This window comes from Cyprinus carpio, chromosome B18 (assembly GCF_018340385.1).
Source record: "Cyprinus carpio isolate SPL01 chromosome B18, ASM1834038v1, whole genome shotgun sequence".
NCBI lineage: Eukaryota > Metazoa > Chordata > Actinopteri > Cypriniformes > Cyprinidae > Cyprinus > Cyprinus carpio.
In genome coordinates this window covers 1958881-2019487 of record NC_056614.1, presented here as the reverse complement: position 1 = coordinate 2019487, position 60607 = coordinate 1958881, and the positions used below count along the sequence as shown (strand labels likewise).

Here is a 60607-nt window from a genome sequence, read left to right as displayed (position 1 = left end):
TGCTATTTTGACACACTTCCCACATCTTTTTTCAAAAGTGTGCTTAACTGTTTTAGAAGCAGATCTCTTAGAAGTGGTGAACGCCTCACTTCTTTCTGGGACATTTCCAAACTCCCTGAAAACTGCGGTTGTTAAGTCCCTCCTGAAAAATAGCAATCTTGCTAACACCATTTTGAGCAATTATAGACCAATATCAAATCTTCCTTTTATTGGCAAAATTATAGAAAAGGTAGTTTTTAATCAGCTGAACAAATACTTAATCTCAAATGGATACCTGGACAATTTTCAATCTGGTTTCCGAGCACAGCACAGAGACAGCACTCATTAAGATAATAAATGATATTTGCTTAAATTCTGACTCTGGCAAAATATCAGTGCTGGTATTGCTAGATCTCAGTGCTGCGTTTGACACTGTCGATCATAACATACTAATAGAGAGACTGGAAAACTGGGTCGGGCTTTCTGGGATGGTACTCAAATGGTTCAGGTCATACTTAGAAGGGAGAGGTTATTATGTGAGTATAGGAGAGCCCAAGTCTAAATGGATGTCCATGACATGCAGAGTCCCACAAGGCTCAATTCTTGCACCGCTCTTGTTTAGCCTGTATATGCTCCCACTAAGTCAAATAACGAGAAAGAACCAAATTGCCTATCACAGCTATGCTGATGATACTCAGATTAACCTAGCCTTATCTCCAAATGACTACAGACCCATTGACTCCCTCTGCCAATGTATTGATGAAATTAATAGTTGGATGTGCCAGAACTTTCTTCAGTTAAACAAGGAAAAGTCTGAAGTCATTGCATTAGGAAATAAAGATGACGTTCTCAAGGTGAATGCATACCTTGACTCTAGGGGTCAAACAACTAAAAATCAAGTCAGGAAACTTGGTGTGATTCTGGAGACAGACCTTAGTTTCAGTAGTCATGTCAAAACAGTAACTAAATCAGCATACTATCATCTAAAAAACATTGCAAGAATTAGATGTTTTGTTTCCAGTCAAGACTTGGAGAAGCTGGTTCATGCCTTTATCACCAGAAAGGTGGACTATTGTAATGGTCTCCTCACCGCCCTTCCCAAAAAGACCACTAGACAGCTGCAGCTCACCCAGAACGCTGCTGCCAGAATTATGACTAGAACCAGAAACTCTGAGCATATCACACCAGTCCTCAGGTCCTTACACTGGCTTCCAGTTACATTTAGGATTGATTTTAAAGTACTGTTATAAATCACTCAATGACCTAGGACCGAAATACATTGCAGATATGCTCACTGAATATAAACCTAACAGAGCACTCAGATCAGTAGGATCAAGTCAGTTAGAAACAAGGGTTCACACAAAACAAGGGGAGTCTGTTTTTAGTTATTATGCCGCCCGCAGTTGGAATCAGCTTCCAGAAGAGATCAGATGTGCTAAAACATTAGCCACTTTTAAATCTAGACTCAAAACTCATCTGTTTAGTTGTGCATTTATTGAATGAGCACTCTGCGATGTCTGAACTGATTGCACTGTATTTTATGTTTTCACTGTATTTTATGTAAAATCATTTTCTATTTTTAACTGTTTTAAATTAATTTTAAATCAATGTTTCAGTAATTTTAAAAGTTTTTAAATTCCTTGTTTTACTTTATTTTTTTTCTTTCATGATTATTTTAATCTCTTTTATGTAAAGCACTTTGAATTACCATTGTGTATGAAATGTGCCATATAAATAAACTTGCCTTGCCTTGCCTTGCCTTAAACAAATACAGGTCATTTATAAAATTAAAGTTAATTGAAAGTATGTATATACAGTATATATACACTGCCGGTCCAAGAAAAGTCACACACTCTAATATTCCGTTGGACTGCCTTTAGCTTTGATTATGGCACGCATTCGCTGTGGCATCATTTGGATAAGCTTCTGCAATGTCACAACATTTATTCCTGTCCAGAGTTGCATTAATTTTTCGCCAGGATCTTGTATTGATGATGGAAGAGTTTTTTTTTTTTTTTTTTGGATGGGCAGTGTATATATATGCTATATAACTAGCTGCTGATGAACCCCATTGTGGGGAATCTGCTTCCCTCTGCTCTCATCTGGATCACCTCCAGATCAGCAGCACCAAACCTTCTGGGTTTGTCAGTGGAGTCTCATCAGATTCTCCTATGACAAATAATAAGACTGAAAAGAAGCAGCTCTGACAGCAGTAAGGAAACAGTTGAGTACATCAAGAGGAAGATCAGGACCATTGACTCTTCAGAGAAATCCATCAATCTGCTCCACTGTCTGAATGAACTGGGTGATCGTTCACTAGTGGAGGAAATACAACAGTATCTGAAATCTCTTCATCTCAGTTGTCAGCTGCAGTTTTTGAGTTGTTGACATCAGAAGAGGAACCAAATGAGTTTTGTCTTGATACAGTTGTTAAAGAAAATAATAATCCTGAAAATATGGAAGTTAAGAAGACAGAGAAGTGGCATATAAATACATTATTTGGGTTGGTCAATAATTTAAAATGTCTTTGCAAAAAAAAAAAAAAAAAAGGAATTTAAAGAGCAGTGGTTCCCAACCACGTTCCTAGCTGCCTCTGTTTTTTTATTTTGTACTGTTCTCCGAGGTCCACTTATAATGCTGTCAAGATTTTTACATAAAAAACATCATAATTTAGAAGTAATAAGTTATTTTCTGTCCTGTTTTTGACCCCCTCAGCAGAACGCTCTGTTTGAATAGATGTGGAGGATTGTAGACTCAGAAGTAAACACCCACTGCTGTGATTGGCTAATAGTTGTAATAGTTGCTAATAGTGTGTTTGACAGTCTACGTCCTTCACGCTGCTTTAGGTCAAAAACACATAAATAGCTCAATACATATCAAACGATCTGTAATAAAAGACAAAGCAATAGTGATCACATAATAAAAACATTTACTCACACTTGTGTGGTGCTACATCAGATCCAATATAGTCAGCACAACATCGTCTTTTAGTTTCAATCTTTTTATAAAACCCACGTCAAATTGTGCCTTGTTTGTAAATGAATCCACAGTAAAATGAAGTGAACAAAAGACAGATTTCTTACTGACGCAGTCTGGATCTTCATTAAAAATAAAGTTCATTCACTCTTTCCTAACGTTAGGATCAGAAGGAATGCAATGCAAAGAGTGCTTTTTCCACAGTTTGACACTTTGCCTCTCTCGTGAACACTGTGGGCCCTATCATACACCCGGTGCAATGCGGCGCAAGTTTTTTGCTAGTTTCAGCCTGATGCTGTTCTCATTTTCCCATCTTTCGCTGTGTTGTTTAAATAGCAAATGCATTTGCACCCATTTGTGCGCCAATGGGCGTGCTAGTCTAAAAAAGAGGTGTGTTCAAGTGCATTGTTGGCGAGTTGCTATTTTAAGGAACTGAAAATAGACTGCACCATAGACCAGCTCAAACCTGGTCTACATTAACATTTATGCATTTAGCAGATGCTTTTATTCAAAGCGACTTACAGTGCATCCAGGCTAACATTTTTTTTTACCTAACATGTGTTCCCTGGGAATCAAACCCACAACCTTTGCGCTGCTAATGCAGAGCTCAACCACTGAGCCACAGGAACACTGGTCACTGGTGTCATCTTCTTTAAGAGGATTTTCCAGTGTGTAGCATGAAAAACAAAAAAATTATACAAATAGGCCTACATGGATAACATAAATTACATGTAGCCTACATAAAGCGTGCAAAGAGAGCTTCCTAAAACATGTCACTCGTCTTCGCTGATCATGATCTCACAAAGTTCCGTTATAATCATTTAATCTCTCTGTACTGCACAATTAATCTTATTTACATCACTATAAAAAGATGGTTCTCGAGCTTGCAGAACTAAGCACTGGACAAAAACTGCAGCATTTTAAGCATTGAATGGGTTCTAACTCTAATGCCTGTGATTGGTCATTGCGCTCAATAAATCAACAGGTATGTATATGACTGGCTACATTGCTGAACGCTATAAAAATGTAAGTGGAAACCTGTTACGCTCTCCGGAGCGCAAACACAAATGCGCACTAGATAGTTTGCCAAATCTGTTTATTACAGCTTCAAATGCGGGTGTTCTTGCTTTCTTTAGCTTTTGCTTACACTATCATCCCCTTAAAACCAGGCCTCAACTAGGGCTGGACTGAGACACAATTTCAGTCTGGGAAATCTCACACTCATCTAGTACATGTACACCCACAACAAATTCTGAAACCACAAACTGTCATATCTTTCCCTTTTCTATTTATTAGGACACTAAAGAATAGTCAGAAATAACCATTCAAGAGCAAAAGAACTTGTGTCTTTAATGCTCACATTGCTCTCGTAATTCTCAGAACAAATCACTTCGTCATCGCTACATGACTCCACCCATTACTTATGTATTAAAGTAACAACCACCAAAAACATAAACACACATTTACATTTACATTTACAAAAAAAACAAAAAACAAAAAAGTCCCCCTTTTTTTTAAGAACATGTCAACACAAAATCAGGTAAAAACATCCTTACATCTGCAGTCAATTATTGAACTAAATTAAAACAAAGAACTCAAACTGTCAGATTTCGTAGTAGCACATTTTCTTCTTGGTTTTTTCTTTCTTCTTTCTTTCTTTTTTTTTCTATAAATCAAGTCTTTTAGGTGGGCGTCTCTCCCTAGTGGGATAGTGGCATTCTGTGTTTGACATGGACTACTGTTGCTGGTACCCACTTTGATCCTGAAGTATAGTTGCGTGCCAGAACATTTTGTCCTGGATGGAACAGTCTGCTTTTAGCCCTCATGTTTCTACGGTGAACTTGCCTGAACTTGTGAACCACCTCTTGGACACTGGAAGGTCTCAGTAAATCAAATCCAGAGTGCAACGAACGCTTCAACATCAGAGAAGCTGGGAAACCTTTGTTGTCACCATGGCTGGTGTTTTGGTATGCCAACAGGAAATCATTCAGGCGCTGCTGATAGCTCCCTTGTCCTTGTGATGACTTTAAGGCGTGTTTGATGGTTTGAACCATTCTCTCTGCCAGACTGTTCGAGGCTAGTTGGTACGGAGCTGATTTAAGATGTTGTACACCACATTGTTGTAAGAACACAGCAAATTCTTGTGATGTAAACTGTGGCCCATTGTCACTGATGAGCTGTTCAGGGTAGCCAAAATGGCTAAACATTTTTTCCAGTTTTACTACTGTTTTCTCAGCAATTGTAGAGTGCATAACAGCAACTTCAGGCCACTTGCTGTGGGCATCCACCACTATTAACAACATCTTTCCTTCAACTGGACCAGCAAAATCCACGTGTACACTCTGCCAAGGGGTTTCTGGCCAGTCCCACAGGTGTAATGGGGCCAACTGAGGTTCATTCCTCACTTGCTGGCAGGATGGACATGACTTTGCTTTACCTTCAATGTCCCCCTCAAGACCTAGCCACCAAAAATAACTTTGTGCCATTTCCTTCATTTGCACAATACCACAATGGCCCTCATGGAGCTGCTGGAGAACCAGTTTCCTCAACGAAAGGGGAATGATGACTCTTTGTCCCCAGAGAAGACATCCTGAATGAATTGACAGTTCGTTCTTTCTAGACAGGTATGGCTTCATGTTGGTGACGTCCTTAGGGAAATATCCATCTTTTACCATTTCCATGATTGCAGACAGAATTGGATCGTTCCTTGTGCATCTTCTCACCTGTTTTGATGTCACTTGAGCCATTTTGACTTGCACAAAGTAGAAAATATCTTTCTGCTTGCTCTTGGGACATGTCACGGGTAATGGTAGTCTTGATAGATATTTCCATGCAGCTCTCCCTTCCGATATCTTATTTCATATGTGCAAGCTGATAACAGCAGAGCCCATGTCTGTATTTGGCCCACTGACAGAGAGGGGATACCTGTGTGCGACCCCAGAATGGTGGTTAAAGGCTGGTGATCAGTCAGCAGTATGAACGGCCTGCCATACAGTTACTGGTGAAATTTCAGAATACCAAAAATGATTCCCAAAGCTTCTCACTCGATTTCTGCAAATTTGCTCTCCGCTTTGTTAAAGGTGCACAAGGCAAATGCTATTGGCCTCTCTCCTCCTGAAGGCATGATGTGGGAAATCACGGCTCATACACCATAAGGTGACGCATCACAGGCTAACTGTAAGGGGAGTTTTGGATTAAAATGGATCAGCACACCAGACTTCACCAGAGCTTTCTTGGCTTCTTGAAAGGTAGTCTCACATTGCTGTGTCCATTCCCATGTCTGGTTACTACACAGATGTTTGTGTAGAGGTTTCAGCAGTGTGGCTAAGAACATTGATGAATCGACCATAATAATTCAGATGACCTATAAATGAGTGAAGCTGGCTGACGTTCTGTGGTGCTGGAGCCTCTAGTCAGCTCTTACTTTTGAAGGTGCCTTGTACAGTCTACCAGCATCAATCATATGTCCATTATATTCAACAGACTGCTTGAAAAACTTGTCTTTTCTCACTCTTAAACCATATTCCTTTAGGCGCTGGAGTATGCTATCCAGATTACTCAGATGTTCTGCTTCCATTTTTCCTGTCACTGAGATGTCAAATCTAAATAGCACTGCACCCCGACAGGCCACTTCATTTGTAGGTAGGTTTGACTCAAAACAATTTTCCCGAACAGCTCTCCCCCTGCCAAGCCAGCAAACAGATCATCAATGAGGGGAAGTGGATACTGGTCAGGAGACAGTACGGGGTTTACTGTCACTTTAAAGTCACCGCAAATTTGAATAGATCCATCCTTTTTTAACACAGGTTCTATAGGCATAGCCCATTCACTGTTATTCACTGGTACAATGACTCCACTGGTTACCAGCTCTTCCAGAGCAGTCTTAACTTTTGATCTGATAGCAGAACGGGCTTTGCAACACTTGGGCTTACTATCAGGCTTGATGTCGAGTTTAGCCGTAATGTCTTTCATCGTACCGAGTTTATCCTTGAAAACATCAGAATGTTTCTCTAGAACAGCACTGAGCTCACTGTTTCCCTTTGACACCATCTTCATCATCGGCCAGTCCAGTTTCATTGTTTCCAACCATTCTCTTCCAAGTAAAGCTGGACAGTCCCCTTTAACCACATACAGTGGCAGTGTTGCTGACTGACCATTTAATTCCACTTCCATATCTATTATACCTCTTATGGCCACAGGCTCCCCCATATATGTTTTCAACACTATATTAGTGGGCTTTAGGCAGACATTTTTAGAGGAACTTCCTTCAAAGAGGAGTCAGTGTCGTCTGTGTATTTCTTGCAATTTGATTGCATTGTATACACATTCTTCTTGTTCGTTGATGTGCCAGGCATTTTATTGAATTGTTTTGCAGTCTTTTGTTTTCCTCTGCAAGCACGTTATTTTTTTCCACCCCAATTCTTTACACCAACACTCAGATGCAAGATGTCCGACTCTGCCACATCTATAACATGTTGCATTTTTAGAAGCTGTACAAGGGGAATTCTGGAATGTGTTTATGTCAGCAGACAATTTGTGAACTTTATCTGCATTACTGAATTACTATGCTTCCTTAGCAGCAAGTTCCATACTTACACTTATTTTGGTAGCTTTCTGCAATGTGAGATTACTTTCACTTAAAAGTCTTTTTTGAATGGCTTCACTTCTTAATCCACATACGAGCCTGTCCCTGATTGTTTCATTCAAAACATCACCGAATTCACAGTGTTCAGAAAGTTTCTTCAGTGCAGCAACAAACATAGTAACAGTTTCTCCCTCTTCCTGATTTCTCTTTTGAAAAAGAAATCTTTTCGCTATCACCAACGGTTTAGGTGAAAAATGGTTTTGCGGGCTGTACGAGACTGCATAGCAAAGTTGAAGGTCTTTGCACCCATCACACTGAGAAAAGTAGTTACAATCTTCTCACCCTCAATGGCGTTAGCCTGTAGGAAATATACAAATCGCTCTGTATATGAGCTCCATTGTTCAGCATTTTCGTCGAAATGTCCGATATTTCCTATAATGCCAGCCATATTGTCGTGTTCAGTTGTGTCCACTGTTGCAGCATGAGAACTACGCTCAGTGTCGCTCAAAAAACAGAGTGTGAGCGGCAATGAGTGGAGTTTTCTCGCTGCGGCAAGCGGACACGCGCACTTAGTCAATGATGGGCCCCATTGGGCAGGAAAAGGTAGAATGACAAAAGTGATAATGCACCAATTACAAAGAATCACAAATTTCACACAACAGTATGGGGCACCATTAAAGGGAACGCTTCATGACAGTAGATTACAGACTTGCGAAGCAACAAAACAAGTGGGTATACTAAGGCTATATGCAAATATTGATCCTTAGAAGTCGTAATATGCAAACAGCCAGGGAAAAAAGCATACGGCGTATACTCACGTATGGCCCTGACTACACCACTGCTATCTGCCACAATTTACACTAAGTATGAATAATATCTCACAGTGTAGGTGATCTCAGGTTTTGCTATCCTTGGGTGATGGAGGAGAAACACACACACACACACACACACACCACTAGGCTACTCCATACATATTAATACAGATCAAAATAGCACCATAAAGCTCAGCTGTGTAATGAATAGTGTGATTTAACAGATTTGTATAAATGTCTACATAAGACAGACAATTTGGTTAAAAATACTGACAGTGCAATAAAGAAATATTTATATTTTTGAATGAGGCTTTAAATGATTTATGATCGTGTTTTTTTTTTTTTTGTTCTTTGACATTTCAAATCTCAGTCCAATGATGCATCACACATTGATTTGTACTAGAGGTCTATTTTTTAGTCCCGCTCTCACAAGTTTATATTCCTCACCCACCTGCTCCCACTACATATTCACTCTTGTTTTCACCTGCTGTCCGCTTAGAATAATTTTCTTCCCGACCCGACCGTTCCCACTAAATTTAGATCTTGTTTCCAGAAACTCACGTTTACATTTCCGCTGCTGAAAGAAAGAGAGATAGGCTAACAAATAAAAGTGTAGTCTGCACAGAATTGTATGTTATTTTTAGGGCTGTGTATTGGCAAGAATCTGGCGATACAATACATATCACGATACAAGGGTTGCGATATGATATGTTGTGATATATTGCGATACTGTAAGCAAGACGATATATTGGGATATTTCTTATTTTAGGAATAGGAGAATAGGATATAATTTTAGGAAAACTGTCATTTAGAACACACCACCATATGCAAACCTTAGCAAAAAAAAAATCCATTTACCTATCTATCTATCTATCTATCTATCTATCTATCTATCTATCTATCTATCTATCTATCTATCTATCTATCTATCTATCTATCGATCTATCTATCTATCGCTATATTAACCAGAACACAGTGGTATCTGCATTTGCATTAATCTGTCCCTGTAACATTCAACGCTATTGAACCACATTTTGTGCAGTACGAGTAAAAGGGGAACAATTAAGTGCTTGCAGGAGTCAGATTTGACTCATCATGGGTCGAAAGGAGGGATGACCTACAAGACCATGGTTATTATATCGTAAGATGTAACCCTTTACACAGAGAGTGCGTGATTGTGAAAGTGAACAGCGGGATCGAGATTTAAATACTCCCCATTGATAGCAGCTCCCTGAAATGCAAAACTTATATGCAATATTAGAATGTTTGCGGGAGAGGGCAGGGACAAACCTTGTAGGAGTGGAAGACACACGTTGTCACTGTTAAAATTCAGAAGGAAAGAAGACTGCTATATAGCGGTCGGGATATAAACTCAAAACTAAACAACTGCCATGAATCTTGTATACTTTTTTTTTTTATATCGATATTGTGTTTTTGAGAATTGATACAGTATCGGCAAACAAAATATCGCGATACTCACATGTAACAATATTTTCTTACAGCCTTAGTCTTTTTATTCGACTTGTCAAGAGTCTTGAATTTGACTTAAATTCATATGAATTATCTTGTTTAATATTAATAACATTTGTTTAATATTTTATGCAACACAGTAGGAAAAAAGTGTTAAGAGAAAATAAAAATGTTGTACTAACATTGTATTTCTTATTTTTATTTATCTTGTCAGGATACAGTTCGTTTTACATTTACAACACAATAGGAAAAAGTGTCGCAGAGAGAAAAAAATAATAATGTAGGTTGTACAAAAATAGACTATTAGCTTATACCGAGTTGAACGTCCTTCAAGGACAGTGCCTCCACACTTTGCTCCAATCTTTATTCTGCACTGTCATTCATTGACAGCCTCCCGGTTCTGTCTCAGGGCCGTATATTTACCACCCGTGCAGCCTGCTCTGAGCATCATTATGCACATGCTGCGCACAGACCCCGCAAATAAAACGTGTGATGCAGAAAGTGCATAACAGTCCAAGTGCAGGCTGTACCGGTGGTCAATAAGAATAAAGCGAAGAAATGCTGTTCTGAATGGATGTCGGGAACAGAATATTGTTAGACCGCCTGCTCCCATTCAAATTACACCAGAGTTACCGACCGCTACCGTGCTATACTCAGGAATGCAGACCTCTAATTTGTACTTTCTCCTTACTAATGGATTCACTGCTAAACTGATCTGATCGGAGAGAGTGAAGAGTGTATCATTGTTCTCTACAGGTTGAAATATTGTGGCGTCACAGGTGAAGGTTGTGCTGCTCTGGCTTCAGCTCTGAGATCAAACCCCTCACACCTGAGATATCTGTATCTGACTGAGAATAAACTAGGAGTTTCAGGAGTGAAGTTACTCTCTGATCTGAAAGATGATCCACATTATAAACTGGAGAGATTAAACTATTGTGAGTATATTGTTATTTAAATATTTTAAAATGGCCAATGTTTAGTAACAGGCCTCATATGTGTGTAATTGCAGAATATAAGATAATAATTCAGCTCCACTTTAGTCTCTGTATTTCAAACTGTTTAATTCTGTGATGATCTATGAATATATGAATATTTTCATCTCTTCCAGTGTCTCTGTGTGTAAATGATAAAGAGAGAGTTGTTGATCATTCACTGTTATTAATCTATGATCAGTTGTTCATTCATATCTCTGGCTGTAATATGAATATACTGTGTTTTTTTCTGAAATGGATCTGCTGATGTGTTGTGACAGCAGTAATGTCTCATACTCATATGTGACTAACTGTGTGTTTTATTGTAGACTCTCAGTATTTAGACGTCAGTCCAGTGTCCTCAGGATCAGCTGATGGTGAATAAGGAGCTGCTACAGAGACGTCAGTCACACAATCAACATAGACTGAAGACACATAGACACAGCATCACACTGTCATGTGTTTCTTCTTTCATTGTCTTGTTTTATAGGTAATGGCCATGAAGTTGAGTGCAGAATCAATTTGGATTCACTAGATATTGTCTACAATGTAGATCGGGGTGTCAAACATACGGCCCACAAAGATATCCAATCTGACCTCCGGATGATTTGAACAATAATATAAAATAAAAATGAACGCATTATTTGAAAAAGTGTATTTGTGATACACACTGCTCCAAGACTTGGGTTGAAGATCAAAACGCAGATTTAATAAGAGTAATCCACAGTCACAATCTAAATACCAGGCAAAAGGTCAAAATCACAGCGCAAGCAATCCAAACAACAGTGTCCAAAACACAGGCAAACAGGTGTGGTCTACCACATTTACTAAAAAATTTAGTAGTAATGGGGTGTCAAGTAGTGATGTGTCATGCGCAAAAGATGCGGCTCTGAGAGCCGATGCTTTGTAGTGAATCAGAAGAGCCGGCTCGCATCGAGTGAGAGCCGGCTCCCAGTTTTTTTTCCTTTTGCCGCTTACCTCAAGGCAGAGCTTTGTTTTGATTGGTCAGCAATCGCATCGCGGCCAATCAGATGTGAGGATATGGGATCATACCATTATGTAAAAACAGAGAGGGGGGGTGAAACAGGGCAGATAATCACAGAAAGAAGAAATAGGATCAGTCCATCAAAGCTGAGGCATCTGTTTTTTTTTGAATGCCAATCTTCACTGAGGACATTAATACTGTTTGCTTGAGTTTGGTTCTAGTTCTGTTCTGTGGATTTATTTGCTGTTTTGTTGTTAATTTGTGCAATAAAATGTTTGATTAAAATATTAAAACAAACAAAATAATGGTTTTGTAACAAAATAAATGCACAAAATTAGGCAATTATAAGGATTCTCATAAAAATACTGCACATGAAAGGGTTTTCAACACACAAACCATTAATTTTTGCAAAGTTATGGTAAAATAAAGGCCTACAAAAAAATCCTCAATTAAGAGCCGTTCGGGAGTCGAAAGAGTCGGCTCTTCTTTGGGAGCTGAGCCAAAAGAGCCGGCTCTCTGAAAAGAGCCGAACTTCCCATCACTAGTGTCAAGGTTTTTATCCAAAGGACACTAAGAACATAGTTGATATATACACCACTAAAAACCAAGGAAAATCAAGGTCAGATTTTTAGTGATGGGCTTATATCCTGAGCTGTCCAGATTTAATATAGATCATCATAACTGTGTATTTTGAAATTCAAAAAGACAACTTATCACTTATACATTTTCTTGTACTTAATCTAGTGTAACATTTGAGTGTGTAACCTTTGTATGTATTTGTTTATTTTTATTAAAATATGTGTCATCTCGAGAAGAGGGGCTTCCACTTGATACAGTCTACTGTAGACTCTAGAGAGCTACCGTCCTGCAGATTTCAGCTCTTTCAGATTTCAGCTTTAGTTGGTGTAGGATGGAGTATGTTGTTTAAAAAGCTAAAAATGCTGTGCAGTTTTGCAAAGCCTTCATTATAATGCACAGACGAAAAAAAAAATCATTATCCTGTAATTTGCCATGTCCCTGAAATGATTGTTTTGCTAAATTAAATTAAGCTGAGCTTTAGGCTAACAGATGAACAACCCACGACATTTAATAAATGAATTGGGTTGATTATCCATGGTGGGAGGATCAGGTCTTCAGATAGAGGAATAATTTTTGAAAATTTGATTATTTCACATCATCAGAGTATGAGAAAGGAAATGAAATGGATGTATCAGTATTGTTTTAATTTATGTAGCATGACAAGATAATTATTGTTACATGTAATTATCTGTCATGTAGTTGATAAATGACACCCCAGTAGGCTAATGTGTCTGCTGTGTGCCATTTTAACTTTTATGAAACTAATTTTCACTACATTGCAAAGCATAGACTTTTTCCTCCCCTTTATTTCAGGAAAATATGCTGCTCCTCATTATTTTAAAGTGAAGAAATTGAGAACCTTTTATTCTTCCGGCCAGTGATGATTCTGAAAGAACATACCTGGAATCTGTTGCAATAGTAATGAATACAATTTCTTGCGAATCATGCTCTTATTTCAGTGCAGTTGTTAAGAGTGTGGTTATTTCAGCAAACAGTTTCATACATCGATTTTAACAGCGTTAAGTTAAACTTTTATATATCATTCAATGGTACTATTTAGAGATCAGTGATGCGCACGCATTTTAGACTCTTTTTTATGTTTAATTAGTTCATGTAATAAATGCACATCCTTGAATAAGCCATGTATAAGTTCTGATATGACCGGTTTCAGAAGCGGCCAAAATTGCAGTGGATTGGAAAACATCACATTTTGAATCATTATAGCTCGAACCAGATCCATAAATCCGTAAATCTCACAGCCATATGAGATATGAGATAATATTGAGATAAACTTTATAAAGTATCATCTGTTTATATTAAATTAATATAAATATATTAAAGGGTTAGTTCACCCAAAAATTAGCCCATAAATTACTCACCCTCAAGTCATCCTAGGTGTAGTATATGACTTTCTTCTTTCAGATGAATCCAGTCTGAGTTATATTTAAAATTGTCTTTGATCTTTCAAGCTGTTTCATGGCACTAAGTGGGTGTTGCAGTGCTTTAGTCCAAAAGAAGTGAAATAAAAAGCGCCCATCCTTAATAAAAAGTGTCTCACACAGCTCCGGGGGGTGAACAAAATCGTCCTGTAGCGAAGCGATGCATTTTTGTAAGAAAAATATCCATATTCAAAACGCAATAATCAATTTAATCTAGCTTGTGCTCACTGTTGTAAACAGAAGCAGTTCCGGGGGAATTACATATGTTGTCGGCTTTGCGCATGCACCGCTCACGTGGAAGCACAGGGGAGAGATCAAAACTAAACATTGGTCACTAATTAGAAGCAGAAAACAAGTATTTGTAAAGAAGAATGTCAGAGGATTTCAATATAAGATTTTATATAAGATTTTAATATAAGATGAAGACAGGTTTTCCTTTGCTAAAGTAAGGAAACTTTGCTTCCTTTGCTTCTGTTAACATGGACTCGCTCTCGTTTCATACAAACGCAGCTGCCGCCATTTTGCTACGATTGTTTTGTATGCTGTAATGGATTATAAGAGAACTAACAAACTGGTAATGTCTTAATTCTTTTATTGCCTTAATTATTTTGTGGTAAAATGTTGTGTAATACATGGTTTGCCTGCACCGTTTCCCTTAAATGTCCACTTAGTTTGAATTTGCTGTTTGCTCGCAACTGCTGTCTCCACAGAAACTTTGCGTTCAAAGAACTCATTGTGTACAAATAGAAAGTAAACTATCCGATTCATTGGAGACTGCTAAAGGTGTTCCCCAAGGATCTGTCTTGGGACCCCTTTTATTTACCATTTATATAAATAGTCTCGAGTATGACATTCAAGATGTTAACCATTTTTACGCAGATGATACTATCATGTACTGTAGTGCTTCTTCTGGGCAGCAAGCCTTGTATAAGCTTCAGTCAGCCTTTGATGTCATTCAGTCATGGCTTTCCAGTTTAAAACTTGTTCTGAATGTTGTTTTCAGGTTCAAAAAAACTTGAAAGTAATTTAATTTCTCTTCAGACCTTACAAGGTACCATGATTGAATTAGTAAAAGAGTACAAATATCTTGGCATCATTGTTGACGATGTTTTATCTTCTGGCTCACATATTACTCAACTGAAGAAAAAAAAATAAGTTTGGGTTTTATTTTAGGAACAAGTTTTGTTTGTCAATTGACGCAAGAAAGCAATTAGTTTCTGCTACGTTTTTATCTGTACTTGATTTCGGCAACGTAGTGTATCAGTTTGCACCTTCATATCTTTTCTCTACTTTAGATGCTGTTTATCATGATGCTCTAAGATTTATATCAAACTGTAAACCCTCAACTCATCATTGTGCCTTGTATAACAGAGTGAGTTCGCCCTCATTGTGTAGTAGGAGAAAAATGCATTGGTAATAATTATTTATAAAGCCATATTGGGGATGTTGGCTTCTTATCTTTGCTGTCTTATAAAACAGAAAACTGTTGAGAAATATTTTATGCGTTCTGAAAACTATTACACTCTGTCTGTTCCATTTGTTAGATCTGAATTTGGTAAGAAAGTTTTTGTGTATGATGGAATGACCTTCAATCGAAATTGAAGCTACAAAATTTGCTGTCTTTGGATCAATTTAAAGAAGTTATTCAGCAAATGGAAGATAATTCAGTGAAATGTAATTGTTTTAAGTGTTTTTAGTTTGTTCGTATTGTGTAAGCCTGTGATGAAACTTATTGTATTGCTGCTCATCTTGGCCAGGTCACTCCTTTGAAAGAGATTTTTAATCTCAGAGAGTCTTTTCTGGTTAAATAAGGATTATTAAATAGATGTGCGAACATGGATTTCTGCGCAAAAGGATGGCGTGAGTTTCTGTTTTCAGGATTAAAGTGCATGACTGTGTCTCTTTTACAAGTGTGAATTAGGTTACTGCTTTGCATATAGACCAGATGTTGTTCTTTTTTTTCCTTTTCTTTTTTCTTTTTCGTTTTGCCATGATTATCAATGTAAATGAATAGCTACACTGATAAATAAAGTAAATTAAAGTTTATAAGTACTTAAAAAACAGCTAGTATGCTATAATGCAGTTACTTTGTAATTATTTGTGAAATTGAATAGAAATTTCATTTCAGATAAATATATTATTTGTTTATTCAGTGTAGTAGTAGATATGTTTATAATTTTTTCTTTATACACTGTCCTTTGAAAGTCAAAACATTAGACACTGAAATGTTGTCATCAGCTTTTTTTGATCAAAACAGGACTGAACGGGTGGAAAAAATAAAGAACTTGTACATTGACTCCTGTTAGTCATTAATATCAGAGTATTACAGTCGTTTTCCACAATTACTGATCAACTGCACAACGTACAACTGGGTAAATGTTAAATCTGAAGCGTGTTTTTGCGCTCAGGTAAGAGCTGTATCTGTTGCATTCAGGCAGTGTTTTGATTGTGTTCTGCTGTTGGTTTAGTGCTTTTAAGAGCCTCTCGCTTGTCAAACTCAAAGTGACGTGTTAGTTTTCAGCCTTGTGTTCTCTGTCAGAGCTGTGTGAGGATTCCCTCAGGCAAAGAAAGAGTTAAACAGAGCCACAGTCTTTCCATGTGAATTCCCTTCGTGGACACTTTTTCTGCACATCAGTTGGAGCTGTGAATGCAGGCCGTGAGAATGTGAGGCGAGCTGCTTCTGCTCTGCTCTTCTCCGGTGGACAGAAGATCCTCTTACAAACTGACAGCTCACTCTTTCACTCTGTGAACTCTCTGAAGACTCTCCTGTAGCGCTCAGGACGTCCTAAACAGGTACAATGTTGATCTTCTTGATTTATACACCAGTTTGACTGAGAACTGTTGAGTTTTTACAATATAGCGTTATTTTGACTGCAAAAATAAGTGAAAAATATTGATTATTATTATTTTTTTACATTTAAAATGAGTTTACATTTTTTACCTTTTTTGTGTGATTGTGTATATATATATATATATATATATATATATATATATATATATACATATATATATATATATATATATATAAAACAATCAAACAAAAAAGCAAAAAAAGGTAAATAACCTTTTTTTTTGCTTGTTTTTCTTTATAGCCCAGTTTTGACTTTTTTCTCAGTTTACTTTTTTGTTTAACTTTTTTTTGTTTGTTTGTAGTTTACATATTGCAATTTCACCCCCCACACACAATTTTAACTGCAAACAAATAGTTGAAAAATAAGCTGTTCTTCCCTATTTACATAACTTTTTAAAAAACATTATTTAATTACACGATTATTGTACATTAAAATGCATAGAAAAAAGTTTTGAACCTTGATTCAGATAGATAGATAGATAGATAGATAGATAGATAGATAGATAGATAGATCTATATAGTAATTACTATTAAGAAATCATAATAATCTTCACACAATATCTTATTGAAATCAGCAAAAATTAAAGTACAAATGTGAGGCCAATTACGCATGTGTTTAATTGTCATAAAAATAATGTCACAATGAAAACCTTATATTTTTGGTGTATGTGAACCTACTGATCTGTTAAGCACAGAATAAATCCAACAGCTTATTATTGGCAGTTAATGTAAGTGTTAATAGTTGTTTAATCCAGCGTAAACACTTTACTGTCTCTCCATCCATTCCAGGCTAGAAGCACATAATAATTAAAGTTATGAGCTGGTGTACCTTCACTTGCTGCTTCAGTGTGTTTTTCCTCCAGTCCAGGGTTTTTATTGTAGTTCAGGTTGGAGTGTCTCCAGAAAGAGCATTCTGTTGATTCGTACAGTCTGAATGCGCTGAAGTCCTGATAGAGGTCATGGCAACCGAGTCCATCTTTGACACTTAGTATTCAGCTCGACTCTGTGTTTGTGCTCTGTTTGTCTACAGCAAACATCAGTGAAATAAACACATAGAATTCTGATTTTACATCTTGCAGTTCTGACTTTTTCCATTTACATTTGGACTTTTTTTGTTTTTTAGTTTACATTTTGCAATTTCTTTTTTGCAGAATTCCTCTCACAATTCGGAATTCTGAGTTTACATTTTGCAATCTTCTCAAAAATTAGTGTCAAAAAAGAGTGCACTATCAGTGAAGAAACTTTACAAACACTCCTGGATTTAACAGTGACTTTAAAACCTATCATTAGTTGTTATTGTGCAGGTGTGATGGCGAGGATATCCAGCTCTTCTTACATGTGCGTGCTGGTCTTGACCTTGGGCTTCCTGGTCTTTGAGATTGTAGTCGGCCGAATCTGCAGATCTCTCCTCATCGCGGTGGACAGCTTCCACACGCTCTACATTTTCATAAATCTGACTCTATCAGCAATAAAGCATCATTCTAGTTCTCCCTGCTCACCCGATCCCTCCACGACCGCTGGTCCATCCCGTCCAGACGTCTCTTCAGGAGGTCCGAGTCCTCCGTATGCTGCGGACTACAGAAGGATGCGTCTCAAACCCTTCGGCGTCCTGATCTCAGCTCTGCTCATGGCATCTCAGTGTGTCTCCATCAGTCTGGAGATTCTCACACATCTTGTCCAGCCAGAACCCATTCAGCACCCACTCCTGTCCATTGTGGTTGGAGGAACTAGTCTGATATTCAATGTACTTGTATTGGCCTGGAGAAGAGGAAGCAGCAGAGGGATCGGTGAAGCTACTGATGGGATCAGCAAGAGTCTGATGCGAAATAACCCTGATTCTACATCAGAACGCAAAGGTGTGTTTGAATAAAACCATCTATAATGTGTGGAATACTTGTTTCTGATTGGTCAGTCATGCCATTCAGCTTGATGTTAATATAAATGTAAAATTATCACTTAACAATATTTTGTGTCCAGCTATGGATTGCAGCAGTCGGGTACCTGAAGTTAAAACTCCATTCATTTTCTCCATAGGGGACTGGATTTTGTCAAATAACTTCCACACCGTTAAACACAGACCTACTGTGTTAGGGTTGTTAATTGATGCTATATGCTTTGCTAAAGCCATCTGTTTGCATTGTGTATAATCGTGTTCAACAAACAGGTGGAAAAAACTACATTACCCATGATTCTGCAGAGAAATCACCAATGGTCAGAGGATTGCGATTAGTAAATGCTCCAAAAACAATTGAAATAATTCTTTAGTAATATGCATATTTTGCAATAAACGTAGCATGTATACACAATCAACATGTTTAAATCAAGAATTTTGTATTTTATTTGGTTATGTCATTCACAATGCCTCATGGGATTGTAGTTCTTTCCCAGATGTAAGCTGTTAAGTACACAGTCTTGTCTTTTTGTCCGATTTTCAAATATTTTTTTGCTTCAAATCAAAAATTGCAATTTTGTGGTCCTCCTTGTAGCAAGTTGGTTTGGTTCATGGCTTATAACTTATTAACAAAGACTTTTTTTTAATCCCTATGGAAAAATGAGTGGAAAATACTCCTGTAAAAGGTCATTCATCTTCACTGCAAAACCAGCTTGGAAGGCTGCACATGAATCAAACCCTTTCTTAATGCATCCACGTTAAAAGCCCTAAACCACCAGAGGCCCCTAAAAATAAAAAAATGAAAGCATTTATCGGAAGAAGTGATCAGTTTGGTTGTGCATCGATGAGAATGTGTCTATAATTAATATTTTCATTGTCACATGAGTTATTCTAGTCTTTGAACTGGCAGTGAGCTGCTTCTTTAATCCCAAAAACAGTTTTGCATTGCTTTAGTGATTCAGCGAATGCAGAATATCAAGTTGAGTGCAGTCAGCTCCACATTCTGTGGCTTCTGTATTTTATGATGATCAGCATCTGCTGCAGAAGGGCTGTGAGGATCTTGATGATCACTGTGTCGTAGGAAGTGCTCTCCAGAATGACACGCTGATGTTCTGCAACCCTGAAGCATCTAGAGATCTGGATCCAGATCGAGCTGAGTTACCAAAGCCCAGCATCTCTGACCCAGTTCAGTCCAGTCCTGCGCAAACGTCCACTCCCCGTATCGGTGGAAGTTCTCAGGAAATCATTCAGCATTCAGAGCAACTTCCAGAAGAACCACGTCACTCCACCTGCACTGAACCCACCGGTGAGAGCAAGTTCATTTAAGATGATACAGAAATACAGTAAAAACAGTAATATTATTCAAATGTAAAATAGCTGTTCTCAATGCAAATATCTGTTAACATGTAATTTATTTCTGTGATGCGCAGCTGTATTTTCAGCATCACTACTCCAGTCTTCAGTGTCACATGATCTTCAGAAATCATTCTAATATAATAATCTGCTGCTCTAGAAACATTTCTGATTATTATCAATGTTGAAAACAGTTTGTGGAAACTGATGGATTGTTTTCAGCATTTTTTTTTTTCCAGAAAGAAAAGAATTTATCTGAAATAGAAATCTTTTGTAACATTATAAATGTCTTTACTGTCACTTTTGACCAATTTAGTGCATCATTGCTGAATAAGATAAAAAATATGAAACTGTTTTCAACATTGATAATAATCAGAAATGTTCCTTGAGCAGCAGATCATCATATTAGAATGATTTCTGAAGATCATGTGACACTGAAGACTGGAGAAATGATGCTGAAAATACAGCTTTGATCACAGAATTAAAATACATTTTATAAGAGAAAACAGCTATTTTAAATGATAATAATATTTCACAGTCTTACTATTTATAACTGTATTTTTTATTAAAAAATGCAGCATTGACGAGCAGAAGAAACTTCTATCAAAAGCAATAAAAAATATATAATTATTTCAAACTTTTGACTAGTAATATACTATTTAAAAAATAGTTCTAAGTAGCACTAAAAGTGGCTCATAATCATATAGGGGAACCACTTTAAGTGCTACATAGAACCTACATCTTTAAAGATGGTGCTATAGCTACACTGAAGGACCATTACAGGTTCTTTATAGTTGCTATATATCACTTAAATTGGTTCCCCTATGATTACGAGCCAAAGAACCACTTAGAGCATCTCAGCTACCACAAAGAACCGCTGAAGAACCAAATTTCTTGTGTGTGTGTGTGTGTGTGTATCTATAGAGATGTCCACATGATTCCTAAATTACAACATGCCACAATATATATATAATTTGCTCATTTTTACCCGACAGTTTCCCAGTGTGCTCCTGGAAGATCTGGGTTCAGACGACAGCAGCTCGGCTTCGTCGCTGTGATCCAGGACCTTCTGAGTTCAGTCCTGGTTTTAACTAGTGGTCTGGTTCTCCTGCTGTCTGCGGCGCACTGCCACCGGCCTCACTCCGACTGTCATCTCCTGGTGTATCTGGATGCAGGTTTCTCCGCAGTGTGTGTGCTGGTCTTGTTCTCCACGGCCCTGCCGAGGCTGCGGCGCTACGGGCTGCTGGTGCTGCAGGCGACGCCGCTGCATCTCTCCGTGGCTCAGGTGCGGCTGAGGCTCACACGAGTCCCAGGTGTGCTGTCGGTTCACGAGCTGCACGTGTGGCAGCTGTCCGAGGCGCTGCTGGTGGCCTCGCTGCACGTTCACTGTCCGGACGGGCTGAACGCAGCGCAGTGCACAGATCTGATGGAGAGGATCACAGCAGCGCTGAACGCTTTCGGCATCAAACACTGCACCGTGCAGCCGGAGCTCATCCGGAGCGGCGCCGCGGCCTGCAGTTTGCGCTGTGGGCAGGAGTGTGTGGAGAAGCTCTGCTGCTCCCCTCCGGAGACAGAGAGTCCTGTTTGTGTCCAGGAGGAGGAATCCTGCTCTCCAGCGCTGCACAGTGTTGATCAGTTTAGAGATGTGGCTATTGAGAACACGTACCTGTGATGATTAAAGGGTCATCGGATGCTCGTTTTCCACGAGTTGATATGTGACCCTGGAGCACAAAACCACTCATAAGGGTCAATTTATTTAAATTGAGATTTATAAATCATATGGAAGCTGAATAGATAAGCTTTCCATTGATGTATGGTTTCTTAGGATATGATGATATTTGGTTGAGATACAACTATTTAAAAAAATCTGGAATCTGAGGGTGCAAAAAAATCAAAATTTTGAGAAAATCATCTTTAAAGTTGTCCAAATGAAGTTCTTAGCAATGCATATTACAGAACAAAAATCACACAATGAAACATTTACTATAGCAAATTTACAACATATTTTCATGGAACATGATCTTTATTTAATATCCTAATGATTTTTGGCATAAAAGAAAAATGGATAATTTTGACCCATACAATGTATTGTTGTCTATTGCTACAAATATACCTGTGCTACTTATGATTGGTTTTGTGCTCCAGGGTCAGATTTGATTCTTTAGAGTTTTAAGAGGAGACACTTGTTTTTTTAATGCACCTGTCAAGTTTGAGATTTTGGGCTTTTTGGTTTTTCATATGGTTTTTTTTTTTTTTCAGACCAATGGAAAGAAAACATCCAAAAAACACTGTTAAGTGCTTTTTTTTAATAACACTTTATCTATTTGTGTCAAAAGATGTCCATTACAATACGTGTTTTTAAGTCTATTTTCTCAAAATGAGTTTTTTCTCCTACACTGAGCCATAAATCTCCACTTCAGTTACACTCACACACCAAACTTTACTTTTTATTCCTGTCTGTGTCCTGTAGGTTTTTACAAAGGGATTTGCTTGATTATATACATTTTATTTCCCCCAAAATTGTGATAATATATTGTTCTGTCTGTATTTCCTGAATTATGGAGTGACAAAAATGACATACTCAAAATCCCTCTCTCTACTCTAATGTAAATAAATAAATAAACAAGAACTTTGAAACTGACTTCATTCAGCGTTTAGATTTTTGTACTAGAAATGTATCCAAATTAGTGCATATTCCATTAAATAATGCCTCATTTGCATATTTAAACCGCAAAAATGATTAAAGGAGGTTCTTGCGTAACATGATTTCAAGGCAATAATAGAATCCATCATCCAAATAAATGCTATTTTTGCTGTGTTCAATTCATATAATATGCATTAAATGGTTATTTATATATGTAAATATACGTGACTGTAATGGCAGGAGAAATAAAAATTCACAGTATACTGCTATGTTTATAACATTTACACAGAGTTAGTGTCAGTTAACCTTTTTTTTTTTTTTTTTTTTTTTTTTTTTTTTTACTTTTTTTTATTGCATGAATAACAATTACAGAACATGAACACAGAAAATACAGAGAAAAAAAAAATTGCCAGGGTTACAGATACACAAATGCAAAATACAACCATTGAGTTGAAATAAAACTAAATAGACCAAACAAACAATAAAAGGCTTTGACATTTCACAAAATTTTAAAAGTATTCAAGAAATACATGGTTTTAACAGCTTTTTTGTTTGTACTGTCCTTAATGGAAACCATATAATTTTCTAATTCTTTCAATACCACAGAAAAAAAAGGTTTCTGATTAGTAAATTTACACCGATGAATATGAAACTTCACTAAAATAATCAAAAGATTAATAATATACGCTTCCCTTTCCATACTCTTTTCATATTGTAAAAAAACAAATATTACATGTTAGTATAACAAAAGAAAATTACATTCCAATTTAATACTTATAAACTTAGAAACTTCCCACCACAACCTTTTGGTATATTGACAGTGCCAGAAAATATGAGGTACGGTTTCTGGTTGCAAAAAACAAAATGAACAATTTACATCTATGTCTTTGTTAAATTTGGATAGAAAATGTTTAGCAGGGTAAAATTTATGCAGTATCTTAAATGAAATTTCCTTGACCTTATTTGTAATAATATGCATGTCGAAAAACAAACTTTACCACAAATCGTATCAGCTAGCTGCAATAGAGACACACGTTTAGAGTATGAAATACCTCTACATAAAGAAACAACACTCAAAGAGATAGCACCAATTACAGAGGCAAATTCTTTAGGGGAAACAGGGAGGTTGAAGTATTAAAGAAACTCATCATAAGTCATTAAATACCCCTGATAATTCAACAACTGACCAACCACAAGTGTCAGTGAACCTTTCTGATGAAGAATGTTACTAACATGACGTCATGCAGATAGCAAAAGCTGAAACTTGTTGAAACAGAAACTTTTTTTTTTTTTGTGGACAGATCAAGTTGCAAAAGTCACTTTTGAAGGTGAGGGCCATTGCTGAGGCACCAGCTCACGTGAAGTCCTTCCTGAGGCTGAACAGTTATTTTAAGTCTTAGTGATGATGTTTGCTGCTGAATTTTGTTCTACCTTTTCTAATTAAAGATGAGAAACATGCCTGCTTACGTGAACATTCCTCTAGGGCGCATTACTAATGTTGCATGACAAAAATAGGCACTACTAAAATTATTACAATTATTTTGAATCACGTGTCTGATGGGAACGTTATCGTTTGTAGCATCCATCTTTTGTTGAACATTGATGCTCAGATTTCAAAAAAACTACTAACCGCTCATTTGACGACGTTTCTATAAGAATAAGCTTAGATGCATAAAAACACACTCGAGGAGGACGAGAGCGTGAGGCTTCTTCTTATTTAGGCTTTTGTGAGGTTAGTTCACGGACTTTTATTTTGAAAGTCGACGCGTCTCCGCTTCCGCACGAAGTATTACGTGACAACATCCGCTCCTCCGCTGTTTCCTTACTACGGCTAGTAAATTAAACAGCTTTTTATCATGAAGTTAATATTAATACCTACTTAAAACGACGATCAACTTTGAACGTTTCGGCTTAAAAGCGAAATCATGGCGAGGATCGGCGACATCATTCATCTTAACGTCGGGGGCAAAAGGTTAACGTTACATCCTGCTCGAAACAAGCCACACACTTTACTAACATTCTCATCTGTTACTTTACAAATGTTACTTTACGCAATGCAGTCTTCATAACAACGAGTTTGCATTCGTGTTTTAGTGACGTAACGTACTGTAAATAGCAGCAGACAGTAATAAACATCTGCGTTCCTGTACAGCGTTCTGTTATCACAAATAATGGACGGATGCGATGATGTTTTCTCTTGTTTTTGGCTAAAAGTGTTTTTCTTGTTATGTCTGAATGTATGAATCCAGGTTCAGCACCTCCAGACAGACTCTGACATGGGTTCCCGACTCGTTTTTCTCAAGGTTTGTGTGTTTTAGATCAGATAAAGCTATAGTTTGCGTATATTGACAGTTTAAGTGCTTATAACTTAATTAGGTTTAAGAATAATAACTGATATGTGATTTGTTTGGTTCTTGACATAGGTCTTATTAGAACAGAAATACTTTTTTTACGTAATGTGTGTGCACAATAAATACGTGTGTGTTTTTAATACTTCTAGTTTATTAAGCGGACGGATATCAACGCTTAAAGATGAGACTGGAGCGGTAACGTTTATTATATCATCCATGCTAATAATACTAACACTCTTACTATGCGAGAGTGTTTTAACGTAGCTCGATATTTGTCTTTTTTAGATCTTCATTGACAGAGATCCGTCTCTGTTTGCTCCTATTCTCAACTTCCTGCGCACCAAAGAGCTTCACCCCAGGTGCGTCTGTGTTTTTGTACAGGAGATAATTTAACGAATGAAGTGTATTATTATTATTATAATTATTATTATTATTATATTATATTATTATTATTATGGCATAACGCTGTTTTTAATGACAGGTCCATAGATGTGCACTTATTAATGCACGAGGCAGAGTTCTATGGGATCACGCCGCTGGGTGAGACCAGGCTGCGCTGGGATTATTCTGATGCTTTTGAGCCACATATTAAAATAATGCATGTTGATTAAACGGTGGTTTCTGATCTAATCGTGTCTCTATCTCCTCCGCAGTGCGAAAGCTGCAGCTGTGTGATGAGTTGGATCGCTCCTCCTGCGGGAACGTGTTGTTCAACGGCTACTTGCCTCCGCCAGGTACACGGAGACAGAGTTCAGCACTGTTTCAGACAGACAGCATGTTTCAGAGGCTCTTTTTGTGTATTCGATTTTTAAAAAATGCAGGTTTAATATTTGTGCTTGTGTACAGTACGTGTGTGTGTGTGTCAGAGCGGCTCCGTTCACAGTAAATGCTGCTCCGTGCAAACAGTTATCGTCTGACACTGAGGCTCCGGAGCATGTTTTATTCTTATGAAGCAGACTGGTTCGAAAGACTGTGTCGAGGATTGTGTCAAATCTCTGTTTGAGGCTTCATACATCGCAGTGAAACACCTGATAAGAACCTGATTTTGATTATAAGGAGACGTGAAATGCTTGGTGTTCGCTCCCTGCTTCATAGTAACACTTTCAGTGATTCTCAGAATGAAGACACAGCTGCTGAGGATTGCTTTTGTGTTGAAACTGGAATCAACAAGATGTGTGATCATTTAAAGTGGCTGTTATAATTGCAGCTGACCACTAGATGTCACGGATTGGGTCTCTGGATCTTTTTTGGTACGGTCAGGAAAAAGCCTCGAAAGCTTCACAAGGCTTCATCTGCCCATCTCTTGTTATCAGTTATGTGTGTGGAGCATCTCAAACTGCACATTGTTGTGAGTTGGGGTTTATTATAACGTTCATCTGGGATCATTTGTAAGGGGAATCGTTTATAAACCTACGCAAATCCAGGAGAATGCATGGATATCTTTCTAAATATAACTGTTCATCACGATTTCAAAATTTAAAAGCTTGGCGCCTTGCTCTGAGTTTACATGTTTCGATGTCCAAATATTGAAGAAATTACAGAAATTGACAGAAATGGCAAAATATTAAAGATTAAGTGGATAATTGAACTAAACGAGGATTGTATCGCGCCGCGTCAGACCGTTGGCGCCCTCTGCTGGCATTCGTTATAATCATAGACTGTAAAAAAATATGGACGTAGTGTCCGTGACGTCACCCATAGACTCCTCAATAGCGGTTTTGAAGCTCATAGTGTGCAGAGCGGGCCGTCGCCATATTGGCAGCGCGTCACCGCGCGACTCTCCCGGATAATCGAAAATGGGCAAAAAGGCGGGAGCTGGTTGCTGAAGCCACGCCCACCTAGCTCGACGGCATTGTCAGCAGCAACAAACCACCCACCAAACAAGCCACCACCCTAATTAAACAAAACATAAATTCAAAACGTAATTTAAACTAAACATATAAAAAAAAAAAAAAATCACCCTCCCCTCACAGTTGTCATGAAGGGAAAAATTAACTATATAGACCAAAATAATTTTTTTGAACCAGGCTGTAAACATGTTTTTTTCTGCTGTAAAGTTGGGCATTTTAACATGGGGAGTCTATGGGACTGACTCCCTTTTGCAGCCAGCCTCAAGCGGCCAGTCGATGAATTGCAGTTTAAGTCACTTCCTTATTGGCTTCACGAGAGAGAGCGGGAGGTTGCCGCTCGGTTATAATGCGTAAAGTACATTAGCTGTATTGTTTATAATACGTTTTGTATTTTAACAGTGTTTTTGAATAAAACCTTATGATTATGGTTACTGGATTAATCATCGGAATAATCGACAGATTACTCGATTACCAAAGTAATCGTTAGTGACAGCCCTAATTGTGTGTGTCGCAGTGTATCCGGTGAAGCGCAGAAACAGGCACAGTGTGGCAGGACCCCAGTTCAGGGGGCCGGTGGAAAGGGCCCCTGTGAGGAGGAGTAACACAATGCCGCCTAACCTGGGCAAAGCTGCCGTAGAGGAGAGGGGGACAGGTCTGCCTTTCTCTATAGTTCCTTTTAGTATTCTATTCCACTCTGATTTTCTCTGCTACTCTACTTCATTGCATTCCACTTTACTTGATTCTCTTCTATCATATTCTACTCCAGTTTTCTTTTGCCAATTTTATTATTTTCTCTTATGATAATTTGCTTTGGTATGTTCTATTCTGTTCTATTTTGTTATTTTCTGTTATATTGCAGTCTTATTTACTCTGATTTATTCTGTTTTGTTTTCTATTTTATTCTACTCAGTTCTGCTATATTATATTCTATTGTACTTGGTTCATCTTATTTCTACTGATGTATTCTATTCTTTTGAATCCCATTACAAAGTTCTTATCTGCTTGCTTCTGTTCTATTTTACGTTGTTCCTATTCATTTATACTCTGATTTTATTCAATTCTATTTTACTCCATTTCAGTGTGGTTTATTCTATTCTGCTCTATTGTCGTCTGATAGTTTCTACTGTGATTTATTCTATGTTATTCTGTTTTACTCTACTAAGTTGTTCTCCTCTTGTCTGATTTGTTCCATTCTATTCAGTTTTGTTCTACTCTGTTTTATCGTTTTCAGACTTCATTATACTCAGTTCTACCCGTCTCAACTCTGGTTTGTTTTATTCTGTTTTATCCTACTGTTTTATGTTATTCTATTTTATTTTACTCACTTCAACCCTAGATTATTTATTCTGTTTAATCATTGCTACTCTAATTTACTCTATTGTACTCAACCAATTTCTACTCTGATTTGTTTAATTCTATTTTATTTCACTCAGTGGTACTCTACTTGGTTGTTAATTTCCTAACTGGCTTATTCTGTTCTGTTTCATTATATTTTTCAGTTCTGCTCTACTCAGTTCAATTCTGTTTAATTCAGTTCAATTCATTTCAGCTCTGGTTTGTTCTATTCTGTTCTGTTTTACTCGGATCATTTTTGTCGCAATTAATTCTATTTTACTCTATTCTACTCTACTCATTTCTACTCTAATTTTTCTAGTGTACTGTGGTTAATTCCATTCTGTTTTCTTCTATTTTCTTCTATTTGACTCAGTTCTACTTGTTTCTATTCCTGTCCATTTTGTCCTGTTCGATTTTAATCAATTCTACTCATTTCTTTTCTGTGTTATTTTACGTGGTTTTACTCTAGTTCTCTTAGGTGCATCCTTAGTTTACTCCTCCTGTTTTCAGTTTAAGAAAGTAATTCTGAATACTTTCTTGAATCATGTGATCTGTTGTTTAGGTCCGGTCTCTGATCCAGGCATGGTCAGAATCATATGTGGTCATCATAACTGGATTGCTGTGGCTTATGCCCAGTTTGTGGTCTGTTACAGGTAGGGTTCCTCTTTGAATGACACTTACAGTAATGATTGGGATTTACACGTGTGACTTTTTTCCCTTGTGCTCAGGGTTAAAGAGTCGACTGGTTGGCAGCAGGTGTTCACCAGCCCTCAGCTGGACTGGGTGATCGACCGAGTGGCTCTTAATGCCAAAGTCATGGGCGGTTCTCTAGGGGACAATGATAAGATGGTTGCCGTTGCATCGGGCACAGAAATCATACTGTGGGCGATCTGTCCCGATGGAAACGGCAGTGAAATCGGTAAGCTCTCGTGTCATAGAATGCTTTCGGATCTTTCACAGATGTTTGGAAAGCAGAGTTCTTGTCTGTTGTGATCCGCAGGTGTGTTCAGTTTGAACGTGCCGGTGGAGGCTTTGTTCTTCGTAGGAAATCAGCTCATCGCCACGAGCCACACGGGTAAAGTGGGAGTGTGGAACGCTGTCACGAAACACTGGCAGGTAACGAGAGCTGACCGATGCATGACCGTTACTTTCTGTATTTGTTCCGGTGTCATGTTTGAGATGAAATCGATTTCTTAATATCACAACAAGCAGAAGTGTTCACTTCCTGATTTCTTCACCTCTCTTTATGCAGAACCAGGATGTGGTTCCTATCAACAGTTATGACACAGCCGGATCATTCCTCATTTTGGGATGCAATAATGGATCTATTTACTATATAGGTAAAGTGATACTCAGTCGATGATTATCTAATATGTTATGCTTTCAGGTTTTGGTCTTGCAAATAAAAAAGTAGCTTTCCATGCAGTTCTAAAAATCGTTTATTGTTGAACGTCCAGCTAAAATAATAATATTACTTGCTGTTAATGTTATTTCTAATTGCTTGAGCTGTTATAACACATTTGTTTGGATACATTCCAGTGCATTCATGGTGGTTGATCAAGCTGTTCACGACACGCTGTGCTTTTCTGTGTCTGTCAGATGTCCAGAAGTTTCCGTTGCGGATGAAGGATAACGATCTGCTGGTGACTGAGCTGTATCGAGATCCCACTGAAGATGCGATTACTGCTCTGAGTGTCTACCTGACGCCCAAAACAAGTAACGCCAGCCTGTCATCTCTCACGGTGTCGTAGCACATAGCACTAAACCATATTCAACTAGTACTAAACTATTAGCACTCCAGTGGATCGCACAATTACGAAACACCCATTGAGAAAAAGACTTATTACTGGAGTAATATACTTTGAAAGAATAAATGAATGTGTGAACTGAAACCGCTACTGCATAATGTACTGACAAGCATCTAAAATGCACTTTAATGTCGTTTCTGTTAAACCTTGTGTTTGTGTGCTCTTGTGTTTGCTCAGGTGACAGTGGGAACTGGATCGAGATCGCGTATGGCACTAGTTCAGGCACGGTGCGTGTCATAGTGCAGCATCCGGAGACGGTGGGATCCGGTCCACAGCTCTTCCAGACCTTCTCCGTGCACCGCAGCCCTGTTACCAAGATCATGCTGTCTGAGAAACATCTCATCTCTGGTATAGAGGTTTTTTTATGTGCAGGGTATCATGTGAAAAAACAAAAATCTGTAAAATATATTCATAAATTGAACAAATAAAACAGACTTCAGAATTTCACAAAATTGCAAAAACATTTATTATTTTTACTACGTTTAATCTAGACACAAACAAAATATTTTTCTGAAATATTTACATGTGTGTGTGTTTATATATAAATAATAAATATACACAGTGCACACACATTATGTAAACAAAAACTTTTATCTTGGATGTTATTAATCATTTGACAGACGTTTAATCGTGACCTAGAAATATTTCTTCTTCATATTAAACTGTCATGCTCATTTATGTACAGAATATAAAAGGATCAAAAGTATGAAATCACATGTAAAGAAAATAAGAAAAAAAAAGTATAATTTATTTACATTGAATCGAAAAACAAGAACATCAGTATTTTTTAAAACTGCAAAAAAAAAAAAAAAAAAATTAAATAAATAAATATATATATATATATATATATACAAACTTATTTATTGATATTAAATTGGAAAACAGTATTCAGTATTTTTTACATTTACAAAAAAAAAAAAAAATCATACACATGCTCATTTATGTGAGGAATATAGTGGAGCTCAAAAGTCTGAAATCACTAGTAAAAATATTTAGCTTTTTTCTAAAAAAAAAAAAAAAGCAAATAAAAAAGTCAGTACCATTTATTATTATTGAATTAAAAACAAAACCAGATTTTCTAAAAATTGCAAAAACATTTTACATTTAGTTACATTTAATAAGGATCAATAGGATGAGATAACTAGTTTAATATTTAGCTTTTTTCTCTCTCTTTTTTGTTTTTTAAATTCAGCATAAATGATTAATGCTACATTGGATAAAAAACAGTAACTCCAGAATTTTCTAAAACTGCAAAAACTGCTACAAAACAACTTCTTTTCTCTATTTCCAAATGAAAAAAGTAATTAATCACAAATCTTCCTTGCTATAGTGTGTGCAGACAACAATCACGTCCGTACCTGGACGGTGACGCGTTTCCGAGGCATGATCTCCACTCAGCCGGGCTCCACCCCCCTCACCTCCTTTAAGATCCTCTCATTGGACGATATCGACGGCCATGGAGGCTGTGCTGCTGGAACTGAAATAGGTCAGATGTAGTGAGTAGAATGAAATCACATTTATGTTAATTTTCCAGGTGCATGGGCCACAATGTGTTTACTAACGCAGGTCCGTATGGGGAGCGCGACGAGCAGCAGGTGTTCATCCAGCGGGTGGTTCCCGACACCGATAAACTCTACGTGAGGCTCTCCTCCAATGGGAAGAGGTCAGTTTCAAATACTAACAAGACAAACCAGCATTCTTTCACAGTAGAGCACCTGAGAGAGTGCTAAGCTTGATCTGTGTCTCCTCTGAAGGTGTGTGAGGTGCGTTCGGTGGACGGGACGTCCATCACGGCGTTCGTGGTGCATGAGTGTGAGGGATCCAGCCGCATTGGGTCCAGGCCCCGCCGGTACCTCTTCAGCGGACACAGCAACGGCAGCATCCAGACGTGGGACCTCACGACGGCGATGGAGATTGCAGGGAAAGTGGACATCAAAGGTGAGAGCGGAGGAATAAATGAATGTGAAATGCATTGCAAGGAAGGAGAGGACAGGTAACAACATCTCCTTCTCAGGAGGCACTGCTCAGTTTTGTGTATTTGTGTGTTAAAGCTCTCGGAGGTCCCACTGAAGAGGAGCTGCTGGAGCTTTTGGACCAGTGTGATCTGGCACTGACCCGCACACCTGACATGAGTCCCGCCGCGTCTCTCACACACTCCTCACGCAACTCCATGTGCAGGTACACACACCTCCAGTCCTACACCCTCAAAACACATGCCCACAAAATTACACGCACAGTAAAGATCTTGCAATAATATAGCTTTGCTTGTTAAACTATTGTAATCACTTAAATATTTACCTACTGCATCTTACAGAAATGTGGACCGTTTTTTTCATCATCTGAAATGTGCTGCAATTTATATTCTAAAGAACTTTTTATAATGCGTTAAGCACACAAAGCATACATGGATTTGCACGCATGCTCGCTACATTAGTTCTAGTATTATAAACTTGACATTGCAATCTATCCATCATCACACTAAATGCAGTCAAACATAAATATACGTCAACACAAGAAGTTAGTTGTTGGTGAATTAGACATTACTGGTTTGTGCGTAAGTAAAAGTGTTTTTTTTTTCTCTTGTGGTTTTTAGTTTTCCTCACATTCAACTTCAATTCAGTTAGGCGTGCTTATTTCTGTAGTGCGCTTCACACTTTTTAAATTTACTCAAGACAATAATGCGATTAATCGAGATTAAATATTTTTATTGATTAACATCACTAATATATATATATATATATATATATATATATTATATATATATATATATATTATATATATATATATATATATATATATATGTAAGTACTGAGTAATATTAATTAACAGCATGTTTTAAAAAAGTAAATATTAGCATTTTATTTTTAAGTTTACTATATATAATAATTAGTAATTAATAAGTATTTAATACTCCTTTTTATTATAGAATACAGTATAATCACACTTTATTTTTTATTTATTTACTTTTTTTAAATAACTAAATAAAGTGCAATAATTTTATCACTATTTTTATTATTTTTTATATTTATATATATATATATATATATATGTCCTGTAGATGGCACTGTTGTTCATTTCTATGGTCTCTCATGTCTCTCCCCACAGTCTTCAGTCTCAGTTCAGTGAAATCGCTCGGGCTGCCGGTGGTTTTCGGGGTCCGGTTCCTCTGACCGGTAGTCTGCCCCGTCAGGCCCCGCTGGTCCCCCTCAGCAAACCCCGTGAGCCGCCCCACCTGGGCCTGAGCCAGTCATCTCTGGCCGGCAGCGACGGCCTCGGCTCCATCCGCAGGGGCAGCTTTGTGGAGCGCTGTCAGGAGAGGGCCAAGAGCTCGGACACGGCCGGCCTGGACGCGGCCAGACGCAGTTTAGCCATGTGCAGTGAGCTCGACGCACGACTCGGCCTCAGAATGCAGCCGTCATTCTCCACACCTTCATCATCATCATCCTCCCCTTCAGCAGCAGCATCCATGAGAAGACCAGCTTCGGCAGCATCAAGTCCTGCTCCTTCACCGCTCAGTCCAGCCAGATCACAGACACCCGCGTCTCCAAGACGACCTCTGACCTCTCCGACCAGTGAGAGCCCGTCCAATGAGAACGTACCTGGGCAAGAAAGCCCCGCCTCTTCATCTTCCACCAGCCCCAAACCTCATATGAATGAAACCAGCTTCTGAGAGGAAAGCCAACACAGTGGTTCTAAATTATTAGATTGAATGTTCTACCCATCAACAGAACTATATTCAGAAATACAGAATTAGTCATTGAAAAGTATTTGTGTATAAGTATATATAAAAAATTATATGTATACTTCTTTTAGAACAGTATTCTCAATATCAGAGAATATATACATTTGCTTGCTGCCCAATGTGTCCTGTAGCACCGACGGACCTAAGAAGAAGATTGAATATGATTTATATATTTATATATGATGATATTCACAAAAACTGAATAATTTCAAATTCTGAATTATGATAACATATTATAGCATTTGCAAAATATTTCTTTTAGAACAGTGTTCTGAGTATCACTGGGTGCCTTATAATATAGAGTTATTATGAGAATATGGAACATCATGTAAAAGAGGGGAAAAAATCCCATTCCACAAACACAGAAGAACAAAGTACTTTTCATTTGTACATTAAGGGCAGATGTGTTTTATCATATACAAAAAAATACTTTTTTTTTTTTTTTGGCATGTTAACATACTTCCCAAACTTATGCAACTGAAGACAACTAAACATCACTGGAAAGTCGAAACACTGTGTCGCTGGTGCAGTTGAAACATTGATCAACCAATCGAGTGAGAGTGGGGCGGGGCAGTGTGTTTAGCCAGCCAATGACAGGATAGGAGCGTGTCTAAGCAGCCTATTTGAAAAGGTGATTATTTGATGAGTTTCATTAAGTGCTGCTGCTGGTGCAGAAGTTACACGTCATCATCCTGAGGCTGTATCTAATATTACTGACTGACGGGGTTATGTTATTACTACTGGACAGCTCAGTGCTGATTCTGACGTCTATAGAGCAGGATGGGCTTCTGTATATATCACAGCGTAATGGGAGCAAATAAGATGCAGATGAATTTAAATCAATACTTAAAAATTCACTTAAAGTATTTGTAAACAGAAAATGTGCATTATAAATTACCAAGAGCATTAGTTTTATTGTCTGATGACAATAATAATAATAATAATAATTATCTGATATAGCTGTAAAGAAATCTCATGGTTAATGTCTGTAATAAGCAGTTTACAGGTGGTTCTTCTAAAACAGAAGTAAATTAACATGTTAAAAAAAAGAAAATTAAATTGTATATGTCAGCATGCATTGCAAAACAGAGCGAGAGATGAAGAGGACGCTAATAGTGTATGTAGCGCTTGCAGCTCTGTTACAGGCAACACAGTGTATATATAATCAGCAAACTTTCAGCACGGTTTGCACACATACACACACGAGTACAGCCTGCACTTCCGTTACGCCTCAGAGGACTGTTGTGTGTAAATGCAGACTGCCGTCGGAGGATCAGTGTGCCTCTGAGATGGTAAAACGTGGCTGTTACTGTAGTAGAAACATGAATTACATCCTAAAGTCAGCTTGAATTTGAATATGAAGTCTGAATGTTCACTGTATTCATATCATCTCCTTTTTGGTTCAAATATAATCTAGTATTTCACCCTGTTCATGACAAGATTGACAATTTGGTGTCTCTGGCAGATATTGTTATGATTTATTGGTTTTTACATTCTTTTGGAGATGAAGTTGTTAATGCAAAGAACCTTACTGTGTTTAACATAAACCATTTGATAAGTTATACTTGCTTGTTTTACTGTATTCCTCCTAAAACACTGAATATAGCTTTTTGACGTTATTGTGTTTGTAAATGCACTTATTCCGATATCAGTATCTACTTTTGAAAATACCAGAAAACCATTTTCATATAAATAAATTAGAATAATAAATAGGTCATTTTATTACTGATTATCAGTAAAATAAATAATTTTCATTATTATGATTTAAATGGATATGTTAATAAATAATATAATATTTATTCATTATTAATAATTAGTTTTGTATAATGTATTTTGTCTTTTATATATAAAATTTAATTATAATATACATTTTTAATTTCGTGTTACTGATTATCAGTATAATAAATCATCATAATAATTTAAGAGGTTATTCAAATGGATATATTAATAATATAATATTTAATTATTCTTTATTAATAATTAGTTTTGTATAATAACATAATGTATTTTATGTTGTAGTGTTATTGATTATTAGCAAAAAATAGTTATTACAATAATTTAAGAGATGCTTTAAAATATATGATATTTAATAATTTATTAATAGTTATTGATTAATAATTAGTTTTAATGTATTATAATATATTTTTCTTTTTATGTATAAAATTGAATTTTAACATGATTTTTATTTTTCATTATCTACATAGTATTAGAATACATTTTGATTATATAGTTATTCTTTCTTGAACACTGAATTAAACTTTTTAAAGTTGTTGTGTTTGTAAATGCACTTGAAAAAAGCACTCTGGACAATTCCAAAAAATAATTTATTTTCATATAAATAACAGCAGATAGATGGCATTTGTGATAAATTAGACAATAAATAGAAAGGCATATTGCTCAATAGCTTGACAATGTACTGCAGACTATTTGTGTTGCTGTTTGTGATGCTGGTCGCCGGAACTGTCTTGCGTCTTCAATAGTGTCCGAATTCCCAAAACTAGAATGACAAACCTCTACAGAATCAAAAATGAAAAACATTGATATATCATGTAAAACAAAAAAATTGCTTCTGAGCTATCGCTGACACCATATCAAATGGTCATCTCGGTATAAATCAAATAAATAGTAAAAGATTGTGCTTCAGTGAGACGGAGAGCGATATGAACCTCTCGTCATCGAGTGCAGGTTAGCTGCCAGACTGGTTTAGCACTGGACGTGATTACCCTGATGTCCATGTGGAGCTGCTCTAGTAAAACCCCTTAAGTGCCTTGTTTTCTGTGTCTTTTTTCTCTATTACATACTTAAGTAATCTCGAAATTCATCCTTTGAAAACCATTTTGAAAACCGACATTGCTTTTCCGTGAAAATGGAGCTTTAATATATTTTTGGCAGTCTCCTCCCCCTAAGTGGGCGGGGTCAAGTGTCATATTACGCTCTTTTACTATCAAAACTTTATAAACTTGACAAAATACATATCGTCGGAAAGGTCTGTGTCTCAAAATTCAATATTGGGTGGTTATTTTGTGATAGAAGTAAGAGAATAGTAATAGCAGAGTCATTAATAGTACTAATTAGTATTATTTAGTTATTAACTAATTATTTACTTAATTGTTAATTAGCTAATAGCATTGATTAGTTTTTAATAGTAATTAAAAAGTAATAGCAGAGAAATTTAGATATGCAAACAAAAATTAAATGGAGTTTGGATGGCTGTTTGTGGTATGAAGCTTTAAATAAAATTTCATTTTTTTAATATCAACTTCAAATTTGGAACATAGCTTATTTAGACATAAGACTTTACTTTTATATCAGTTTTGGATTGTAAAATATTTATTTTTCATTTAAAAAATGGTACAGTGCATTTTCTTTACAGTATTTTTTTTTTTAAATGATTCCGCTTCTGCAATAATCTGCAGATTGTCTTAAAAAAAACTTCTGGATAAGTTTGTATAGTGTTCAGAAATGGGGGTGACACTTAAGGGGTTAAAATGCCTCAGTCCTGCTCTAGATCGTGGCGTCCAGCATCTCCAGGAAGAGTTTGTGCATGGGCACGCGTCCGTCCCTGTGCAGCCGGCTGAAGCAGCGCACGGCTCTGAGCGCCGTCTGACGCAGCAGCGGGAGCGTCATGAGCAGGCGTCCTGCGCGGTGGGCTTCGGACGGACGCTGGCTGCTCTCGTAGTCCTGCAGGGCCTCGTGGAGCGCGTCCTGGAAGCGCTGCACGGCCTCGGCGCCCTCCACATTCTCTGCGTCTGAAAGAAAGCGTTGGTGAGGTCACTAGAGGCCCTCGGCTGCTGGAGCACAGTGTTAAACACTAAATGTGAAAAACACTAAATGTGAAAAACACTTAACGTGACTTAATCATTCTATGTACAGACAAGCAGTTATGAGCCCATAATATGAATGCAACGCTTCCTATTATTTTACATTTAGTCATTTAGCAGAAGCTTTTATCCAAAGCGACTTAAAAATTTCATAGATTTATACATCTTCTGAAAGCTGAATAAATTAGCTTTCCATTGATGCATTGTTTGTTAGATACAACTTTGAAAATCTGGAATCTGAGGGTGCAAAAAAAATTAAATATTGAGAAAATCGCCTTTAAAGTTAAATTAAGTTCTTAGCAATGCATATTACTAATCAAAAATTAATTTTTGATATATTTACGGTAGGAAATCTTAAAATCCTAATGATTTTTGGCATAAAAGAAAAATCTATAATTTAGTTTATTTATTATATATCTATATATATATATTTAAATATTTATATAATTTTTAATTATTAAAACACCGTTAACACAATTTTAATTCATTAAGCCAATTTAACCTCCTTTATAGTGGTTTTCTTTGGGAGGAAAACACTTAATGTGTGATTAAATGCACTGCCTTCGTATTCTGGGCTCATCTGCTTGTCTGTAAATAGTTTATTTTATTAATAATGTGTTTAATGAGTTTGGTGTTTTTATAACACCATTTTAATGCATTTTTCACATTAAGCGTTCTAGAATGTCCCCTGTTGGTGTTCAATGGGCTACCCCAGGTCCATCTGGTCATGCTCTTTAGGTTTTTCAGTGTCAAGTGTAAAACACGGTAGTTTTCTGGGTGTCGTCTGACTGTAAACGCCCTGCGGTCGAATGCGAGACGCGGATAATGGATGTATTGATCTGTGCTCTACTGTTTATATTGATTGGTTTTTCTTGGCCAGTGAGTCTGAGACTGAAAATGGGAACTAAAATAAAGCAGAATGAACTCCTATCACAAAAAACAGATACAGACAGGGTTTAGGCAATCCCTCGACACTACTTAAGAAGCATCAATACAAGCATCAGGAATACATTTTCCCTGTGACATTCCCTTTTAATTACACATAACTCAATGTAAGAGGTTTATATATATAGATATACCTGAGTTGGCCAGAGCCATGGCTTTGAGAGTGAGCAGCTCCTCCTGGTTGAGGCCCATCTGCTGGTATTTGGAGGTCAGGTGTCTCAGAGCCGTGTAGAGATCATGCAGTCCTGCGGCTCGACACTGGCTCTCGTTCAGTCGCAGGTTCTCCGCAAACTGAAGCTCGTCAGCCGAACCCTGAGATCTCCAAACCACGTTCAGCACCAGCGTCTCCATCCAGCCGCTCTGGAGCAGCGCCATCTGATCCACCAGCGAGAGGCCGGAGAAACCTGCCAAACACAGCCAGCGGTTATCTTCACGCAGCACGTCTGGATGAGGATCGATCAGATCAGCACTGGCTGTGTACCTGGAATGTGTTTGGCCCAGCCGATCATAACCAGCAGCTCTCTGTTTAAGAGGTCACATAAGGTCAGCAGCGTTTTAAGGTCACTGTCGGGGGTCTCGGGGTCAGGGGCGGCTCTCAGAGGAGCTGGTTCAGACACGAGGAGCTGAGAGATCACTTTGTTTCCTGGAAAGGAAAAGATGAGGATGTTTTATTAATGATGTTAAACTGTTAATCAGGTTAAATCCTCATCCACTCATAATCCACTGACGACAGTCTCTAACGCTGGCCTTCATGCTCAGGTCCGCTGCTCTTCTGTTCATATTTTAAAGTGTTCTGAAAGTTGAGTGAAGGCTGTTTTCGTGAATGTCAGTATGTGTGTGGTGGGACTCACGGATCGGTTTGCTGGGATGAGCGTAAGGTGTTTTGGTGAAGAGAGAGAGCGCTGAATCCACTCTGCGCTTGTACTTCTGTCGGCCTCCTCTCACGCGGTCCATACGCACACCTGCACACACACACACGCGCGGAAAATAATGTCATTATAACATAAAAAAAAAACATGACTAGTTCTTACTGCTATTGTGTTCACTGTTAGAAAATAGAAATAGAAAGATAGACACTGTATCCAAATGTACGGAAGCCCATTTCTGCAATATAAGAAACACAGTCACGCTTTGCTAAGTCATAGTTATGACTTCAAAAGTCACGATTATAACATACTAAGTCACAACTATGACTTTACATGTTTAAAATTATGACAGAAAAACTCATAATTACGAGATAAAGTCAAAATTCTAACAAAAACATAATTATGAGATAAAAATTCTGACTATTGAAGTCATAAATGAAACACAGTCACTTTACAATTTGAAAAACACAATTAGATCAAGTTGAAACTGTGACAAGAAATCATAATTATCAAAATTATGACATACTAAGCCAATTTAAAAAAAAATCATTTTTGGCATTTTATCTCATAATTTTGACTTTTTATGTCATAATTTCAACTTCATCTCATAATTATGACTTAGTACATTATCATTTTGACTTAGTATGTCAGTTTCAACCTTTTATGTCATAATTATGATTTTTATGCCATAATTTTAACTTAGTAAGACTGAATCTTGTCAGAACTTTTCATAATATCATGATTATATCATAATTACAACATTTAAAGTCATAATGTCAACTTTATATGTATATATATATATATATATATATGGCTTTTAAAGTTTTGAGACTTGGATAAATACTGTAACAAATGTACTGCTCATTGTTAGTAACTGATTTCATACAATACAGAGCATCTTTTTTTATTTATTTTTTGTTTAACCATACATTTACTTCTCACCATACTTTTCCAAAGAAAAATAAAGTACATTTGCAATATTCACTCAAACAGTTGTGCTGCAAATATCTTTGGATTGTATATATACTGTATATATTGTATTCAGTACTAAAAAATGCTAAATATAAGCGGTCTCAGTCTTTTTGGATCCCACTGTAGGCATATGTGGACATGAGTTATTTTAGCCGAGGAAAGCAAACATCTAAAGATAAAATAAGGTCAAATGATGGTTTGAGTTTGGTGTCAGCTCACCCTCTCTCATCATGCCGGCACGCAGGCACTTCTGGAAACGACACGCTTGGCATGATTTCCTCCGTCTCTTGGTGATCTCACAGTCGTTCACCACCGGACAGCTGTACTCGATGTTTCCTGAAACACCAACCGATCACACCAGACTTACACTTCACTTATTTCACTTCCTTCTTCTGACCTGTTCACACTTTTTTTATTCAGAGGAGAATTAAAAACCGGGAGGAGGGACGGTATCAGAAAACACTGCTAGCTGGATACGAACTCATGTTGCCTGTGTGAGCAGCACAACACATGCTTTAATGTTGTAAGTGAATGCCATTAATTGTTATTTCTTTTTTTAATTAAAAAGCCATAAAGACAGACCATAAAGCCATAAAAAGCCATAAAGCTCAGTTGTATGTACTGAGAGCTGTAGCTCTATGAAGTGCGATATATCTATCACATGTTCAATCAAACATAAAGTCCATTGGTCCCATGCTTCACAAGCTGAGCTTTCACACAGAAATCCATAGGAGTCCAGACAGAGTTCAACTATTGATTTGCACTGCCTCATAATTTAATAATCATGGCAAGAGGTAGAAAGTCGGTGCTTCCCCAGAGGCGAGAGTATTGACGACTGTTCAACACTCATTAATGCCCAGAGAAGCAAATCCTGGAGTTTCCACAGTTAACGCTGATCAATAGATTTGTCTAAAACACAACGCTGGACAAGACTCTGCGGGATGAGAGCATCCATTATGTGATTGAACACTTCATCAGTATATTGATATGTTAACACACACTTGTTCTTTGTCTGCCCAAGGCCAAAGCCAATAAAAACACTGTCTGCATCCATCAGAAACCTTTACAAAACTCCCCTATATATATATATAATTTTGTAAATGGTTTTCATGCAGACCACAACATATATCACAGCCAGATTATATTTAATGCATATGTTGACAATATGTGCCAAGAGACAACAATTCTGATTTTATATTACCCATGCTTTTACTATATTTTAACACACACACACACACACACACACACACACACACACACACACACACACACACACACACACACACACACACACACACACAAATCTAACAATAGAAACCTTAAAAAAATGTGATAGAAATTCCAGTGGCTAATTATTAATCATTGGCAACAGTTTTATCTCAGCTTTACAGTTCATAAAATAATAATAAGAAGAAAACTGAAGTTTAATTTGGTATTTTATGAACACCATTCCAAATAATCAAAATCAAGACAATTGTATTGACAATGTGCTTTGATTAAAACAGCAGCACACTGAGTCTTCACACACAAATCAATGTCAGACAGATAGTTAACTCATGTCATATTGATCATTACATTCATTAACAGCACTGCTGCTTTAGAAATGCACCCACACACTTGAACACTAATTTTCATTATTGCTCATAAGTCATTAACTAATATGTGACTGTGGACCACAAAACCAGTCATAAGGTTTTTTTTATTTATTTATTATTATTTTTTTTTTAATTGAGATGTATACATTGTCTGAAAGCTGAATAAACAATCTTTCCATTGATGTATGGTTTGTTAGGAGGACAATATCGGCTGAGATACAACTATTTAAAAAATCTGGAATCTGAGGGAGCAAAAAAATTTAAATATTGAGAAAATCGCCTTTAAAGTTGTCCAAATGAAGTTCTAAGCAATGCATATTACTAATCAAAAATTAAGTTTTGATATATTTATGGTAGGAAATTTACTGAATATACTCACTTAATATCATGATGATTTTTGGCATAAAAGAAAAACGGATCATTTTGACCCATACAATGTATTGCTGGCTATTGCTACAAATACACTTGTCCTCCAGGGTCACATACTCCTGCGAAAATCAGTCATTTGTTTAAAAATGGAAATGCACACATCTAAGTGTCACTTCATTTTTATGAGAGAATTCTATTGTCAAATGACTTCATAATTAATAATTAAAAAGTAAATATAAGTATAAAGATTGAAACAATATTGCACTATATAGCCTTTTTTTCTCACGTTTTATATTAGCCTACTATATAATAATTCAACTTGTTTAAGTTCATACTAACTTCCGTTAATAAGTCTTACGATGTTTTGTGGCTGCAGTCGTTACCTTGAATGGTTCTTTTGAAGAAGGCCTTGCACGCCTCGCACGACGCGACGCCGTAGTGATATCCGGACGCGAAGTCTCCGCACACCAGGCACAGGCGCTTGGGCCCCGGGTTCAGCGACGCGATGTAGTCGCAGCTGAGCAGGGGCTCTGTGTGAGCGGCGGGATGATAGAGAGCCGCAGCGCTGCTGCTGGAGATGGAGCTGGAGCTGACGGGGGAGTCCGGGTTCAGAGACGGGTTCCCGGAGAAAACGCTGTAGCCGCTGCTGTCCGACGCGCTGCCGGGGCTGAAGGGGGTCGCGCTGCTGTCCAGGCCGAGCGAGGGGCTCAGCGGGGCGGCTTTGAGCGGCGCATCGGTCGGGGACGGAGGGTCATCAGAGGCGGACGCATCCAAAAGACTGATGAGAGGTGGAGCAAGTTTCAAAAGTGTTAGTTTGTCTTTTAATTACATTTACACTCGAATATGAGAGGCAAAAGTGATTAATTATCATGTCATACTTTTAAACAGATAGTGTAAGCTCTTTATATATTCATCATTTATATGTAAACTGCATGAACTACTGACCTGTTAAGCAACATATCATATTTATGAATAAGTTGGGTTATCAATTAATGACTTTTAGGTCATTTAAATTATTAGCCTACGCATTAACATGCATTAACTACCAATTTAGTCAGTTCATAATCCTTGAAAGTGAAATATTGCACATCTTAAAAACATCATGCCAGTATGCAGTTAAGATTAAAGAACTTTCTAAGCATTGAATAGTGCACAGCACATTTATGATACATAGGCTAATGAAAAGTAAAGCATTATTTACATATTTGCAATGACATGCGATCTTCAAACAGTCTCGTGTCATCACATAACACACCACAAACGCTTCGGACCATTAAAACTGTAAACTGAAGCTTCGTTACAGGCATTTTTAGTCAAATCAAAGAGTTGCAAAAGTTACAACCTGCACAAAAAGTTCATTTTGCTTTTAAAAAAAAAAACACTCTTTATCAATTAATGAGAACTTTGAGCTGCAACTGACATATAACGCATATGACAACACTTTCTGCAGAGTTTAGGTCTTAAAAGTAATATATAAAAAGGCATTTGAATTTGTAATTGTAGTATTAGTCCTGCTTACTTGTGCTGGTTTAGAAACTGGAAGTTCTCACTCAGGCAAAACTCCTTGAGGTCCATCACTTCTGTTCCCCAGGGACTGTCTGTGATGAAGGGAAGGGAGCTGCACACTGAGCAGGAGATGCGGAGCTGCAGGTTTATGTAAGTGATGCGCAGCGGTGGGCGGGTCTAATCTAATCCAGATGCATGCTGATTAAAACCCTATTGATGAGCTCTCATAACTGACAGGTCAAATCCTCAAAAACGACAATACAAGCAGGCCAACTGCAAATCAGTTGTTTCATAAAGCAATAAAATTTAAAGAATGCATTCTTATGGGTTTCAGTACACACAATGAAACCTGTGTAAAGTTATTGAGAGTATGCTTTTTCATCATTTTTACACCCCCCCCCCCAATTCCCCCTCCATTTTTACTACATTTTCCACAGTGGCCGAGGCTCTTTGTTGTATGTAAATAAATATAAAGACATTCCTTATCTGCAGTTGGCTGCGAACACCAACAAACCACTCCCGCCACATCAAATCTGCTTCATTTCCTTGTTGCTGCCTCTGTTGTTGACCCTCAAAACAGACTCCAATTTGAGCTCTCTGTACTGGAACTACAGGATTTCTGCTAGTTTAAGTCCCATCAAATGTCACTCGAATCATTGTTTGATTTTCAATCCATGTCAGTGTAAAGTTGGGGAATATTGGCGTTAAATGCTAATTCTAATTCAGCTGCTACACTAAAAACCTTTTAGTTGATGTCTTTTACATGGTAAAGTATGTTAAGTGGTTTTTGAGAGAGAAAATTAGTAACACTTTACAATAAGGACTCATGTGTTAACATTAGTTAATGCATTAGCTAACATGAACTAACAATGAGAAAGTGCTTTTTCTACAGCATATTACAATTAATAAACAACTGGGTAACACTTTATTTTAAGGTGCCCTTTGTTACACATGCTACACATACTTACTATTGTAATAACAATTAATTATGCATAATTACATGCAAGTTACTTTAATCCTAACCATATGGAAAGTACATGTAGTTAAATAATATTACTCAGCACTTAAATATATGATTACACTGTAACTAGGACACCTTAAAATAAAGTGTAACCAATGACTGTCTTGCAAGTTATAAAACAAGGAAGCAATCAAAAATAGAATTAGAATATAGAGTGCTAGAATTAGAGGGTCAAATAAAGATGGAAGAGATGTGTTTTTAGCCGATTCTTGAAGATTCTTGCTCGGATAGAGTTGGGCAGGTCATTCTACCAGGAGGGAACATTTAATTTAAAGGTCAGTGAAAGTGATTTTGTGCCTGAATTGGTGAAATTGTGATGAAACGATGGGTTTGCTGGAACCACAAGCGGTTCAGTCTTGGCAAGATTGAGTTGAAGGTGATGGTCCTTCATCCAGCAAGAAATGTCTGGTAGACAAACTGAGATGTGAGCAGCTGTTGTCGGATCATCAGGATGGAATGAGAGGTAGAGTTGAGTGTCATCAGCATAGCAGTGCTATGAAAAGCCATGTTTCTGAATGACAGAACCTAGTGATGCCATGTAGACAGAGAAGAGAAGTGGTCCAAGAACTGAGCCCTGAGGCACCCCAGTAGTTAGATGTTGCGACTTGGACACCTCACCTCTCCAAGATACCTTGAAGGACTTATCTGAGATAATTATTAATAATTCACTGTGTATTAACGAATGTCAACAGATAAACTCTTGATTTTAAAACTGTAGTACTAAATGTTGAAATGATAGCAACGGTGATTAAATACTGTAGAATTATTATTAGTTCAAGTAAACCTATTTTAGTATCTCTGAGATACTATTATATATATTTATATATATATATATATATATATATATATATATATATATATATATATATATTTATATTTTAAATTAGTTTTTATATTTTCTGTTTTCATTTTAGTTTTAGTAATTTTGCTGTTTTGTGATTTTAGCTTTTTTAAATGTCTATGCAGTTTTCATAAATTTTTATTTCAGTTTTACTTTTAGTTATTTTAGTGAGAACTGAGAAAAGTTTACAACTATATGAAATAAAATGTTTTTTTTTTTTATTTCATTTTCATTTTTTTTATAAACATCTTTATTTTATATTTTATTGTATGTTTTTAGTTTTAGTTAACTATAATAACCCTAACTTATGAAGTCAAGTAATTTTGACAAAATAAACCTTAGTGTAAAATTTTACTAGACAATTGCACTGGTTTAGGCTAATATGTTAAAGGTGAAAATGAATTTCATTAGCGATCCAAACGAAGGCATCAGACACAGGTTTATTTCTAGTAGTGGTCAGATTGGGAGCGCGGCTGTGGATGTCCAGTCAGTAGGTCAGGATTTGTGCAGATGCAGGATTACATGATGCAGCCATGATGCCTGAAAAGTGCTGAGGCTCAGTATTTAGCTGCACTCTTTGTACTCCAGTGACCTACTATGAGAAACATAAACCTGTCTGTCTCACACACTGTGATGCAATGCTCATGCCTGCGTAACCTTATTACATGCAGTACTTTGTTATGAACTGAGATACATTTTCTGAGAGTTGTTACTACATGAAAATACACAAATGATTCAGCACAAATGATTATCATCACAATTACAGTGAAAAGTTGAAAGAGCCACACGTTTGTGTACAACCTGACTCTCATTTTCATGCTTCAATGAAAGAACAACATCTGAATGTCTGTCCTTAGAGTCACATGATCAGTGTCACCAATTTGATAAGTGACCTAGAAATAGCGCAGAATCTGAAATGTTTATTATTCATTGTAATCTTTATAGAACATGCATAATATTTCTTTGTCAAATATACAGTAGTAATTACAAATTAGTAAAAATCATAAAAACATTATGACCCCCCCCACCCCCGCCGAACTGAAATAAAATATGATAATAAAAAAATCTACATTTCTCATTTTTATTTAGTTTAACTTGATGTACCAAGAATAACTAAAATTGGGGAAAAAAATATTTCTAATATATTACTATTTTTGCATGAAATAAGTGGGATCATGTAGTCAGATGGTCATTATGGCAGCATAAACAAGACAAAACACGGACCTGAGCAGCTGCACATCATCCATTACATAATCATTACAGTTCTTTTCAGTGTTTTCCACAAAAGTGTCTGTTCTTCTCACTATAGAAGTGGATTTACATAACTCACAGAGTTATATTGTGGTGTGAGGAGGATTAGAGTGCTTCCTAAAAATATGAGCCACTCGGCTGTGAGATGTTGACCCGGTTTGGGGCGTGAGGTGATGACCCTGTTTTGGAGTGTTACAGAACACTGACCCATTTCTGACCCAGCGCAGGTGAGAGGATTAGTGTCTAGGCCGGCCAGGAACACCTGTCTTGTTCCCCACAGGCCTTAATCCAGGAGAGGCCTCCTCAGCAACAAATTCAGACAATTGGTGTTGGCATCATTCAGTGATAGTGTGACATACTCGTGTTTCTCTAGCAGACGCTCGCATGCTGTGTGTGAGATCAGGAGCTGTGCCGCTGTGTTCTTTACTGCAGTGTCATATGAGAGAGAGAGAGAGAGGAAATCTGACAGAGCACTGACTCTCACCATCACTAACACGAGCAGGAGCACACACTCAAACTCTCAAACTCCATCCACACAGACACTCACAGGAACTCTCAAGAAATGGCAGGATCAGAATTCACCTAGAAATCAAGAAATTATATTATAAAACAAGACATTTTTATAAAATAAAATCATGGGTTCGATTCCCAGGGAATGCATGTTAGGTAAAAAAAAATAATAAATGTTAGCCTGAATGCACTGTGAGTTGCTTTGAATAAAAGCGTCTGCTAAATGCATAAATGTAAATGTAAATAAATGTTTCTGAAGTAAGTTTCTTATCTGCATACAGCAAATTTGAGGGGGAAATGTATTTGTTTGTTAAATATTATAAAATAAAATCATGCAATATGGGTTTATTTTTGAATGAGTCTCTTGTGTTTATGACCTGTAGTTTTTTTTTTTTTTTTTTTTTTTTTTTTTGTAAAATACATGGTGATTCAAATAAATAATAATCTAATACATATTGAATAAAAATTCCACAAAGTCATTGTGGATATATACACTACTGTGCAAAAGTTTGAGGTCAGAAATATATATATTTTTAACGTTTTTAAAGAAGTATTTATTTGATCAAAAATACAGAAATCATTACACTACATTTCAAAATAACTGTTTTCTATGTGAATATACTGTAAAATTTAATTTAATCCTTTGCTCAAAGCTGTATTTAAGCATCATTACTCCAGTCTTCAGTGTCACATGATCTTCAGAAATCATTCTAATATGATGATTTGCTGCTCAAGAAACACTTCTGATTATTATCAATGTTGAACACAGTTGTGCTGCACAATATTTTTGTGGAAACTGTGATACTTTTTTTCAGGAAAAATACGAAAAAAAAAAACAAATAAAAACAAAATAAATGTAATTGTAAAGTACAGATGTAACTATATATCATGGTAGTATTTGTTGTACTGAATATTAATGTCAATTAAAAAATGTGTCTGGAAAAGATGATTTTCATCTCATTATTTATGTAGCATTACATTAAGGAGAATTATGTGGGGAAATTTATTTGTCATGATAATGAAACGCACTGCAAAAAAAAAAAAAAATATATATATATATATGTGTGTGTGTGTGTGTGTGTGTTCAGTATGTATGTATGTACTTATATATCATGTTGGGGTTAAACATGACCCACGCATTTCGTTGTGAGATTCACTCATCCACCACAGCAACACAATGAATATTATTCTCTTCTAAAATGACCCGTAGCCGTAACAGCAGCGTGTAAATCAATGATAGTGTCACTACATGGTGACGTCAGTGGAAACTTAACTGAATCCAAGCACTTTGACCTAAAACTCCACCATAAACATTCAGCAGCCAATTCCAGTCTGGCATCGCCGTGTTTGTGTGTTTGTGAGTGAGTGAGTGAGTCATTTGTACTCGTGCCAGTCCAGTTCAGGCCTTGTTTAACCTCAACACACTTGAGGACCATCAACAAAGGAGGATCAGAGGAAGTTTACGGGGAAAACTGAAATCCTCCACACAATGGAGAGAAAGCTGATATTCCGCTGCTCGCTGCAATCCAGCGAAGTACATTAGGAGCGAAGTGAACCCGTTAATCGGCTTGGCTGAGTGATGTGGGAGGATTGGCCTATAAAAGGACTTATGAGCTGGATTCATATAAACACTAGGAACATTAGGACCACGCAGAGATAAGCTGGTTACAAACCTTCTCAAACAAAGCACGTGAGCGAAAGAGAGACAACAACGAGATTTCAGTTATATCGGACACATTTAGAGGAAAAATCGTGAAGGACGCTCATCAACAAACAAACACTTCGGGACCGGTGGGAACGTGTGCAAATATATTTCCAGACGACATAGAAGAGATCAAAAACGTACACATAAAAACATCTGAGATGTACAATAGCAGTTCACGACTGCATTTCCCCACAAATACAGTGCATTTTGTGTTACGTGACGCGGGGGTTTCTGACAGACCAAAGACAGAAAAGAGATTTTACAGTATCAAATAGCAACGTGGTGAAATTTCGACATATGACAAAAATACATCTATTCATATATAGTATACATGGAATTGCCTTCAATGATATGGGTATATAAATATGAAATCTGAGTAAAAACACTTCTAGTTTATGCAGTCTCGTAGATATTTATGACAGACATTCAAGCTGCATTTAAACCAATGAAAAAGTCCACTAATATATAATTTTTTGATAACACTTTATATATAATACATTATAAAAGTAAGAAATGGATAAAACTTTTAATGCATTAATCATGTGTTGTAATGCACTTCATAATGCATCCCGTGAACCAGAGTTAAAATACATTATAATGCAGCTCTTTTGTTGATTCTGATTGCTTCTGGATAAAAGCGTCTGCTAAATGTACTAAATGACTAAATGTAAGCTATTCACTAAACACACACTTAAGAAAGTGTTAATGCATGAAAAAGAACCCTTCAAATATTATAATGCATTTTAACTTTGGTTACTATTATTTATGCATTACAACATGCATTGCAAATACTTTATAATGCATTATAAATAAAGGCGTGAAGTGTTACCGATTTTTCTTTTGCGTACAACAGTATTGATCCTCATGTGTAAAGCTTCACTATTAGACTTTTGGATATACACACAAGTATTGTCATGAAATCAACAATTTACAGCAAGGTGGTGGAAATAAGGAAAAATAATTAGTAAGTCTCTAAATGCAGTCCCCGATCAAGCCGGGATGCAGTGGTTGGGTCTTCGGGACATGATGAAGCCCCTGAGACACACACACTTGTATGAGCCCTCCGTGTTCACGCAGCGAGCGTTCACGCAGTCGAGCGCGTCTTCATCGTCACACTCGTCCACATCTGCAGGAGTCAAACACACACATTTAGTCGCTTCCTCTAGTGGTGTGACTACTTGAGAACGGAGGATCAGTGAGGAACTATCTACCTGTGCACGTCATGCTAGTGATGTCCAGCTGATAGCCGTCGTAACAGTCACACGTGTAACCTTCCTCCACGCGGATAAAACACACACACTAACAGCCGTGGACAATGCCACACTCTTCTGAACTCAGACTCCCGTAGGATTCGTATCTCCCTAAAACACACACAGGAATCACGGCTGCTACTGTGTTCATGCACCAAGTTTTTTATTTCAATATGTTTTAATAATATTTTACATAAGTAGTTATTTTGATGTGTTGACTAATGTACTAAAGCACATGTAAAGTACTTGATTGTCATTTTATTCGTAGTGCATTATTTGATTTGCATTTAAAGTTAATATACTTTAAATGTTCTACATTGCAACTCAATTGAAATTGTGTAATGTGAAATTTATGACATTCTAGCTTGAATAGAAATGACATTAAAGTATATTTTAGATGATCATAAATGCTTGTCAGTACATTTGGCAGTAACTTAAGACAATAGAAGTAATTATGAAATTACATATGAAGATTTTTATATTTTTTTTGCAGTATAGACAACTTCTGTGAGTTATAATCTAAAACCAGACCAGCAAACCATCTTGGACTGGTTTAGTATCTTTTTTTACATTATTCTAATAACTACCCTAGGGAAAAAAATAAAAAATCACAATTTATTTTATATACAGTACATTTATTTCATACTAAATATACTTTGAATCCATTAACATATTTATTAACACTTATATAATCATATATAATCACTTAAGACTTAATGATATAAAATTAATATTTTAAGCCTAAAATGTGCTTTAATATGATTATTAATAAGGACTGTTTGATCTCTTTATAATATCAGTCTTTAAATGCGAGATATTTCTTCCACTTTAGCACAATCAAAGTGCATGAAGCACAAAATTAGCTTTTCTTATTCATACTTTAAATATACCAGTTTAGTATGTTATACCAAAAGTACAATTGCAGGGTACTTTAATTAAGCACAAAAACATGTAGTATACTTAGCACAAAATAAATGTTTTTCAAAACATTTTCAAATACATGTTAGTAATTTTTTCACTAGGGTAGACTTTAATTTCAGACTCACGCTCATAGACTCGTCGCGGTCCCTCCCGTCTGTCAGGAAACATTGGGAATGGGGGCGGGGCTCTCCATGACTCCTCCCCCTCCCCCTCGCTGTATGGGGAGTTTTCCGGAAGCGGGGCCAAACTGAGCGGAGCCCCGTCTGGACGTCCCGGCAGGGGTCGCGCATCGAACGTCCGCTCGCCGCGAGGCTCCGTGATACTGAAGGGAGGGCCAGGCGCAGTTTCATAATCCTCCTCATCCTCATAGTAACGACTTCCACTGGAAATGAGTCGAGTACAGTTACACACAATCAGGTTATTACAGTTTACTTACACACATTTTCAAAACTTTGCCTCTTTTTTTTTTTTTCAAACTTTACACACAAATCCAAGAATTGCACGCACAAAATGCAAAATGCCTCACATCTCTTGCAAAATCAAGCACTGCATTCAGAATTTCAAAATAACGCATCTCAGAAGCAAACATCTGCAAACACATTTGCCATTATATTAATTCCTGTTAGATTTTTGTGTGTTACATAGAGAATTGTGTGTTGTGTTTTGCAAAAAGTGATTTATGAAATTGAAAACTGAGTCAAAGGCTGAGAATTAGTGTATGGTTTTGTGGATTTGGTGTGTGGTTCTGCTGTTTGAGTGTCATCTTTCAGAAATTGTGTGACAAGTAAAAAGTTTGGGCCCTATTTTAACGATCTAAGCATATGATCTAAAGAGCAAGGCATGTCCGGATCCCGGCGCATGGTCTAAAAGGGTTGTCCCTATTCTCTTAATGATTAATGGGTGTGTTTTGGACATAACGTGCAATAAAACAATCAGAGTTTCATTTCACATTCCCTTTAAGAGCCAGTTGTGCTCGTGCCATGGCGGATTCGATATTGACACGGCGGAATTTGCGAGCGCAAAAACAAAACGTGTCTCCAGAGATAAAATGGAGCTTCTCATGCACGAGCAAATAGGTAGCCTAATTCTGATCCATGCAATGACTATCCATTATGACATGTAGGGAATTTTATATTTATGTAGCCTTCACAATAATAATCTTTTACATTGCAATCCTTTAATTTTTAATATTTGGCATGTTTGTGTGCTGCTGCAAGTCCCTGTGTGTGTAATAAGCAGAGTGCACCCGCCTATATTACCAGCACGCTCTTTAAATACCAAAAAAATACTGCGCCATTGACTTTACACCAGGTTTTAGGTGGTCAAATTATTTTAGTTGCCTCAAAATAGCAACGCGCCAACAATGCACCTGAACACACCTTGTTTTCAGACCAGCACGCCCATGAGTGCAGAAATGGGCGCAAATGCATTTGCTATTTAAATAACATGGCGCCGGATGTAAAAATGATAACTGCGTCGGGCTGAAACTAGCAAAAAACACTTGCATCGCGCCGGGTGTATGATAGGGCCCTCTGTGTGTAAGCAGTTAAAAGGATTGCAGTAGTGTATCGTGCGAGTGACCCACTCACCCCGGGGCCGGGGGCCTGTAGGGGGCGTCTGGGAGCCCGTATGAGCTGGGGGGTCTGCCTCTCAGCCCTGACCGCCGTCCAGAACTGTAGTCATCGTAATCAGGGGACACGTAGTCGGGGCGTCCCGGCCGGGGTTCGGGGTACTCTGGGGGGCTGTAGGGCGGGCGGTACCCTCCTGTTCCAGGCAGGGGCCCCGGGCCGAAGCGCTCGTAGTAACGAGGAGAGTAAGGAGGAGGACCGAACTCATTACACAGAGCCTCATAGGCCTCTAATCAGGAGTCAGACAGAGAAATTGGAATGAGGGAAAATTGAAATTCAAAGAAAAGAAACAACAAAAAAGGATCTTTATTTTCACCTCTGAAAAAGAAGTACACTTAATGTAATGTTATGGACACTTAACTGCATGTTACTCTAACTGCATGTTACTCACAACTTTAGAAGTTTAGAGTGTATTTTGACCCACTTAAGTAGGACTTAAGTACATGTTTATATGTTTATAAGTGTCTTAAGTCGCTGGGGTGTATTTTTATAAATAGAAAAAAAAACAAAAAAAACATTGTATGGGTCAAAATTATCGATTTTTCTTTTATGCCACAAATCATTAGGATATTAAGTAAAGATCATGTTCCATGAAGATATTTTGTAAATTTCCTACCATAAATATAACAAAACTTAATTTTTGATTAGTAATATGCATTGCTAAGAACTTCATTTGAACAACTTTAAAGATGATTTTCTCATATTTTAGATTCTTTTTGCACCCTCAGATTCCAGATTTTCAAATAGTTGTATCTCAGACAAATATTGTCCTCCTAACAAACCATACATCAATGGAAAGATTATTTATTCAGCTTACAGATGATGTATACATCTCAATTTCGAAAAAATTACACTTAAGACTGGTTTTGTGCTCCAGGGTCACATATTGTCTTTGATATGGTAAAACTTACTGCTGAATGTACTGACAAGCATTTAAAATATATTTTAATGTAATTTCTATTGAAACTTGTGTTTAAATATATTTGCAATTGCATATTTGGAATTAAACTGCAATTTAGTACAATTAAACTTTAAACTTAATATCATAAATCATGCTACGGTTCAAATATACAGGGCTTTACACTTGCTTTAGTATGTTAGTAAACACATGAAAACAAGTGTACTTCTTTAAAACACAACAAAATATTATAAAAAATTATTATTATATTTCAAATGTATTCAAAAGTAAAACTATTAATTTGACATCATTACAAAGCGCACTTTTTAAAAGTCTTCTAATGTGTGTTAAGAAACAGTCATGAAAGAGTCTCTCTTAAGTGCTCTTTTATTTTAATAGTATTATATTATCTGCAAGTACAGTCTTCAGTAGCATAGTTCTGAGATTTGAAGGACACTTCAAGTGCACATTCAGTACATTTTAGCACACTGCTTTCACAAGGTTTGTAAACCTGATTAATGTTGTTTGTCTTGATTTTGAAGACTTCAGATCAAAAAAAAAAAAAAAAGAAAAGAGAAAAATCTTCCACTGCCTGAGTAATTTATTCAAAAAAATTCAAATTAAGGAGTTGAATTGAATTTAAAAGGCATTAGATGCGTCCCAAATACACTATGCACTTATACACTATGTACTCAACCATGTAATGTATGAATTTTATAAGGTTATTTTGTCATAAACAATTATAGCCTGATTTTGTCCAACATGCCACACTTTTTTTTTTTTTTTTTTTTTTTTTTTTGTGTGCACCATTCAGGTATTTAAAGCACACTTTTTTATGTGAAATTTTCAGTGTGAACTCACTACTCGCACTATTTATACTACAAAATGACACAGGAATAGTGCATAAGTACACAAATTGTGATGCATTGAGAATCTAGTTCTGAAAGGCACAAGGTCCTTTTGTGTGTTGTGTGTGTGTGTGTGTGTGTGTGTGACTTCAGACCCCATGCCTCACCATACAAACATGTGTGTGTGTGTGTGTGTGTGTGTGTGTACCTTCATCTCTGCGGGGGCAGAGGGCACACTGCAGACCCCAGGCCTCACCATACAAACAGCAGCACTCAGTGAAGGTCAGCTGAGCTCCTAACAAAGGGCTCTGACACACTAGACTCGCTGTGACGTGACGCCAACAGAAGTTTAAGTTCTCATCTGAGAAAAACATAGACAGACAGACAACAAATAAACTTTAAAAAGGACCTAAAGTTGTCATTTTACACATAGCAACTTAAATTTTTTTCCATTCTTAAAGGGACAGTTCACCAAATTATTACATTTCTGTCATCAGTTACTCACTCTTATGTCGTTCGGAACTTATAAGGGTTTCATTTATCTTTAAAACACAAATGAAGATATGTTTAAATGAACTTCCACAAGTGGTTTATTCTTGCATGTCATTCAAGTGTTTGAGCTTCCGCTGACCCGATTTCATGAGCTCTAAATGTGTGTTGGTGAATATGTGAATAAAAACCTACATTAAATCTGTTTAAAGTGCTTTATTACAGGATATTTAACTTTTCTTTAACTTAGATTTTTTTGGTGAACTGGACTTTCAATGGAGGGACATTCAAAATATCTTAATTTGTGTTTCAAATCATGTGTTTGGAAGGACACGAGGGTTCATTTTTGGCTGAACTAAAATGAAAATCTTTAACATAGAATTCTTATAAAAATATACTAAAAACTGTATATATATATACACACACACACACACACACACAAAAGACAAAAAATGTATAGCAATCAAATAAAATTATCATAGGGACAAAAATATATATATAAACAATTAAATATATCTTTAAACTGAAACTCTTAACTCATAATTTATATAAAAATATATAATAAAAATGTATAGTAGTAAAATAAAGTATAATATCATTATCATAGGGACAGAAATAATTATTGAAATAAAAAAATAATTATTCTTTTTAAAATTAAAGACTTAACGTATATTTTATATAAAAAATATCTAAAAATTTATATCAGTAAAATTAAATATAATTCCATTATCATAATATATATATATATATATATATATATATATATATATATATATATATATATATATATATATATATATATATATATATATATTAATGATATATAGTAGTAAAATCAAATATCATTCCATTATCATAATGGAAAAGACAATAATCTTTCTTGTAATAAAATACAAATAGTTATATGGCCAGCATGAAATACTGGTGGTTGCTAAATGTTGTCAAAGCCAGTGGCAGAGAAGTCGTTGTCTCTGTGTCTCTGTGCGTCTCTCACCCTCAGCGAGGCCGCTGGCATTGACACAGTTGCGCTGTGTGTCGTCCAGCACTAGAGGGGGCTCACACGTACAGTAGAACGTTCCCAGTGTATTGACACACTGACCGCCAGTGCAGGTCTCCTCACTCTCACATTCATTATTATCTACAGGAAGACAGAGAGACAGAAACATCAGTCTGCTGAGCTGACTTCTATCCCAGCCGGCTCTAGTGTTTTGAAGGCTGACCGATGCACTCCAGCAGATCCGTGTCGTAGTAGAATCCGCTGGGACAGTAACAGGCGTAGCCGGGAATGTTGTTGACACACACGCCACCTTTACACACCTCCGGATCAAAGAGCTTACACTCATCCACATCTGTCCAGAGAACACACACTCAGATTAGAAACAGCCAATGCATGGAGACTTGCGGGACGTTTATGTGAGAGTCTGTTTACCCTTGTAGCTGAACGCTCCCGTTTCGGTGGTGATGTACCCTTTTCCACTGGGACACAGTGACTGGAACTCCACTGAACGGAGAGATATTGATGACAGGAAAAAAGTGAGAAACTCATCTGTGTGAAAACTTGAAATCTTAAGCATATTTTTAATACTGTCCTTGCAGATATTAATGAAATTTAACTGGAATTAAAGACAGACACTTTTATGACTGTTTCTTAACACACTTAAGTAGACTTTTAAAAAGTGCACTTTGCACTAATGTCAAATTTAAAGTTTTAATTTAAAACACATTTAAAATCATTATGGTATAATAATCTTTTGTCATGTCATTTAAAGACACATATTTTGATGTGTTTACTTACATAAAGTTAATGCATTTTATTGATTTAATGTGTAGATCCAATACACTTAAATGTGTAATTGCAAATATTTTTAAAATGATATATAAGTTTCAATAGAAATTATATTAAAGTATATTTGAATTTAAATTTCAAAAACTTTTGAATTATGAAATCAAATTAAAATGCACTTAAGAATGTTCTCAACATTCATCAATTCAGTACATAAAATACATTTCATAAATTCATTTTAATACATTTAAACTATTTTAATAAATTTGCATTATAATTTAAACATGCAATTAAGTGTCCAAAAACCTTATTTATTTTTTAGGATTATTATATAGTAGTCAACATTTGAAGTGGATCCAAACCTTTCATCACAGTTAAACAAAATAAACTAAACTAAAATAAAAAAAACTAAAAAAAAAACTAAACTAAACTAAACTAAACTAAACTAAACAGAATTAAATTGTTACTTTAAATAAGATAAACCTTACATTTTAATATTAAACATTATTTCAGCTAATTATTCAACATTTATAATTTTAATGTAGTTTATCATGATGTACTTAACTAAAACTAATTTTTTTTTTAAGTATATAGACATAAAAAAAAAATACTGAAAATGATACAAAAAAACCCTACAAAATTACTAACACACACACAAACAAACTCAAACTAAACAAAAATAAATTAACTGAAATTTTAATTTAAAATATAAAAATTAAAACAGACAAAAAATATCAATAAAAAGACATACCTCAATGATACTAAAATAACAATTTGAATATAATTTTAAAGTATATAATTTCTGTAATCACTACTTCACAGTATGCTAGAGTGTACTTATTATTCACAAGGCCAGACGGATTTGCTGCAGCATTTCCTCAGTGTTAGTGTGTGTTTGTTCACCTGTTCCCGTCTCGGGACAGACGTCATATTGGCACATGAGGCCCCAGCCCTGTCCCGCTGTACAGCAGCACTCCTGCAGCGTGGTGTTTGGGGCCAGTATCTTGCAGGAGTACGGCTCAGATACGCCGTAGTAACACTCTCTGGTTTCTCCGGGCCGAGTCTGCGGCAGAGAGCCGGACGATCCAGCCGAGGAAGAGGAGGCACTGCCTGACGGCTCCGACCCACCTGCAGCCAATCCACACGCAGTCACACTTCATTATAACGACCAGTTCTCACTATCAGCTAGCTGTTTATTAGCATGCACATTACTAGCATATTGGCTGTTAATAAAGCACATATTAATGGCTTATTCTGCACGAACATATTCTAGTTCCCTAAATCCAACTCAATACCCAAACTTAACAACCACCTTACTAACTATAAATAAAATAAATTAGGAGTTTATTGAGGTAAAAGTCATAATTAATGATTAGTTCATAGTAGGATTAGTCCCCAAACTAAAGTGTGACCAGACACACTTTCCTGTTACTATATAAATATTAATAAACCTTCAGAACTCAAGAACGCATTCAAGACAGTGTCCAGATAATGACTATATATATAACTACAATTTTAAATATCATTTCTAAAATTGCACTTAATTGTACTGAATGTGCTCTTGTAGTATACTTCAAATTTTAAAAGTATATATACATTATATATATAAATGTCCTTGCAAATAATATAATATTACTTAAAAGGCCACTTAAGTTACTTAGAGCAACACTTTCACAACAGTTTCTTAACACACTTAAGTAGGCTTTAATAATGATGTCAAAACACTCTAGTTTAAAGTACATTTTAAATCATTATGTTTAAATAATATTTTGTCATGTGTTAAGTACGAAGAAGTACGATTTTAAAAGCAATAGAAGCAGTTATGAAATGACGTATAACAAAGTCCTATTTAAGTGGGTCAAAACACTCCTAAATTTAACTAACTGCATTTAATAAATGTAAACTATAATACATTTTTATTTGTTTGTAAATAACATACAGTTAAGTGTCCAAAAATTCACACTCAGTTCACACTTAAGTATGTTTTTTAAAGTACATTATATGTACCCCCGAAGGATACTATTATTTCAATAAAAAAGATATTGGTAAACATAGTTCAATTTAAATAAAGGTTGATTATTTACCCAATATCTGCACAAGGATTTTTACTTGTATGACACAGAATTGCTGCCTATGTAGAGTGTTACATCAGTGTTACATCGCTCACTCATAGTCAGCAGAAAGTCAAGCAGCTTACTTGTTTTTCGAACAGAGGCATTGTGTTTGTTGTTATATTGTTTGCTATGCATATATTTATGTTATATAAAGTGCCCTTATCATAGCAATAAAAAGTAAACTTATTAATACTGTTATTATTTTCATCATCATTATTATTAGCAGTAGTTGTAGTACTACCAGTAGAGGGCAGCACTGAAACAGAGTTACAGAGCTCCTGCTGGAGGTTCATTAGAGAGAGAGAGCGAGTGTGTGTGTGTGTGTGTGTGTGTGTGTGTGTTACCTGCGCTCTCTCTGCTCACACACTGGCCTGCCATCGGGTCGAATTCCTCCTGTCCGTTCTCACACTCACATGTGAACGAGCCCTCGACGTTCCAGCAGCGTGCAGAGCCACACACACCCTGCATCGTCTCACACTCGTTTATGTCTGCGCAGAAAGAGACACACAGGGAGACACAGGGTTACATAGAGAGAGAGAGAGAGAGAGAGTGAGAGAAATAATAAACTTAAGTTTTCCCTCATGAAAAAGAAGTGTGCCTAATTGTATCGAATGTGCACTTATGGTGGAATTCAAATCTTGCAAATATTATGTTAATGAAATAAAAGGCCACTTAAGTGACTTAGAGACACTTTCATGACTATGTTTATTAACATATAAAAGTTTTACTTCAAAGAATCTTAGCCATGAGCTAGGAATAATCCCCTTGTTTTTCCCATTTATATATATATATATATTAAAAGTTTTACTTCAAAGAATCTTAGCCATGAGCTAGGAATAATCCCCTTGTTTTTCCCATTTATTTATTTATTTTATTTTATTTTATTTTATTTTATTTTATTTTATTTTATTTTATTTTATTTTATTTTATTTTATATTATTTTTTATTTTATTTTTTATTTTATTTTATTTTATTTTATTTTATTTTATTTTATTTTATTTTATTTTATTTTAATTTAATTTTATATGGTGGCAATTTAAGTACACTTTTAAAAGTGCACTTTGAAATCATGCCAAATGTATTTGTTACTTTAAAGTGCATTTTACATCATCATGTTTTAATTAAAAATGTGTAATTACAAATAGAATTTAGAATAAGTATACATAAATACATGACGTTTCAATAAAAAAGACATTGAAAAGTATATTTTAGTTGATCATAAATGCTTGTCAATAAATTCAGCAGAAACTTTCACCATGTTTCAAAGACAATAGAAGTAATTATGAAATGACATATAAAGACTTAAAAACTCTTAAGTATAACAAATTGCATTAATACACATTTAAACTGTAATGCACTTTTATTTAAATAACATGCAGTGAGTGCATTAAGTGCCTGAGAGCATGCAGTTCACACTCTTTTGAAGTATATCATTTCTGTAATAACTCCTGTGTTTTTAAAGGCCTCATTCATTCACTCACCCACACACACACCCACACACATCTGTCCATCGCCGGTGGACTCGTAGCCCTGGTCACACAGACACTGATACGTGCCGATCAGATTCTGGCAGAAGGCGTGATGTCCGCACACAGTCTCGTTAGCGCACTCGTTAATGTCTGCGAGAGAGACCCGGCTGTCATTCTGCACGTG

The 60607-nt window shown here is 36.6% G+C and overlaps 4 protein-coding genes and 1 long non-coding RNA gene across 7 annotated transcripts in view; 3 read left to right on the top strand and 2 right to left on the bottom strand.

The window, feature by feature from the left end:
- Positions 1–9257: 9257 nt before the first annotated feature.
- Positions 9258–12609, top strand: LOC122140403. The gene is made up of 2 exons (XR_006157070.1): positions 9258–10757; positions 11123–12609. It is a non-coding gene; the product is annotated as an uncharacterized LOC122140403 (long non-coding RNA).
- Positions 12610–17656: 5047 nt separating this feature from the next.
- LOC109109670 (zinc transporter 1-like) lies at positions 17657–21704 on the top strand. 2 transcript variants are annotated; one of them, XM_042743925.1, is made up of 3 exons: positions 17657–18503; positions 19665–19844; positions 20887–21704. In XM_042743925.1, the coding sequence occupies exons 1-3, from the start codon at positions 17957–17959 to the stop codon at positions 21561–21563; spliced, it is 1404 nt and encodes a 467-aa protein (XP_042599859.1). In that variant the 5' UTR covers positions 17657–17956; the 3' UTR covers positions 21564–21704. The 2 variants fall into 2 exon arrangements, with proteins under 2 accessions (XP_042599859.1, XP_042599858.1); XM_042743924.1 differs by having other exon boundaries at positions 19620–19844.
- Positions 21705–24298: 2594 nt separating this feature from the next.
- Positions 24299–35183, top strand: LOC109055919 (SH3KBP1-binding protein 1-like). 2 transcript variants are annotated; one of them, XM_042743413.1, is made up of 19 exons: positions 24299–24507; positions 24785–24838; positions 25036–25081; positions 25172–25245; positions 25368–25426; positions 25540–25620; positions 27251–27388; positions 27968–28003; positions 28634–28724; positions 28800–28990; positions 29072–29187; positions 29324–29411; positions 29671–29787; positions 30057–30227; positions 31210–31365; positions 31446–31542; positions 31633–31817; positions 31931–32057; positions 32985–35183. In XM_042743413.1, exons 1-19 carry the CDS (start codon positions 24461–24463, stop codon positions 33547–33549), a joined length of 2439 nt encoding a protein of 812 aa, XP_042599347.1. In that variant the 5' UTR covers positions 24299–24460; the 3' UTR covers positions 33550–35183. The 2 variants fall into 2 exon arrangements, with proteins under 2 accessions (XP_042599347.1, XP_042599348.1); XM_042743414.1 differs by lacking the exon at positions 27968–28003 and having other exon boundaries at positions 24300–24507.
- A 743-nt stretch (positions 35184–35926) lies between these two features.
- On the bottom strand, positions 35927–43842 carry LOC109055920 (estrogen-related receptor gamma-like). The gene is made up of 7 exons (XM_042743752.1): positions 43709–43842; positions 42573–42967; positions 40445–40561; positions 39239–39349; positions 38869–39030; positions 38522–38791; positions 35927–37370 (listed from the first exon to the last, which is right to left on the bottom strand). The coding sequence occupies exons 1-7, from the start codon at positions 43762–43764 to the stop codon at positions 37126–37128; spliced, it is 1356 nt and encodes a 451-aa protein (XP_042599686.1). The 5' UTR covers positions 43765–43842; the 3' UTR covers positions 35927–37125.
- A 5265-nt stretch (positions 43843–49107) lies between these two features.
- The window catches only part of LOC109078142 (latent-transforming growth factor beta-binding protein 4-like), an 86801-nt gene continuing 75301 nt past the window's right edge, over positions 49108–60607 (bottom strand). The window contains exons 28-38 of the mRNA XM_042743412.1: positions 60448–60573; positions 59299–59442; positions 57744–57968; positions 56487–56558; positions 56278–56406; positions 56052–56195; positions 54777–54929; positions 52784–53051; positions 51320–51576; positions 50235–50384; positions 49108–50149 (exon numbers count right to left, since the gene is read on the bottom strand). Of these exons, the coding sequence (XP_042599346.1) occupies positions 50323–50384; positions 51320–51576; positions 52784–53051; positions 54777–54929; positions 56052–56195; positions 56278–56406; positions 56487–56558; positions 57744–57968; positions 59299–59442; positions 60448–60573 (1580 nt within the window). The 3' untranslated portion in view covers positions 49108–50149; positions 50235–50322. The remainder of the gene's footprint in view (positions 50150–50234; positions 50385–51319; positions 51577–52783; positions 53052–54776; positions 54930–56051; positions 56196–56277; positions 56407–56486; positions 56559–57743; positions 57969–59298; positions 59443–60447; positions 60574–60607) is intronic.

What these genes read in the sequence shown, in the direction of transcription:
- LOC109109670 (XM_042743924.1), top strand. Translation starts at nt 17,957, where the DNA reads ATGGCGAGGATATCCAGCTCTTCTTACATGTGCGTGCTGGTCTTGACC. An exon ending in TTCTACATCAGAACGCAAAG is followed by an intron (nt 18,504 to 19,619) that starts GTGTGTTTGAAT and finishes ACTGTGTCGTAG; the next exon opens with GAAGTGCTCTCCAGAATGAC. An exon ending in CACCTGCACTGAACCCACCG is followed by an intron (nt 19,845 to 20,886) that starts GTGAGAGCAAGT and finishes TTTACCCGACAG; the next exon opens with TTTCCCAGTGTGCTCCTGGA.
- LOC109055919 (XM_042743413.1), top strand. Translation starts at nt 24,461, where the DNA reads ATGGCGAGGATCGGCGACATCATTCATCTTAACGTCGGGGGCAAAAG. An exon ending in CGGCTACTTGCCTCCGCCAG is followed by an intron (nt 25,621 to 27,250) that starts GTACACGGAGAC and finishes TGTGTGTCGCAG; the next exon opens with TGTATCCGGTGAAGCGCAGA. An exon ending in TTCTACCCGTCTCAACTCTG is followed by an intron (nt 28,004 to 28,633) that starts GTTTGTTTTATT and finishes TCTGTTGTTTAG; the next exon opens with GTCCGGTCTCTGATCCAGGC.
- LOC109055920 (XM_042743752.1), bottom strand. Translation starts at nt 43,764, where the DNA reads ATGGACCTCAAGGAGTTTTGCCTGAGTGAGAACTTCCAGTTTCTAAAC. An exon ending in CAGTTTCTAAACCAGCACAA is followed by an intron (nt 42,968 to 43,708) that starts GTAAGCAGGACT and finishes ACCTCTCATCAG; the next exon opens with TCTTTTGGATGCGTCCGCCT. An exon ending in CTGGGCCAAACACATTCCAG is followed by an intron (nt 38,792 to 38,868) that starts GTACACAGCCAG and finishes TGTGTTTGGCAG; the next exon opens with GTTTCTCCGGCCTCTCGCTG.